The sequence below is a fragment of the Bombina bombina genome, chromosome 10 (assembly GCF_027579735.1).
Source record: "Bombina bombina isolate aBomBom1 chromosome 10, aBomBom1.pri, whole genome shotgun sequence".
NCBI classification, from domain to species: domain Eukaryota; kingdom Metazoa; phylum Chordata; class Amphibia; order Anura; family Bombinatoridae; genus Bombina; species Bombina bombina.
In genome coordinates, this window is record NC_069508.1 from 87,152,222 (window position 1) to 87,224,310 (window position 72,089).

The window sequence follows — 72,089 nt, forward strand, 5'->3', positions numbered from 1 at the left end:
CCTTGCATCGGTTTCCAGGCTGGTTTGGACTGTGAGGCATTACCCTCTTGCTTAGAGGATGCAGAATTAGAGGCCGGTCCGTTCCTGAAATTACGAAAGGAACGAAAATTAGACTTATTCTTGGCTTTGAAAGGCCTATTTTGTGGGAGGGCGTGGCCCTTTCCCCCAGTGATGTCTGAGATAATCTCTTTCAATTCTGGCCCAAAGAGAGTTTTACCCTTGAAGGGGATGTTAAGCAATTTTGTCTTGGATGATACATCCGCTGACCAAGACTTTAGCCAAAGCGCTCTGCGCGCCACAATTGCAAACCCTGAATTTTTCGCCGCTAATCTAGCTAATTGCAAAGCGGCATCTAAAATAAAAGAGTTAGCCAACTTAAGTGCGTGAACTCTGTCCATAACCTCCTCATACGGAGTCTCTCTACTGAGCGACTTTTCTAGTTCCTCGAACCAGAACCACGCTGCTCTAGTGACAGGAACAATGCACGAAATGGGTTGTAGAAGGTAACCTTGCTGTACAAAAATCTTTTTAAGCAAACCCTCCAATTTTTTATCCATAGGATTTTAGAGTAGAAACTGCCCCCTCGACCTTAGGGACTGTCTGCCATAAGTCCTTTCTGGGGTCGACCATAGGAAATAATTTCTTAAATATAGGAGGGGGAACAAAAGGTATGCCGGGCTTTTCCCACTCCTTATTCACTATGTCCGCCACCCGCTTGGGTATAGGAAAAGCGTCGGGGTGCACCGGAACCTCTAGGAACTTGTCCATCTTGCATAATTTTTCTGGAATGACCAAGTTGTCACAATCATCCAGAGTAGATAACACCTCCTTAAGCAGTGCGCGGAGATGTTCTAATTTAAATTTAAATGTCACAACATCAGGTTCAGCCTGTTGAGAAATTTTTCCTGAATCTGAAATTTCCCCATCTGACAAAACCTCCCTCATGGCCCCTTCAGATTGGTGTGAGGGTATGACAGAGCAATTATCATCAGCGCCCTCCTGCTCTTCAGTGTTTAAAACAGAGCAATTGCGCTTTCTCTGATATGCAGGCATTTTGGATAAAATATTAGCTATGGAGTTATCCATTACTGCCGTCAATTGTTGCATGGTAATAAGCATTGGCACGCTAGAAGTACTAGGGGCCTCCTGCGTGGGCAAAACTGGTATAGACACAGAAGGAGATGATGTAGAACCATGTCTACTCCCTTCATCTGATGAATCATATTGGGCAACTTCATTATCTGTGACAGTACTGTCCTTACATTGTTTGGACGCTATGGCACAATTATCACACAATTTTGAAGGGGGAGACACATTGACTTTCATACATATAGAACATAGCTTATCTGTAGGCACAGACATGTTAAACAGGCTTAAACTTGTCAATAAAGCACAAAAACCGTTTTAAAACAAAACCGTTACTGTCTCTTTAAATTTTAAACAGAGCACACTTTATTACTGAATATGTGAAAAAATATGAAGGAATTGTTCAAAATTTACCAAAATTTCACCACAGTGTCTTAAAGCATTAAAAGTATTGCACACCAATTTTCAGAGCTTTAACCCTTAAAATAACGGAACCGGAGCAGGTTACAGATTTAACCCCTATACAGTCCCAGTTACAGCCTTTGCTGTGACTTTACCAAGCCCAGAGGGGAATACGATACCAAATGACGCCTTCTAGGAACTTTTCCAACTACTTTCAGGTCCTCACACATGCATCTGCATGTCTTGCTCTCAAAAACAACTGCGCAGTAATGGCGCGAAAATGAGGCTCAGCCTACAACTGGGAAGGCCCTTCCTGACTGGAAAAGGTGTCTAACATAGTGCCTGACGTTAAAAAACGTTCCCCAAGTTTATAAGTGTGAATTATCAGCATAAACATGTATAAAATGTCCAAATAAAGCAATCGATTATGCCCATAAAAGTGTCTACCAGTTTTATAGCCCATATTAAGCCCTTTATTCTGTTTGAGACTAAGAAAATGGCTTACCGGTCCCCATGAGGGGAAATGACAGCCTTCCAGCATTACACAGTCTTGTTAGAAATATGGCTAGTCATACCTTAAGCAGAAAAGTCTGCTAACTGTTTCCCCCAACTGAAGTTACTTCATCTCAACAGTCCTATGTGGAAACAGAAACCGGTTTTAGTTACTGTCTGCTAAAATCATCTTCCTCTCACAAACAGAAATCTTCATCTTTTTCTGTTTCAGAGTAAATAGTACATACCAGCACTATTTTAAAATAACAAACTCTTGATAGTAGAATAAAAAAAACTACAACTAAACACCACATACTCTTAACCATCTCCGTGGAGATGTTGCCTGTGCAACGGCAAAGAGAATGACTGGGGTGGGCGGAGCCTAGGAGGGACTATATGGCCAGCTTTGCTGGGACTCTTTGCCATTTCCTGTTGGGGAAGAGATATTCCCACAAGTAAGGATGACGCCGTGGACCGGACACACCAATGTTGGAGAAAGTTCATCCTGCTCTGACCTTTTGACCTTACTTAACTTACGCCTAGATTTAGAGTTCTGCGTTAGCCATCAAAAGCAGCGTTAAGGGGTCCTAACGCTGCTTTTGGCCGCCTGCTGGTATTTAGAGTCAGGCAGGAAAAGGTCTAACACTCACTTTCAAGCCGCGACTTTTCCATACCGCAGATCCCCTTACACCAATTGCGTATCCTATCTTTTCAATGGGATCTTTCTAACGCTGGTATTTAGAGTCTTGGCTGAAGTGAGCGGTAGACCCTCTACCGACTAGACTCCTACCGCCCATGGAAAGGCTGTAGTTAAGAGCATTATGGGCTAACGCCGGTATATAAAGCTCTTGACTACAGTGCTCTAAAGTACACTAACACCCATAAACTACCTATGTACCCCTAAACCGAGGTCCCTCCACATCGCCGCCACCTACATTATACTTATGAACCCCTAATCTGCTGCCCCTAACATCGCCGACCCCTATATTATATTTATTAACCCCTAATCTGCCCCCCCAACGTCGCCGCTACCTAACTACACTTATTAACCCCTAATCTGCCGACCGGACCTTGCCGCCACTATAATAAATGTATTAACCCCTAAACCGCCACCCTCCAGCCTCGCAAACACTAGAATAAATAGTATTAACCCCTAATCTGCACCCCCCCAACGTCGCCGCCACCTAACTTCAAGTATTAACCCCTAATCTGCCGACCGAACCTCGCCTCTACTATAATAAATGTATTAACCCCTAAAGCTAAGTCTAACCCTAACACCCCCCTAAATTAAATATAATTTTAATCTAACGAAATAAATTAACTCTTATTAACTAAAGTCTTCCTATTTAAAACTAAATACTTACCTGTAAAATAAACCCTAATATAGCTACAATATAACAAATAATTATATTGTAGATATTTTAGGATTTATATTTATTTTACAGGCAACTTTGTATTTATTTTAACTAGGTACAATAGCTATTAAATAGTTTAATAGCTACCTAGTTAAAATAATTACAAAATTACCTGTAAAATAAATCCTAACCTAAGTTACAATTAAACACTACACTATCATTAAATTAATTAATTACACCTAATCTAAGCCCCCTAATAAAATAAAATAAAAATAATAAAAGTCCCTACCCTATTCTACATTACAAATTAACCAGCTCTTTTACCAGCCCTTAAAAGGGCTTTTTGCTGGGCATGCCCCAAAGTAATCAGCTCTTTTGCCTGTAAAAAAAAATACAACCCCCCCAACATTAAAACCCACCATCCACATACCCCTACTCTAACCCACCCAAACCCCCCTTAAATAAACCTAACACTACCCCCCTGAAGATCTCCTTACCTTGAGTTGTCTTCACCCAGCCGGGCCGAAGTCTTCATCTGATGGGGCAGAAGAGGACATCCAGACCGGCAGCAGTCTTCATCCTATCCGGGCAGAAGAGGACATCCGGACCAGCAGACATCTTCATCCAAGCAGAATCTTCTATCTTCATCCATCCGACGAGGAGCATCTCCATCTTCAAGACCTCCGGCGCGGAACATCCTTCTTCACTGACGACTACCCGACGAATGAAGGTTCCTTTAAGTGACGTCATCCAAGATGGCGTCCCTCGAATTCCGATTGGCTGATAGGATTCTATCAGCCAATCGGAATTAAGGTAGGAAAAATCTAATTGGCTGATTCAATCAGCCAATCAGATTCAAGTTCAATCCGATTGGCTGATCCAATCAGCCAATCGGATTGAGCTGTCATTCTATTGGCTGTTCCAATCAGCCAATAGAATGCGAGCTCAATCCGATTGGCTGATTGCAAGCGCATGCAATTTCTGACCGAGGATTGAATTCTGATTTGCTGATCATTTGAAGAAGGAGGCAGCTACGTAACGGTGGGGGGAGTTCGGCTGCCATATTTACCGGTATTAGAGAAGTTAGCGACGCTTATTAGTACAGAAGCAAAGCGGCAAGGCAGGAGGTGTATAGTGCAGGCGGATTGTCGGGTTTTAATTTTCAATATGAAATAATGTTCACAGAAGTGTTGACTGTCCCTTTAAATGCCCTACGTTTTTTCCTAATTTCTCTTAACACATTTTTATTTAGCCACATTGGCTTGTTTTTTTTAATTTTTATTTTTATAACAATATGGTATTTGTTGATATGTATATTTATTTAACAAAGTTTTAAATGTTATCCAGTTATCCTCTGTATTTTTATTAGAGAATACTTTGTCCCAGTTTATGCTATTTAATGATTTCCTTAAATCGTTGAATTTTGCTTTCTTAAAATTAAAAGTCTTGGTTAAACCATTAAGACACTGCTTATGAAAAGAGATTTCAAATGTGACCATGTTATGATCACTTTTACCCAAATGTTCTTTGACTTCTATGTTTGATATTATATCTGTATTGTTTGATAGTACTAAATCCAATATAGCTTTATTCCTAGTTGGCTCCTCTATTAACTGTGACAAGAAGTTATCCCTAGGAGAATTTAAAAATCTATCCCCCCTAGCTGAATTACTAGTATATTGGCCCAGTTTATATCAGGGTAGTTAAAATCTTCCATAATTACAACACTGTTATTATCAGCCTTACCTATTTGCAAAAGTAGTTGAGTTTCCTCCATGTCACTAATGTTGGGGGGCTTGTAGCATGTTCAAAGTAATATTTTTTTAGGATTTTTCCCCCCACTCTTTATTTAAACCCACAGGGTCTCTACATTGTCACCTGTATCATAAATATCTTCCCTTATTGTAGGTTTAAGGTTAGGTTTAATATACATGCAGATTCCTCCACCCCTTTTATTATTCCTGTTTTTTCTAAAGTATAACCCTCTAAGTTAACTGCCCAGTCATGGGACTCATTCCACCGTTTCAGTTATACTGATACCTCTTCTGCAACTGAGAGCTCCAGCTCCCCCATTTCTTTCATGTAGTTGGCAAGAGTCCATGAGCTAGTGACGTATGGGATATGCAATCCTACCAGGAGGGGCAAAGTTTCCCAAACCTCAAAATGCCTATAAATACACCCCTCACCACACCCACAATTCAGTTTTATAAAGTTTGCCACCTATGGAGGTGGTGAAGTAAGTTTGTGCTTGATTTTTATGATTTCTTCTATGATAAGCGCTTCTAAGCATTCTGAAGCCCAATTCCTCTCAGAGTACAGTGTTTGTCAGATGGATGTGAAGAGAGTATCACCTATTGATTTTATGGTTTCCCTCGCAGTAAATCTTATCAAGGGTTGTCTGTTATCGATCGTAGGGATTCATCTCCTACCTCCCTTTTCAGATCGACTATATACTCTTATATACCATTACCTCTGCAGTTAGTTTTCAGTTCTGGTTTGGCTATCTGCTATATGTGGATGGGTGTCTTTTGGTATGTATGTATCATTATTTCAGACACTCTCAGCCTTGGTTTGATGCTTTATGTATTAATATAAAGTTTTAAATATATGTATTTTACTTATATTTGCCATGGGTCAGGTCTATGTGTATTTCCCTTTGCAGTCTGGCAGTTTCGTTATGGGAATTATGTTTTAGGAAGTTTGTCTTACCTGGGGTATAGTCTTTTTTCAATTTGACTTGTTTTTTCTATGAAAATTTGTGGGCAAATTAGGCTCGCGAGGGTGCAAAATGCTGTTATTTATTGCGTCATTCTTGGCGCAAGAATTTTTTTGCGTAAATGTGCATCTGTAATGACGCAAGATTGTCATTTCCTGCGTCTTAGTTGACGCTAGGTTATTTGCCGCAAAATTGTGTTTGTTATGATGCGAGTTGCGTCATTTCCAGATGTTTGTTGGTGGCAAAAACATTTTCAACTTCCTTTTGCGTTGTGCGTCATACTTGGCGCCAAAAATTTTTAGTCTTTATTTCCCCCCTTCCTATATGCTCCTTGCTTTCTTTATGATCAATGGGCTATGCTATTTGCTTTTTTGTACATTTTAGCAATTGCATTTTTTCCCATTCCTGAAGCTGCTATATGTGGCAATAAGATATTCTGTTTAAATGTTATTTTTTCTTTTACATTTTACAAGATATCTCATTCTGATCCTGTCTCAGAAGCTGCTGTAGGAACCATGGTGTCTGAACGTAGTTCTACCAAAGTTAAGTGTATTTGTTGGAAGCTAGTGGAGATTATATCTCCAGCTGTAGTATGTAACAGTTGTCATGATAAGCTTTTGCATGCAGAAAAGGTTTCTATTAGTGCTAGTATAGTATCTGTTGTTCCTTCAATATCTAAAGTACATGATATCCCTGTTGATATGAAAAATTATATTGCTTATGCGATTCAGAAGGCCTTGGCTGCTACACCGCCTTCAAATAAACATAAAAGGTCTTTGAAAACTTCTCATAATACTGATGAAATTTGTAATGACCGACAACATACTGATATATCCACCTCTGATGAGGATCTCTCTAATTCAGAAGATCCTACTTCAGACATTGACACTGATAAATCAACTTATCTTTTTAAGATTGAGTATATTCATTCTTTGTTAAAAGAAGTGTTGATAACTTTGGATATTAAGGAGTCTGGACCTCTTGGTAATAAATCCAGTAAACGTTTAAATTCTGTCTATAAACAGGGTCTGGGTTTTTATTCAAATCTCTTCATTGTCCCGAAGAAGGAAAATTCTTTCAGACCAGTTCTGAATCTGAAGTTTTTGAATCATTTTGTAAGGGTCCCAACTTTCAAGATGGTGACTATAAGGACTATTGTGCCTTTTCTTCAACAAAGTCATTACATGTCCTCGATAGACTTACAGGATGCGTATCTTCACATTCCGATTCATCCAGACCACTATCGCTTTATGAGATTCTCTTTTCTAGACAAGCATTACCAATTTGTTGCTCTTTCATTTGGCCTAGCAACAGCTCCAAGAATCTTTTTAGAAGGTTCTCGGTGTCCTTCTATCTGTAATCAGAGAGCAGGGTATTGCTGTGTTTCCTTATTTGGACGATATCTTGGTACTTGCTCAATCTTTTCATTCAGCAGAATCTCACACAAATCAACTTGTGTCGTTTCTTAAAAACATGGTTGGAGGATCAATTTACCAAAGAGTTTCTTGATTCTTCAGACAAGGGTCACCTTTTTAGGTTTCCAGATAGATTCAGTATCCATTACTCTGTCTTTAACAGACAAGAGACAAATAAAATTGGTTTCTGCCTGTCGAAAACCTTCAGTCTCGATCATTCCCTTCAGTGGCTATGTGCATGGAAATTTTAGGTCTCATGACTGCAGCATCGGACGCGATCCCCTTTGCTCATTTTCATATGAGACCTCTGCAGCTTTGAATGCTGAATCAATGGTGCAGGGATTATACTCGGATATCACAATTGATATACTTAAATCCCAACATTCAACTCTCTCTGTCCTGGTGGTTGGACCATCATTGGATTATTCAAGGGGCCTCTTTTGTTCATCCTTCCTAGACTGTGATTTCAACAGATGCAAGTCTCACAGGTTGGGTTGCTGTTTGGGGTTCTCTGACAGCACAAGGAGTTTGGAATCCTCAAGAGGCGAGGTTACCAATCAATATTTTAGAACTCTATTTTCAGGGCTCTTCAGGCTTGGCCTCTATTAAAGAGAGACTCATTCATTCATTTTCAGACAGACAATATCACAACTGTGGCATATGTCAATAATCAGGGTGGGACTCACAGTCCTTTAGCGATGAAAGAAGTATCTTGGATACTTTCCTGGGTGGAATCCAACTCCTGTCTAATTTCTGTGATACATATCCCAGGTATAGACAATTGGGATGCGGATTATCTCAGTCGTCAGTCTTTACATTGAGGTGAGTGGTCTCTCCATCCAGATGTATTTTGTCAGATTGTACAGATGTGGGGCCTTCCTGAAATTGATCTGATGGCTTCACATCTAAACATGAAGCTTCCCAGGTAGCTTTACAGGTCCAGGGATCCTCATGCAGAGATTGTGGGTGCGTTAGCAGTTCCTTAGTTTTACCAACCTGCCTACATTTTTCCACCTGTAGTTCTTCTTCCAAGGGTTATCTCCAAGGTCATAATGCAACAATTGCAGGTGTTTCTGATAGCACTAGCATGGCCTCACAGGTTTTGGTATGCAGATCTTGTCCGGATGTCCAGTTGCCAATCTTGGCCACTTCCTTTAAGGCCAGACCTTCTGTCTCAAGTGCCATTTTTCCATCAGGATCTCAAATCGTTAAATTTGAAGGTATGGAAATTGAACGCTTAGTGCTTAGTCATAGGGGTTTCTCTAACTCAGTGATTAATACTATGCTACAGGCTTGTAAGTCTGTTTCAAGGAAGATTTATTATCAGGTTTGGAAAACCTATATTTCATGGTGTTTTTCTCATAAATTCTCTTGGCATTCTTTTAGAATTTCTAGAATTTTACAGTTTCTTCAGGATGGTTTGGATAAAGGTTTGCCTGCAAGTACCTTGAAAGGACAAATCTCTGTTCTGTTTTATTTCATAGAAAGATTGCTAAACTTCCTGATATTCACTGTTTTGTTCAGGCTTTGGTTCATATCAAGCCTGTTATTAAATCAATCTCTCCTCCTTGGAGTCTTACTTTGCTTTTGAAGGCTATGCAGGCTCCTCCTTTTGAGCCTATGCATCCTTTGGATATTAAACTACTTTCTTGGAAAGTGTTGTTTCTTTTGGCTATCTCTTCAGCTAGAATAGTTTCTGAATTATCTGCTCTCTCTTGCGAGTCTCCTTTTCTGATTTTCCATCAGGATAAAGCTGTTTTGTGGACTTCGTTTAAATTTCTTCCTAAGGTTGTGAATTCTAACAACATTAGTAGTGAAATTGTTGTTCCTTCTTTGTGTCCTAATCCTAAGAATGCTCTTGAAAGATCTTTACATTTTTTAGATATTGTAAGAGCTTTGAAATACTATATCGAAGCTACTAAGGATTTCAGAAAGACTTCTAGTTTATTTGTTGTGTTTTCTGGTTCCAGGAAAGGTCAGAAAGCCTCTGGCATTTCTTTGGCATCTTGGTTAAAGCTTTTGATTCACAAGGCTTATTTGGAGGCGGGACAGTCTCCGCCTCAGAGAATTACAGCTCATTCTACTAGATCAGTCGCCACTTCTTGGGCTTTTAAGAAGGAAGCTTCAGTTGATCAGATTTGCAAAGCAGCAACTTGGTCTTCTTTGCATACATTTACCAAATGTTTCCATTTTGATGTATTTGCTTCTTGAGAAGCAGTCTTTGGTAGAAATGTTCTTCAGGCAGCTGTCTCAGTTTGATTCTTCTGCTTATGATTTAAGTTTTTTTCTTGAAATTTTTAAGAAAGACTTATTATTTTGTTTGGATTTAATTTTCTCAGCGAAAATAGCTGTTGTTATTTTATCCCTCCCTCTCTAGTGACTCTTCTGTGGTCTTCCACATCTTGGGTATTTCTATCCCATATGTCACTAGCTCATGGACTCTTGCCAATTACATGAAAGAAAACATAATTTATGTAAGAACGTAACTGATAAATTAATTTCTTTCATGTTGGCAAGAGTCCATGAGGCCCACCCTTTTTATGTTGGTTATGATTTTTGTATAAAACCACAATTATTTTTCTAGTTCCTCTTTTTGTATGCTTTTTTTACTCCTTATTTTTCACCCCACTACTTGGCTATTCATTAAACTGAATTGTGGGTGTGGTGAGGGGTGTATTTATAGGCATTTTGAGGTTTGGGAAACTTTGCCCCTCCTGGTAGGATTGTATATCCCATACGTCACTAGCTCATGGACTCTTGCAAATATGAAAGAAATTAATTTATCAGGTAAGTTCTTACATAAATTATGTTTTTACTCATCATGCTTCTTGCATTTGTAGTCATATATTTAATTTTCATGTGCTTTATGCTGCTACTTGGTGCGCTTTCCTCCATACTTTCTAATGTGACATTTCTTAAGTAATCCCTTCCTTGAGATATTATAGGTGTGACATATTCACAGACTGATCTTTCTGTTCTAACTGACCCTCCCCCCTTTGCCTAGTTTAAAAGATTCTCTAAACGTGCTACCATCCTTTCCCCCAACACACCTGCACCCATGTCATTAATCCATCCTTACTGTACAAATTGTACCCAAGTGAAAATTCAGCCCAGTGTTCTAAAAAGTCAAACCCCTCATTTTTACACCATGCTTTTAACCATGAATTAACTGAACTTAGCTCCTTCTGCCTTACTGAGTTAGCACATGGCACTGGTAATATCTCCGAAAATATAACTTTGGAGGTCCTTGCTTTCAGCTTGCTACCTAACTCCCTGAAGTAATTTTTTAGGACTCTCCATCTCCCACTGATTCCTTCATTAGTACCAAAATGTACCATGACTGCAGGATCAGACCCACATCCTTCTAACAATCGATCAATTCACTCAACAATATGCCTAACACGAGCCCCTGGAAGACAGCAAACTTTTCTTTTTAAAGGTTCGGGATGACACATTACCCTATCAACATTCCTAATAATAGAATCTCCTACCACACACATCTGCCTCAGACCCTGACTTGTATGCCCCTCTTCCATGTCTGAAGGACTGCCCACCATAGTATGCTCCTCTTCCACGACTAAAGGACTGTTCACTATACTAGGCAAAACAGCACTCTCTGACACTGCCACCCCTGAACTGATATCCCCAACATCTTCACTTAATCTGGCAAATCTATTGGAGTGTACCAGCTCAGAACTGGCCTGTCTCTTCCGCTTACCTTTACTTTGCCCTTTGACTGTGACCCAGCTACATTCTGGAGTCTCCTTATCTGAATCCTCCCCATTCCCACTGCTAGAACCCTTAACAACCAGCTCAGTCCTATCCATTTCTCTTTAAAGTTTCTGAATTTCATGCAGTGCTGCAATTCATTCCTCCAGAACTCCAATACGAGTTTCTAAAGAGACAATATGCTCACACTTGCTACAAACATATAATCCCTGAATTGGCTGCTCCCGTGATGCAAACATATGGCAAGCTGTACACTGAGTGAGATTCTCACACATTCTTACTAAAATGTTTAATTTAAAAATATAAAATATTTATGTTCATCCTTGGTTACTCTAAATCCTTGTTTGCCTAACTTCCTTTACTTAAAGGGCCATAATACCCAAATGTTTAAACACTTGAAAGTGATGCAGCATAGCTGTAAAAAGCTGACTAGAAAATATCACCTGAACATCTCTATGTAAAAAAGAAATATATTTTACCTCAAAAGTTCCTCAGTAGCCACATCCCATTGTAAAGGATTTCTAAGCAGCATATTAGTATGTCTGTCCTGGGACAGCTGAAAGGATGAGCCTTGTGCACTCTCATGTTATTTCCCTATTCAGTGTAACAATGAAATCTCATGAGAGTTAAGTCAAATCTCATGAGATCACAGTAAAAGAGTTCATGACCTCAGCACTGCTGATGCTGATTGGCTGCAGTTAATTTCTTCATTTTTTTTTTTACCTGCAGCTGGGAGCAGCTGAGTAAAACTTTTTATACAGAACTTACTTGCTGAGCTAAGGAGATTGTGAGGTAAAATATCTTCCTTTTTTACATAGAGATGCTCAGGTGATATTTTCCTGTCAGCTTTTTACAGTTATACTGCATCAGTTTCAAGTGATTTAGCATATGAGTATTGTGTCCCTTTAAACAGAAAAGGAAGTTAGGCAAACAGATAATCAATGCAGCAGACACTCTCTGCCAGTAAACTTGCTTCTAAATTTTTTGAGGAACTCTGCTCCATTGAAACTACAAACATTTTCACAGTGTACATAAAGTGAAAGAAAGAACTTAATTCAAATTCTTTTTAAAGGGACAGTAAAGTAAAAATTAAATTTAAAGGAATATGAAACCCCCCAAAAATATTTTGTGATTCAGACAGAGCATAACATTTTAAAAAAAAGTTTCTAATTTATTTCTATTATCAAACTTGCTTTGTTCCCATGATATTCTGTGTTGAAGAGATACCTAGGTAGGCATCTGAAGCACTAAAGGACAGGAAATAGTGCTGCCATCTAGTGCTCTTGCAAAACTACTGCCATATAGTACTACAGAAATGGCCACACCCCTGATTTTAAACAAAAGATACCAAGAGAATGAAGATAAATTGATAATAGAAGTAAACTAGAAAGTTGTTTTAAATTGCATGTTTTATCTGAATCTTGAAAAAAAATGTTGGATTTCATATCCCTTTAATGAATTGGAAAGAGAATGACATTTTACACAACTTTCCAATTTACTTCTAATATCAATTGTGCTTAGTTCTCTTGGTATTCTTTATAAAAGAGCAATTCTAAGTGAGCTCAGGAGTGTGCACGTGTCTTTAGCCATCTGGCAGCAGTGTTTGTAAAAATGTTAAATAGCAATGCTATACATAGTTGCAAACACTATCATAGACTGCTAAATACACATGTTCCTATCAGCCTACCTAGGTTTTTTTTCTTCAACAAAGGATACCAAGAGTACAAATCAAATTTGATAACAGAAGTACATTGAAAGAACAGCAATGTACTACTGGGAGCCAGCTTAACACTTCAGTAAGCCAATGACAAGAGGGATATATGTGCAGTCACCAATCAGCAGCTAGCTCCCACCTCCTACCTAAGTATGCTTTTCAAAGGATACCAAGAGGACAAAGCAAATTAGATAATTGAAGTAAATTGGAAAAGGGCTTAAACTCATATGATTGTTGTGAATCACAATATAATCTTTCTTTAATCAATTAAAATAATCACTGAACCTGTATTTCCATTCAGCTTGTTATACAGATATGCTACCACAAATTGGATAACTCTCCAGTTTATATACACATTATTTAGTTTACAAATATAGTACAATTTTTTAAATTAAACATGTTTACACATATATTTTTAATACTTAAAGGGACACTAAACCCAATTTTTTTCTTTCGTGATTCAGACAGAGCATGCAATTTTAAGCAACTTTCTAATTTACTCCTATTATGAAATTTTCTTCATTCTCTTGGTATCTTTATTTGAAATGCAAGGATGTAAGTTTAGATTCCGGACCATTTTTGTTGAACAACCTGGGTTGTTCTTGCTGATTGGTGGATAAATTCATCCACCAATAAAAAAGTGCTGTCCAGAGTCTGAACCAAAAAAAACTTAGATGCCTTCTTTTCAAATAAAGATACCAAGAGAAGGAAGAAAAATTAATAATAGGAGTAAATTAGAAAGTTGCTTAAAATTGCATGTTCTATCTGAATCATGAAAGAAAGAAAAAAATGGGTTCAGTGTCCCTTTAACTGTTAAAAATCTTTCAGTTTTGTACATTGTATTGTATAGAATATACATTTGTTTGTTTTACAACAAGCAAAGTAACACCTTAACACTACATAGTTAAATATTTTATTTGAGCTGACCAAATAAAGGATGTTGCAGCCTTTACCAAATTAAAGTTTAGAAACTAAAAGATGAAGGAGGGGGAGTGGAACAGAGAGGAGGTGAGAGAGGTGGAATGCAGAACAAAACCTATAAATAAACATCAGAGGAAAACCTCACTTATCTGCAGCAGATATACAAAATAGAAGTGATTAAGCAGTCAACTTTAGTTTAATGTACAGGATGACAACAATGCAGCAGAACTTGAACTACACTCCTCAAATTTTTTGGATGGATCAACATATGGCTCCACCAGTACCCAACCGGCCCAACATGTTTCCACAACCTCCTTTCCCAGACTTCAGGAATAAAAGACACAAGGATGGTACCTGCACTTACTTGCTGATCATTTTCCTTCTTGTTCTATTGGCTCTTGCTGGTGTTGGACTAGGAACTTATAAGATTATTGAGTTGCAAAAGGAGCTGGATCAATTCAAAGAGGTAACAGGCAATTGTAATTGCTAATTTGATTTTTTTTTAATTGGTACAGTCCAGAATTTTTTTTTTCAATTAATTAATATTAACTAAGGAATATTTTCTCTACTTTTATTAGACTTCTACACTAAAAATTAGTCCACTGCTAAACTAAACTTATAGTTAATATTTGTTATTTTATCCTAAAATAAATGTGTGATCAGGTTTTATTTTAAAATCTTTTTATTAGCATTTTAACAAATATACTAAATACAAAAAGCAAGGTACAGATACATTGGTCTCAGTGGTATGGTAAAGTGATTAACCCGCGTCTATATAATATATAATTTAAGATTTGGAAATATAATCACGAGTTGCGGAAGCTATTTGTAGATATATGCACTTTTATGGGGCTTAGTTTCTTCTGTTGCTGTATAAATTTCAGAATTTTGCCCCTTGTGATAAAAATGTATTTGATCATTGTTACTAGTATCAGAAGATGAAGTATTTATCCTAAAATATATATCAAAATATCTCCATAGACTTTAATGAAGAAGAATTATGAAACCCTCTGGCTTTTCAAATGCACACAAATATTATATAATGGCTCCCGGAAAAGATGCTATATTAGGTACTTGTAACTTCAGACCTGGAGGTCAGCATTAGAGGATAATTTCTTGTGAAATATTCATATTGATACTGCTAAATTCTGAACTGTTTGCAAATATTGGGGGACATGATTTGAAACCCCATTAAAAACACCACACACACACGTGAGCTATCTATCTATCATCTACATATCTATCTATCATCTATCAATCCTGTCTGTCTGTCTATCTATCAATCTATCTATATGTCTGTCTGTCTATCTATCATCTATCAATCTATCTATATGTCTGTCTGTCTGTCTATCTATCTATCTATCTATCTATCTATCTATCTATCTATCTATCTATCTATCTATCTATATCTGTCTGTCTACTTTTTATATACACCATATTGCATTGTTAGGCAATTAAAATCAGAAGTTTTACTCATATCAGTATAGAACTTACATTATATTTTCCGGTTACATAAAAATATAATAATTTCTGTGGTTAAACTACAAACAATGGAGTTAGAGCTTAAATCTTTGAACTTAGTGTAACTGAAACTGTTATCTGGGCTTTGAAACCTAAGAGAAAATATATGACTGCATGAATTACATAAATCAAAACTAACAAGTTACACATAAAAAAATAAATTAGCTGAGAATTTTTTTATCTGATTGTAAAATCTAACACAGAACCCTTTATATGGATATAATGTATTTATCTCTTAAAACATTTCTAGTATTCTTTACTTAATGGACCTCAACCATCTTTACATGATTACACTGGCTTTATTAAAAGAAGAAATTAATTTATTCGCTTGTTAACCAGCAAACTATAAGATTGATATTGTTCTGCCCATTTTTCTAACTTAGCATCAAAACTAAGGACTTGTTATTTAAATATAATTTTGCTTTAAATGAAATATAACAATTGTTTAAATGTTTATGACATTAAAGTGACATTAAAGGGACATTATGGGGGGGGGGGGATTACATTCTGTAAAAAATAAACTTTCATGATTCAGATAGGGCATGTAATTTTAAACAATTTTCTAATTTACTTTTATCACCAATTTTGCTTTGTTCTCTTGTTATTCTTAGTTGAAAGCTTAACCTAGGAGGTTCATATGCTAATTTCTTAGACCTTGAAGGCCACCTCTTTTCAGAATGCATTTTAACAGTTTTTCACCACTAGAGGGTGTTAGTTCATGTGTTTCATATAGATAACACTGTGCTCGTGCACGTGAAGTTATCTGGGAGCAGGCACTGATTGGCTAAACTGCAAGTCTGTCAAAAGAACTGAAATAAAGGGGCAGTTTGCAGAGGCTTAGATACAAGATAATCACAAAGGTTAAAAGTATATTAATATAACTGTGTTGGTTATACAAAGCTGGGGAATGGGTAATAAAGGGATTATCTATCTTTTAAAACAATAAAAATTCTGGTATAGACTGTCCCTTTAAGTATGTAATTTTAATGCTAGTGGCCCTGTAATGCTTTGTGTTTAATCTCCACAAATGTGTTAAATACATAGTTAACTTACCACTCACGAGCTGCAGAAAACTGCTGGTCTAGAGCCGACCATGCTGCTAACCCAATCAGCAGTGCTAGTTGCTGATTGGATCAGTGGCAGTTTCTGCTCAGGATTAGCAGTTCTCAGTGGCTCCTGGTCGGTACATTAACTATGTATTTAACCCATTTGCCAGGGGAGGGTTAAACGCATAGAATTGCAGGGTTGCTAGTGTTAAAATTACATGTTCTAACAATTTTTTTCACTATAATGTTCCTTTCATTTCAGATCAGTTGTTTGCAATGCGTTTGGCTTTGTGATACCATCGAATTTAGGAAAATATATTTAAAATATTTTTGCTCATTAGAAAGAATTTGAAGCAAACTGATGTATTTTACTTTCCAAAATTAGATAATAAGCTTACCTTTAATAATAAAGGGATGCCAATGACTAGTATGAGGTTGTAAATATTGCTATGTATTTTTAACGTTAAACAAAATTCCATGTAAAACTGCAGGCTGCGTAGCTATCTGGATTTGATCTGTAGTCTCTAGGTCTCGGTTCAGTTTCCTTTAATGTAGCACTAAATAAGCCTGCAACATTAGAGGAGAGCATCTGCAACTTTCCTATGACAGCAAGGCAGGTGTTATTGGATGTAGCAGCTTCATATAACAACAAGACCACCTAAAGCAATAAAAGACATGTTAAGGAAAACTGACCTGCTGCACAAGGAGAGCTTAAGGGTTAGCCTGGTAATGTTTGGAGCATACAGGTCAACTGTGTAACATAGTAACATAATAGATGAGGTTGAAAAAAATACCAAAGTCCATCAAGTTCAACCTATACAAATCTAATAATCTTACAAAAAAGATTCAGGTTTGCGTAAATGAATACCATTAAAAACAAGCAATCATATCCCTGAATCCTGTTTCTAGCCAGAAATGTTTAGAAACCATTTTTAAATGTATCTAAGGTATTGGCATCCACTATCTCCTTTGGTAATGAGTTCCAGAATTATATTGCTCTTACAGTGAACAAAACGTATCCATTGTAGGAGATTAAGGGCTCTATTTAACAAGCTCCGTACGGAGCTTGATGGCCCCTGTTTCTGGCGAGTCTTCAGACAAATGACAAATGAGTAGAGGGCCCTTCTAGCATGTACTGTATGCATCCCTGAACAGTAAAGTATTTAAGGAACACTTGAAACTTTGAAAAGTAGGGAAGAGTTATGTGGAGCGAGGCAGAGACTTCAACAAAATAGGGGCCATTCTGGAGAGGTATTGTAGACAGGACTGTGAGGAGGTATCAAGAGATAAGGAGGTCATGAGCAGAGTGAAGGGGACAGGAGGGAGAGTATCTGGAGACAAGGGCCTCTAGTTATCAACGTGTCTACTTACCTGCCATCGCCGGCCCCAATACGCCCGCCTAAGCTCGCCTACCATCGCCGCCGCAGACCTGAATAATCTCACCAAAGTTATCAATAAAGCTGTCAAAAAGCCGCGCACCAAGTACGGGGCGATGAGCAGCGGACTGTGATAGTTATCACTCATCCAATCTCGCTGCTCTTCGGCTTTTTCCCAGCTTTATTGCTAGCCTGTCACTAAGCACCCACACTAAACTACACTGTTCTACCCCCTATACCGGCGCCCCTGGAGCCCCCCGCAACTAAATAAAGTTATTAACCCCTAAACCGCTGCTCCTAGACCCCGCCGCAACTATAATGAATGTATTAACCCCTAAACGGCCGCTCCCGGAGCCCACCGCCACCTACATTATACCTAGTAACCCCTATCCTGCCCCCCCTATACCGCCACCACCTATAATACATTTATTAACCCCTATCCTGCCGCTGTTGGACCCCGCCGCCGCCTATATTAAATTTATTAACCCCTAATCTGCCCCCCTACACCGTCGCCACCTATAATAAATTTATTAACCCCTATCCTGCCCCCCTATACCGCCGCAACCTATAATAAATTTATTAACCCCTATCCTGCCCCCCCTACACCGCCGCCACTATAATAAAATTATTAACCCCTAAACCTAAGTCTAACCCTACCACCCCCCTAACTTAAATATTAATTAAATACATCTAAATATTATAACTCTTATTAACTAAATTAATCCTATTTAAAACTAAATACTTACCTTTAAAATAAACCCTAATATAGCTACAATATAAATAATAATTATATTGTAGCTATCTTAGGATTTATTTTTATTTTACAGGCAAATTTCAATTTATTTTAACTAGGTACAATAGCTATTAAATAGTTATTAACTATTTAATAGCTACCTAGTTAAAATAAAGACAAATTTACCTGTAAAATAAAAACTAATCTAAGTTACAATTACACCTAACACTACACTATCATTAAATAAATTATTCCTATTTAAAACTAAATACTTACCTGTAAAATAAACCCTAAGATAGCTACAATGTAATTAATATTACATTGTAGCTATTTTAGGATTTATATTTATTTTACAGGTAACTTTGTATTTATTTTAGCTAGTTAGAATAGTTATTAAATAGTTATTAACTATTTAATAACTACCTAGCTAGAAGAAATACAAAATTACCTGTTTAATAACTGCCTGTAAAATAAAAATAAATCCTAAGATAGCTACAATATAATTATTATTTATAATGTAGCTATATTAGGGTTTATTTTAAAGGTAAGTATTTAGTTTTAAATAGGATTAATTTAGTTAATAAGAGTTATAATATTTAGATGTATTTAATTAATATTTAAGTTAGGGGGTGTTAGGGTTAGACTTAGGTTTAGTGGTTAATAATTTTATTATAGTGGCGGCGGTGTAGGGGGGCAGGATAGGGGTTAATAAATGTATTATAGGTGGCGGCGGTGTAGGGGGGGCAGGATAGGGGTTAATAAATTTATTATAGTGGCAGCGGTGTAGGGGGCGGCAGATTAGGGGTCAATAGGTATTATGTAGGTGGCGGCGGGGTCCGGGAGTGGCGGTTTAGGGGTTAACATATTTATTATAGTTGCGGCGGGGTCCGGGAACGGCGGTTTAGGGGGGAATAACTTTATTTAGTTGCGGCAGTGTAGGGGGCGGCAGATTAGGGGTTAATATGTATAATGTAGGTTGCGGCGGGGTCCGGGAGTGGCGGTTTAGGGGTTAATCAGTTTATTAGAGTGGCGGTGGGCTCCGGGATCAGCGGTTTAGGGGGTAATACATTTATTTAGTTGCGGCGGTGTAGGGGGGGGCAGATTAGGGGTGTTTAGACTCGGGGTACATGTTAGGGTGTTAGGTACAGACAGCTCCCATAGGAATCAATGGGATGTCAGGCAGCAGCGAACATGAGCTTTCACTATGGTCAGACTCCCATTGATTCCTATGGGATCCGCCGCCTCCAGGGCGGCGGTTTGAAAAACCAGGTACGCTGGGCCGGAAAAGTGCCGAGCGTACCTGCTAGTTTTTTGATAACTAGCAAAAGTAGTCAGATTGTGCCGAACTTGTGTGCGGAACATCTGGAGTGACGTAAGAATCGATCTGTGTCGGACTGAGTCCGGCGGATCGAAGCTTACGTCACTATATTCTACTTTTGCCGGGCAGCAGGGCTTGATAACTAAGGCGAATCAGCCTCGCCACAAATACGCTGCGGAATTCCAGCGTATTTGAGGTTGACGGCTTGATAACTAGAGGCCAAGGTCTGTGATATGGGGGGAGCAGTGTTATAAATGTCAGGATTTTGTGTTTAATTCTCGAGGCTAGAGGAAGCTTGTGACACAGAGAGGTGCAGCAGTTGAAGTGACATGTAAGGAAGATCAGGCTGGCAGAGGCATTTATTATGGATTATAAAGGAGGTAGACGGCAACAAGGGAGACCAGAAAGGATGTGTGCGGAAGTGGCAAATTTTGGAGATGTTTTTAAAGTTGAAATGGCAAGAATTGACTAAAGACTGGATATGAAAGAAAGACACCAGGCATGGGGTAATGAAGTTGCTATCAACAATTATAGAAATTTGGGGGGTAGAGATTTTGAATAAAGGGGTAAAATAAGGAGCTCAGTTTTGGAGAGATTGGGCTTAAGGATATGAGAGGATATCCAAGATAAAATATTAGAAAGACAGTTAATGATATGGAAGGGGATAGGTCTAGTGCATAGAGATAGAAGTGGGTGTCAATTTAGTAATATTCTATTCTCGCAAAACTGCTGCAGTATATTAGAAACTGTTTCCATTATCTTTTGCCGTATACCGTTTGATTCTCATTGTCTTTCATGTGGTAAACCAGATTTTCCTATTATTTTGAAGAGATTATTTGAACTATGTTAATGGATTTGAATGTCTTAAAAAAAAATAAGAGGAGGCAGAGGCAGCAGCTCTATGCACTTTTCAGCTTGAAGTGCTGATGGAGATGATATATGCAGGGCACATCAACTTTATTAAAGTGATTGTAAAGTTGAATGACTTAAAGCCAAGTATTTAAAAATACTCTTAAAATCATCAGCACTTTAAGTCATTAAACTTTACAATTACGCTTTTTTTTTTTTTTTTAAATACTGACCTTTTTTGTTACTGTAAACACCGCCGATCTTCCACCCGCATCTCCTTCAGTATTGAGCAGATCGATGACGAATATGGTTTCCTTTAATTGTTGTGTGCCCCCTTTGGCGTCCAGCTCGCGAGGCACATCATTATCGATATGCTAAATTCTGAAGGAGATGCGGGCGTAGGATCGGCGGTAAGTTTACAGTAAAACTATTTGAACTAATTTTGTCTGAAATGCATTCACTCTTTCATTAATCCATTTAGATATTAAATTTAAAGGGACAGTCTAGACTAAAATAAACTTTCATGATTCAGATAGGGCATGTAATTTTAAACAACTTTCCAATTTACTTTTATTATCAATTTGTCTTTGTTCTCTTGGTATTCTTAGTAGAAAGCTAAACCAAGTTAGGCTCATATGCTAATTTCTTAGCCTTTGAAGGCCACCTCTTATCTGAATACATTTTTTTTATTTTTTCACAACTAGAGGCCATTAGTTAAAGTGTGCCCTATAGATAACATTGTGCTCACGTCAATAGAGTTACCTAGGTGTCAGTACTTATTGTCTAAAATGCAAGTCTGTCAAAATAACTAAAATAAGGGAGCAGTCTGCAGAGGCTTAGAAACAAGGTAATCATAGAGGTAAAAAGTGTATTAATATAACCGTGTTGATTTTGCAAAACTGGGAAATGGGTAATAAAGGGATTATCTATCTTTTTAAACAATAACAATTCAGGTGTAGACTTTCCCTTTAATACTCAGGGGAAATAAGTGACCTAATGAATTAGTTCAAACTTGTTCATTTGTTTTGCAAATATATGACAAAGGAACAACAAAAAATAATTTTTACCTGTTTACTAGTTTCTTTTTTGGCAAACAGTTTTGTTGAGTCCTAATGTAAAACTTTGAGTAGGACAGTCACAGAAAATTAAATTCCTTTAAAATCCATTTACATTCAACATTGTAACATAATAGTTCTTAGAGATAAATTTGTGTCAGTCACTGTTTAAGGCAGGACTCTGACTTGGTCATTATTTCTTTTGCAAGATGTACCGAGTCCACGGATTCATCCTAACTTGTGGGATATTGTCTTTCCTGACAGGAAGTAGCAAAGAGAGCACCACAGCAGAGCTGTCTATATAGCTCCCCCCTTAACTTCGCCCCCCAGTCATTCTCTTTGCTGGCTCTAAGCAGGAAGGGTAAAGAGAAGAGGTGTTAAACTGTTAGTTTTATTTTATCTTCAATCAAGTGTTTGTTATTTTTAAATGGTACCGGTGTTGTACTATTTACTCTCAGGCAGGACATAGATGAAGATTTCTGCCTGGAGGATGATGATCTTAGCATTTGTAACTAAGGTCCACTGCTGTTCCCACAGAAGCTGAGGAGTACAGTAAAACTTCAGTGTGAGGAACGGTTTCTTGCTATACAGCAATGAGGTATGTTCAGTCATATTTTCTGCAGAGACTGTGTTAACTCAGAAAGGCTGAGGGTAAGCAGTAATCCTAGTGTTATCAGAGGTTTTTACTAGCTTGCATAAAGGGTTAATTTTTTTGTGGGCACTCAGTTTGTTATGTGAATTTGGGACAAACGTTTTTGTGTCTGGGAGTAACGTTTTCCGTTTTCTGGGACATTTGCTTGAGGGTTCTTTGGGGTTGTTTATAACCCACATGGCTTTCAGGCAGGGTTTGCTAGTTTTGTGTAGGCCCCAGCAACATCGAGTGAGGTGGGGCCTACATTTACAAGCAGCAAGCAACTTCTCCTGAGGTCCTGATAGTCTTCTGAGGGACTAATTGAAGCTTTAAACCCCATATTATCGCTTCCTAAGGGCAGGTAGGTCCACAGAAGAGCTGTGGCAAGGTGCTTTAGGGTTTTTTTACCGGTTTTAGACAATTATCAATCCGTTTTTTTCATTTGGGGGTCTATTGCTTTTTTACTTGTGGTGCAATCCTTCTAAAGCTTAGTGGGTACACTGTTAAAATTTCGGAATTTCTGAAGCAATTTTAACCTGTTTTGCAGTTTGTGTATGCCTTTTTTTCTCTTAAAGGTACAGTACCATTTTTGCAAATTGTGTTTTTTTCATTAAATAAAGTGTTTTCCAAGCTTGCTTGCTTCATTACTAGCCTGTTAAACATGTCTGACACTGAGGAAACTCATTGTTCAATTTGTTTATAAGCCATTGTGGAACCCCCTCTAAGAATGTGTCCCAATTGTACTGATATGTCAATAAATTGAAAACAGCATATTTTGACTTATAAGAATTTGGCATTAAATGATTCTCAGACAGAAGGAAATCAAGTTTCGCCATCTAGTTCTCCCCAAGTGTCACAACCAGTTACGCCCGCACAAGCGATGCCAAGTACTTCTAGTGCGTCTAATTCTTTCACCTTGCAAGATATGGCTTCAGTTATGAATACTACCCTCACAGAGGTTTTATCTAAACTGCCAGGGTTGCAAGGGAAGCGCAGTAGCTATGGGTTAAGAACAAATGCTGAGCCTTCTGACGCTTTAGTGGCCGTATCCGATATTCCCTCACAATGTTCTGAAGTAGGGATAAGGGATTTGCTGTCTGAGGGAGAGATTTCTGATTCAGGAAAGATGTTCCCTCAGACAGATTCAGATATGACGGCATTTAAATTTAAGCTAGAGCTACTCTGTTTATTGCTCAGGGAGGTTTTAGCTACTCTGGATGATTGTGACCCTATTGTCGTTCCAGAGAAATTGTGTAAAATGGACAAATATTTAGAGGTTCCTGTTTACACTGATGTTTTTCTGGTCCCTAAGAGGATTTCGGACATTGTTACTAAGGATTGGGATAGACCAGGTATTCCGTTCGCTCCCCCTCCTGCTTTTAAGAAAATGTTCCCCATTTCTGACACCATAAAGGACTCATGGCAGACGGTCCCTAAGGTGGAGGGATCTATTTCTACTCTGGCTAAGCATACAACTATACCTATTGAAGACAGTTGTGCTTTCATTGATCCTATGGATAAAAAGTTAGAGGGTCTCCTAAAGAAAATTTTTGTTCATCAGGGTTTTCTTCTTCAACCTATAGCATGCATTGTTCCAGTAACCACTGCAGCTGCTTTTTGGTTTGAGGCTCTAGAAGAGGCTCTTCAGATGGAGACCCCACTAGATGATATTTTGGACAGAATTAAGGCCCTTAAGATGGCTAATTCTTTTATTACAGACGCCGCTCTTCATCTTGCTATGTTAGCGGCAAAGATTCAGGTTTTGCCATTTTAGCGCGAAGAGCGTTATGGCTTAAGTCCTGGTCAGCTGATGTGTCATCTAAATCTAAGCTTTTGACCATCACTTTCAAAGGTAAGACCCTATTCGGGCCTGCACTGAAAGAGATCATTTCAGACATCACTGGAGGGAAGGGTCATGCCCTCCCTCAAGATAAGTCAAATAATCCAAGGACCAAACAAAATAATTTTCGTTCCTTTCGAAACTTCAAGGGTGGTCCCGCTTCCTCTTTCCCTGCTGCAAAGCAAGAGGGGAACTTTGCTCAATCCAAGCCAACCTGGAGACCTAACCAGGCTTGGAACAAGGGTAAACAGGCCAAAAAGCCTGCTGCTGCCACTAAGACAGCATGAAGGGGTAGCCCCCGATCCGGGACCGGATAAAGTAGGGGGCAGACTTTCTCTCTTTCCTCAGGCCTGGGCAAGAGACATTCAGGACTCCTGGGCCGTAGAAATTGTAACCCAGGGGTAACTCCTAGATTTCAAAGATTCTACTCCAAGGGGGAGGTTCCATCTTTCTCAATTGTCTGTAAACCAGACAAAAAGAGAGGCATTCTTACGCTGTGTAGAAGACCTTTTTACCATGGGAGTGATCTGCCCAGTTCCGAAAACAGAATAGGGGCAAGGTTTCTACTCCAATCTGTTTGTGGTTCCCAAAAAAGAGGGAACCTTCAGACCAATTCTAGATCTCAAGATCCTAAACCAATTCCTAAGAGTTCCATCCTTCAAGATGGAGACCATTCAGACTATTTTACCAATGATCCAGGAGGGTCAATATATGACTACAGTGGATCTAAAGGATGCATATCTACACATTCCTATCCACAAAGATCATCACCAGTTCCTCAGGTTTGCCTTTCTGGACAGGCATTACCAGTTTGTGGCTCTTCCCTTCGGGTTGGCCACGGCGCCAAGAATCTTCACAAAGGTGCTAGGGTCCCTTCTGGCGGTCCTAAGGCCGAGGGGCATAGCATTGGCGCCTTATCTAGACGACATCTTAATTCAAGCATCGACTTTCCAACTTGCCAAGTCTCACATGGACTTAGTGTTGGCTTTTCTAAGATCTCATGGGTGGAAGGTGAACGTGAAAAAGAGTTCTCTTATTCCTCTCACAAGAGTTCCATTTCTGGGAACTCTGATAGATTCGGTGGACATGAAAATATTTCTGACGGAGGTCAGGAAATCAAAGATTTTAACCACCTGCCGAGCTCTTCATTCCATTCCTCGGCCGTCAGTGGCTCAGTGTATGGAGGTAATCAGACTTATGGTAGCGGCAATGGACATAGTTCCGTTTGCTCGCTTGCATCTCAGATCACTGCTACTATGCATGCTCAAACAGTGGAATGGGGATTATGCAGATTTATCTCCTCAGATAAATCTGGATCAAGAGACCAGAGACTCTATTCTTTGGTGGTTGTCACAGGATCACCTGTCCAGGGGGATGTGTTTCAGCAGGCCAGCGTGGGTTATTGTGACGACGGACGTCAGCCTACTGGGCTGGGGTGCAGTCTGGAATTCCCTGAAAGCACAGGGTTTGTGGACTCAGGAGGAGGTCCTCCTACCAATAAATATTCTGGAATTAAAAGTGATATTCAATGCTCTTCAGGCGTGGCCTCAGCTGGCTTCGGCCGGATTCATCAGGTTTCATTCGGACAACATCACGACTGTAGCTTATATCAATCATCAGGGGGGAACAAGGAGTTCCTTGGTGATGATAGAAGTTTTCAGGATAATCTGATGGGCAGAGACTCACTCTTGCCATCTATCAGAGATCTATATCCCAGGGGTGGAGAACTGGGAGGCAGATTTTCTAAGTCGTCAGGCTTTTCATCCGGGGGAGTGGGAGCTCCATCCGGAGGTGTTTGCTCAACTGTTTCAGCTATGAGGCACACCAGAATTGGATCTGATGGTGTCTCGTCAGAATGCCAAACTTCCTTGTTACGGATCCAGGTCAAGGGATCCTCAGGCAGTACTGATAGATGCTCTAGCAGTACCCTGGTCGTTCAACCTGGCTTATGTGTTTCCACCATTCCCTTTCCTTCCGCGTCTGATTGCCAGAATCAAACAGGAGAGAGCTTCAGTGATTTTGATAGCGCTTGCGTGGCCACGCAGGACTTGGTATGCAGACCTGGTGGACATGTCATCTCTGCCATCATGGACTATGCCACTGAGACGGGACCTTTTGATTCAAGGTCCATTCAAGCATCCAAATCTAATTTCTCTGCAACTGACTGCTTGGAGATTGAACGCTTGATTTTATCAAAGCGGGGTTTCTCTGAGTCGGTCATAGATACCTTGATTCAGGCTCGAAAGCCTGTCACCAGGAAGATCTATCATAAGATATGGCGTAAATATCTTTTTTGGTGTGAATCCAAAGGCTACTCATGGAGTAAGATCAGGATTCCTAGGATTTTGTCTTTTCTCCAAGAAGGATTGGAGAAAGGATTGTCCGCTAGTTCCTTAAAGGGACAGATATCTGCTTTGTCTATTCTGTTGCACAAGCATCTGGCAGATGTCCCAGACGTTCAGGCTTTTTGTCAGGCTTTAGTTAGAATTAAGCCTGTGTTTAAACCTCTTGCTCCGCCATGGAGTCTCAATTTAGTTCTTAAAGTTCTTCAGGGGGTTCCGTTTGAACCCATGCATTCCATAGATATTAAGCTTCTATCTTGGAAAGTTCTGTTTCTAGTTGCTATCTCTTCAGCTCGAAGAGTTTCTGAACTATCTGCATTACAATGTGACTTGCCGTATCTTGTTTTCCATGCTGATAAGGTGGTTTTGCGTACCAAACCTGGGTTCCTCCCTAAGGTTGTTTCTAACAGGAATATCAATCAGGAAATTGTTGTTCCTTCTCTGTGCCCTAATCCTTCTTCTAAGAAGGAGCGTCTGTTGCACAACTTGGACGTGGTTCGTGCCTTGAAGATTTATTTGCAGTCAACCAAAGATTTTCGCCAATCATCTTCTTTGTTTGTTGTCTATGCTGGAAAGCATAGAGGTCAAAAGCCTACGGCTACCTCTCTTTCCTTTTGGCTGAAAAGCATCATCCGTTTGGCTTATGAGACTGCTGGACAGCAGCCTCCTGAAAGAATTTTAGCTCACTCCACTAGAGGCTTTAGTTAGAATTAAGCCTGTGTTTAAATCTGTTGCTCCGCCATGGAGTCTCAATTTAGTTCTTAAAGTTCTTCAGGGGGTTCCGTTTGAATCCATGCATTCCATAGATATTAAGCTTCTATCTTGGAAAGTTCTGTTTCTAGTTGCTATCTCTTCAGCTCGAAGAGTTTCTGAACTATCTGCATTACAATGTGACTCGCCTTATCTTGTTTTCCATGCTGATAAGGTGGTTTTGCGTACCAAACCTGGGTTCCTCCCTAAGGTTGTTTCTAACAGGAATATCAATCAGGAAATTGTTGTTCCTTCTCTGTGCCCTAATCCTTCTTCTAAGAAGGACCGTCTGTTGCACAACTTGGACGTGGTTCATGCCTTGAAGTTTTATTTGCAGGCAACCAAAGATTTTCGCCAATCATCTTCTTTGTTTGTTGTCTATGCTGGAAAGCGTAGAGGTCAAAAGGCTACGGCTACCTCTCTTTCCTTTTGGCTGAAAAGCATCATCCGTTTGGCTTATGAGACTGCTGGACAGCAGCCTCCTGAAAGAATTTTAGCTCACTCCACTAGAGCGGTGGCTTCCACATGTGCTTTTAAAAATGATGCTTCTGTTGAACAGATTTGTAAGGCTGCGACTTGGTCTTCGCTTCATACCTTTTCGAAATTTTACAAATTTGATACTTTTGCTTCTTCGGAGGCTATTTTTGGGAGAAAGGTTTTGCAAGCAGTGGTGCCTTCCGTTTAGGTTCCTGTCTTGTCCCTCCCTTCATCCGTGTCCTAAAGCTTTGGTATTGGTATCCCACAAGTTAGGATGAATCCGTGGACTCGGTACATCTTGTAAAAGAAAACAGAATTTATGCTTACCTGATAAATTTCTTTCTTTTGCGATGTACCGAGTCCACGGCCCGCCCTGTCTATTCAAGACAGATAGTATTTTTTATGTAAACTTCAGTCACCTCTGCACCTTATAGTTTCTCCTTTTCTTCCTTGGCCTTCGGTCGAATGACTGGGGGGTGGAGTTAAGGGGGGAGCTATATAGACAGCTCTGCTGTGGTGCTCTCTTTGCTACTTCCTGTCAGGAAGGACAATATCCCACAAGTTAGGATGAATCCATGGACTCGGTACAGCGCAAAAGAAAGAAATTTATCAGGTAAGCATAAATTCTGTTTTTTTATTTTTTTCAGACATTTTTAGTTTGCTTTGGGTCATGGACTGCTGCACTGACATTCTACAGTAAAATCTCTTAATACACTTTTGAATGAATTGTTCCCTCAATGATTGCAAGGCATCCAGGCCTTGAGGCAGAAAAGCAGCCCCAAGCAATGATGCTCCCGTCATCATGCTTCACAGATAGAATAATGTTTTGGTGTGCAGTGCATTTTTTCCTTCACACAGTAAGGCCTAATTATCACTGTGTGAGCAGACATGATCCGATATTGCGGATCATGTCCGCTGCACATCGATAAATGCTGACAGCATAAGCTCTCGGCATTTATTATTGCACCAGCAGTTCTGGTGAACTGCTGGTGCAATACCGCCCCCTGCAGATTCGCAGCCAATCGGCCGCTAGCAGGGGGTGTCAATCAATCCGATCGTATAGGATTGGGTTGATTTTCGGCGATGTCTGTCCGCCGCCTCAGAGCAGGAGGACAGGTTATGGAGCAGCGGTCTTCATAACTTGTGTTTCTGGCGAGCCTGAAGCCTTGCAAGAAACACGGGGCATCAAGCTCCATACAGAGCTTGATAAATAGGCCCCATAGCATTTTAGCCAAAAAGTTCAACTTTTGCCTTTTCTGTCCACAACATATTTTCTATAGAATTGTTGTGGGGGTTTAGACAACAGTGGTTTTCATTTCAGTGTCGTTCAATGAACACCATTCTTGTTAAGTGTTTTTTCTGATAGTGGGCACATGAACAAAGATGATTGCAGTGTGTAGAGTTTTTGCTGTTAACCCATGGGTTCTTTCTCATCTCTTTCGCGATGGCCTGTTGTGCTCTTGGAGTAATCTTTGCAGGAAACTCATTTTAGAGAGAGTATCAACATTTCTGAACAGTGCTGGATTGGATTGGCCCATTGGGATGCTGGGAGTTTTCCTGGTGAGCCGCCGGCACTGCAGGGCCGTATCCTAGACGGAGTTGCAGAAGCAGCCTTCAAGCCAGGAGACAGAGAAAGCATTGAGCACAGCATAGCACATCTATACAAGGCTGCTCTGCTCTTGGAAGCCCAAAGTTAATGGGCCTGGGGAGGGGGGGGCTGCTGGGCCTTGCTGAGGGTCAGGGGGTGCCAGGCCGATGGTTTGCAGGTTTGGCTGCTTGGGGGTGGGGGAGTTTGGGGTTGGGCTGGTCTTCCAAAATTTCAGGGTCAGTCTTATTTCTCAGTCTGGCCCTTTTTCTTAATGTATCCTTTTATAGACAATTTTACTTACTGTAAATTAATGATCACCTAAGCAATGCTTTGCAACCTTTTCCAGGTTTATGCATCTCTATAATGTGTATTCTGAGGTCCAGTGAAAGGTATTGCGATCAAAGCATGGTTCACACTAACCAGATTTGTCAGTAAGCAGGCTTTGTGTGCAGGGATTTGTGGGCAAGGTACCGGTGCAAACCACACTTCCCATCTAATCTCCTTACATGATGTAACAGCTATAATGGCCCTTTAATTAAAACCCCTGACTTCATATAGCTTTTGAAGACGTTGCTAACATAGACGTTCACTTACTTTTTTTTTTATATAATTTTTATTGAGGTTTACAAACATGCATGACATATAGTTTGCACGGTTCAAATATGCATCCGACAAAACAAACAGAAAGGTCATAGGAATATACATACACAGTAGAATGTCAGCGTACAGTCCAGAACAACATATCTATATAGATCTATACATATATTACAAACTGGACGACCCTCGGACCTTCAAAGTTACCCAATATTTATGAAGATACACCAAGCCTCTATATAGTGAAGGCATACTAGAACTAACCTAATAAAAACTGTAAGATGCAATGCCTCATATATTTCCATAAACAAATACTTAATATTAAAGGTGCAAACCCCATAAAAAACCTCTTTTTTCTTTTTAATAATACGGTAAAGAGCCCCCCTAGTTTGTTAAAACAAAATTGAAGTAAGAAACACCCCAAGTGAGAAATGGTGGTCACTCTTAGACCACCTGTGTCAGAAACAAATGAGGTGCGATGATTGGGGGGAAGGTTAACTTGTCCACTTTTGGGCCCAATACATAGAGTACTAATGGTAAACAAGCAACCCCCTAGAATACATAGAAGTTAGCGTAAAGCGCACCCCAGTTACAAAAAAGCATGTGGCCCCTCGTGGACCATAGGTGCTAAATAGAGATAAGGGGTAAATATTGGGGGATATAATAGTAGGATGGAGTATTGAATCTCTTAGTGTACTCTTTTAGGTTACTATAGGCCTCCCCAGGATCTCAAATTATACACACTTCCAAAATTATCAGATATATAGAACCAAAAGTTTTAAATTAGCTTGATCTCCAAAGCTTAATTTTAGAAGCCACTATCAAATTTCAGAGCATATAGAAATGACTCAATGGGAAATATGTTACTTTAAGCTCTCACAGACCCCTTATGGGCCTCTAGGATTATGTGGGATTCATTATATATTAGAATCTCGTACTATTAGAACAACTCAGTGAGAGATGCAAATTCAAACTTAAAGGTAACTTTTGGGCCTCAATAGGTGCTCTAAAGTTGCTTAATATAATACATATTTAAATAACAAATATAAAATTATTATATAATATTGAGTGACACAGGTATCCTGTACACTACCTATATTAATCTCCGTTTACCCTCTTATGTAGTGAAGGCCACTCTTGGACCTCAGTTAATGTTTCTTTTGAACTCTGAGGGTTTTGAATGGCTCAGGCCTCTATAGGACCTGCATACACCTCATTTGTATACAATCAATGTGATGGCAATTGTTCTAGAGTAGTAAATGACATAGGCTACCTGCATATCTGCTACACTAATATATATAAATATAATAGGTGAACAGTTCAGGAGGAAGGCTTTCTTAACCAATTTGAAGCAGACAAAATTAGGTTAACAAGCAAATATAAAGAGAATGTCCATATTAAACACTCAAAATAATAAAAGCTGTGTCTTCAACCATGATGCCCTCCAAAATCACACCTCCAAAGTGCAGCATAAAACAAGGGGGTCCTGCCTCTCTCATATAAATGTCTAAAAAAAAAAAAAATCAGCACGTTTGACACTGGAATATCTGCAGCTTTATATGACAAACAAATATTGCCCTATTTTTAGCAGCTACTTTATTGTTTATAAAGACATGCTTAGCCTACAATAGCTGATGGTCAAAGAGCCTGCAGGGGATGTCTGCAAGTTGTAGATTAGCATTAGCCCCCTCACTAATTGTTGTAGCAATAAATAACTAAGACACTGTACAATAGAACAGCACTCCCCATACCTTTAAGCAAACCCACCATAAATCAGCAGTTTCCCTGAAGAAAAGAAAAGAAAAAAAAAAAAGGAACATGAAGACTGACTTTTAGAGGAAAGAATACTGAGAGGGAAACCAATAAAACATAAGTAAATAAACAAACAGAAGAACACAGTCAGTCAATTATCCGATGCCAGACCGAATGTTCACTGAAAAGGAGGCACTGAAACATGAACGGCTTTCAAAACCCTCAGAGGGGTTATATTGCTGGCCATAAAAAATGTTCCCCTGTGACAGAAAACACACGCCAGCATTATCTAAAGTCGCTCCTCTCTCCTTCGAGCTGTCCAAAGCAGGCAGGGAATTAGCAATGTCCAGAGGAGAGTTAACTTCCATAAACAGTCTCCTGTCATCAGTAAAAATTATAGCATGTGAGATAGCACCAGTCTGCTGATCGCATACCTGGTAGTCATCCCCCATGTTCCCCATCCCCCAGAGGTTGCTCCCTGAGCAGTCAAAGAGTGATTGTCCTGAGAAGGGGGGCCGGCCGCATCCCCCCAACCAGAAACATGACGCAAGGGAGAGAGCCCTCCACAATCACTCTTCAAAGCAGTGTCGTAGTTTCCCTCCGTGCTGGTCAGCTCAGTAGACATACTTAGGTGTGCTCTAGGGTTAATCAAAATGGCGTCTGCTCCTCCTCTTCTTTTAGCTTCAGGCTGTTCACACAGTGCTGCTGTAGATTCAACAATAGATGTGAGGCGATCAAGCCTAGTTGTAATTAGGAATTCAAACTCCTGCATATAAGCTTGTATGGCTAAAAACACTTCCTCCTGAATTACAGCCATGACAAGGCTGCATGACCCGGGTTACCTGGGGGGGGGGGGTATTAGGAGCTTTCCAAACAGGCCGCCGCCTACAGCCCTAATGATGCTTTGTGCTGCAAAGTCATGTATTCAGGAATGCCTTATATAAATCTCTTCAGCGAGATATAATGCAGCAGAATATGTACTTTAGTAGTGTAGATAATGCCTGATTCTACTAATAATCGGCGGATTAGTGGTAGTTCTTTTCCAGCTTCAGATATTGCGACCAGCTAGGATCGCTGCCGGACACGCCCCCCACTTACTTTTTTCTATTCTGCACTGTGAATTATTATTTAATATCTTCAAAAAAAGTGTAAAAGTACAACTGTTTGTGTATTATTAGCTCAGTGTTATTTTGTTTGTCTGTAAATCTGACTTAGATGAAGATCAGACCACATTTTTTGAGTAATCAATGCAGAAATCCTGGTAATTTCAAAGGGTTTGCAACTTTTTTCAAATGTAACAGATTAATTCTCTGTAGCCCTTTCTGGTAGCCAAGGGATTAGTAGTGTTTCCATACTTCCTCTCGTAACCTTAAGCTTTAATGCAACCCAACCAAACTGAGGGCTAGATCAGTGGTTCTCAAACCTAATGAACGCAAGGCCGGACGTGTCCAGGGCCCTGTAGTGTATATGTATATGTATTTATATTAGTGCTATTTTCTTTTACCATTAACACATATACCAAGTAAATGTGAAGCAAGTAACACTGGCAGAGGAAGCAGGAGGCATGAGGGCACAGTAACATTGAAAGCCAAACAGGTCACCTTGCATTTTGTGATAAAACTGGTAAGGTTGAATCTGCAGCAAATAAATTATCTTGCACAGGTCAGGATTCTGTAGAGAACTTGACCTGCTGCCCATAAGTTGACAGACATACAGACACCAACATAGATAAACAGACTGCAAATAATATTGGTGTAAAAAATAAAGTAATTGGGCTTATCCTACTACAAGATGTTTCACCTTTAACTGCAAGGACTATTTTCCTTAGTGTGCACACATTTTTTTTCCTTGCACCCCAGCTATCTCTGGAAGAACTAAAATTAATTCCTATCATAGAGAAAGCAGGAAGCTGGAAGGACATGACTCTTCACTGCTTGATGAGCACATTTCTTTCTTTTTTTTGGTGAAACACAACTTTTTTAAAACAACTTTAAAATAACTAAACTAGACACACATGAACATCTCTTATTTAATGTTAAGATCCAGGGTGTCCATACTTTGTTTTTAACTCACATGATGCATGATGCATAGCCAGCTTAGCATCAGTTCCTCACACCCTCCTTACTTCCTCCTCCTTCCTTTCCAGGGCGGGCTGAGACGTCTGTGTCTGACAGCAACTCCAGACTCCTCCTCTGGCTCACCAACTTAAGTTGCAATATTCCTATTTCTGCTGAGGGGAGCGAAATAACCCCAGAGCAAGCCACACAGAAATGTAAGCACTATGTGTTCCACACAGTGTGGGGTGATCACACAGAAGGACCATGGACAGGCTTGAATTCCGTGTATTGTAGGAAGTGTTACTGCCCATTATTAGAGGATCTCATTATCTATCTAACCAGACTATACTCCAGCTTCTCCCACCAGCAGTGTTTAATGAAGCTTTTCTGCTCTCTGTCCCAGTTGAACTTAGCTCCACTTGCAAAAATAGTACAGGAACTTTGTTCCCATGCATTCTCGCTGGACTTGACCCCTACTGGATTATTATTTCTGAAATTAACCACTTTTTTTTTATCAAAGACATTAGTGAGATAGGATCTAGATTTTTAGAAACTTGTCAGAGTGATGTACACCTCCTCCTGCTAGGCATAATGAGATCTGTGCTTACACATATTTCACACATTTTTTTTAAAATCTTATTCTGAGTCATTATTTTTTTTGTGTGTGTGAATACAATTCTACAAATCTTTTACATTTATTTTACATGTATTTTTATATTGGCAAATCATAGAATATTCTTATGGTCTACTACTCAGTACTTAGAGATCTACTGATAGATCCTGGTCTACCTTTTAAGTACACCTACCATAAAGTATGGGAAAGGTAAGCAAATTATGATTAAATGGAAATTCCAAACAAACTACAGTGATGATAAACTGTACATGTTAAAATTAGGTCCAGAATCTAAGCAATATTATAGAGGGACTTTTAATGATCACTTCTAAAGAAGAAGCACTATAAATCTAAATTTAAAGCTAAATCTAGACGTGCAATTCTAATACCCTGTGCTCCTGCTGCCCACTTCAAAACTCAACCTTTGGATTCATTTAAAACCGTTAACTCACACAAAATATGAGTTTTGAAGTGAGCATGGGCTATTAGACTGGCTAGATTGAAATGTAAGTTACAGTGCATCTTTAATAGAAGTGATCAATTAAGTCCTAATATTTCTTAGATCCGGAACCTGATCTTAAATCAAGTAAAGTTTATCATCACTTTAAAACATTTGCGTATTTCAATTTTTAACAGAAAAAAATGTGTAAAACTCTTGTGTCTGCAACATTGTTTTTAGTAAAAGTTATCACTATTTCAGTAAGAGCCTTTCCAACATTTCAAGCAGAATATCTGTGTGCTCATGTCAATTAAGTAACCTCTGACATAACACTATCGGGCAGACACACTGTTTAAAATGCTGGTACAACGGTCATATCTAAATATGCTCAGCTTGCCTATGCACAGTAAAAAAGTTCTTTGAAATAGTGATAACTTTTACTATAAGCATTTTATGCTTATACAAGATTAATGTGGTTGTTAAGGGGTTTCCTAGCACAGCTATGCCATAAGTGGAAAAATTGTGCTAGTACTGTATACCTCACTTCTGGAGTAGTAATATTGTGAAGTGTCCACTTTTAGCCAGTTGACTCACAGATCACATGGTATGGAGCTGATGCTAAAGCTCCTAGGATTTAAACACACCTGATATCCACTGTCAGGCAAAGTAATTCCATTTATCTGTACCATGGGCCTAAAAGATTTTTCTTATATAGTGAAGTACAGCACACCCGCTTCTTACAAGTAGATAACGCCCACTGCTTACTTGTGAACAAGAGCTCATGCTAAGGGCTAGATTACAAGTGGAGCGCTATTTTAACGTGCAAATTTACCCCTTTACGGACGCACGTTAAATAACCAGCCAATACAAGTAGCTGGCAAATGCTCTCGCAAGCTTGTTGGAACACTTTGTGCTTAGAGCAATTAACCAGACGTTCTGACGTCTGGTTAATTGCTCTAAGCACAAAGTGCTCCAACAAGCTTGCGAGAGCATTTGCCTCTGGTTAATTAAAAAAATGTGCTCCAATTGCCCCCAAAATAAAGTGGACAGTTGTTTTATATAAATAAAAAATATGACAAAGCAGTTATAAGGGTTAAAGTGAGGGGATGTAGTGTGTTAGAAAGTAAACAGCACTGAAAAGGGTCCTTACCTAGAGGTGAATGGGGACTGTGTTTCCACTGTAAATATATATGTATGTGCTTAAATACATATATATTTATGTGTTTATATGTGTATATGCACATAAATATATACTGTATATGTATATATTCATATACATATATATTTTTAATTTCTGCCCAACTCTGAGCAAATTACCCCCTGTGCTGCTTTGAGAACGAGGCTCCCATTAGAGCCTATGGAAACACGTTCTCATGATTTCCATGCGCTGGTATTACTGAGTGGAGTGCAAATATCAAGCTCGCGAAAGCACAGTTTTGTGATCCACTCATAATCTATGCCTAAATCTTTATATTCTTAAGCATGCCTGTCTTATATCTAAGCAGTAATTACACATATATGCACCGCGATTCTAAGTAAAAAATAACTTTAATACATTATTATTAAAATAATTAGAATACACAAATAAAACAATTGTTACAAATTTACTGCCGGCTAGATAAGTGAGCTCTTATTTATACATAATAGGATTCTGTATTGAAGATGCATGGAGATGCACTTCTTCAAACAGTGTCATGGACCTCCTTATTTGCGTCAAGCCATCAGATGTGGAGTCAGATACTTTGTTAAGTCACAAGGAGGGTGAACTTGATCCATATATGGAGGTCTATGAAATTGGCTGTATTGTAGCTAAAAATAATTCATGTGCCTCTGTATAGTGTAAGGGTCAAGGTATGGAGAGCACAAAAAGGCCACTGTTATGTTTGTTATGACTGGACTAACCATGGTTGACAAAAAGTAATTTATGTAATTTACAAAGGATCCTTGGCCCCTTATCATTTACTCCCTCAGAAACAAACAAATATGGTGGTGTAAAGTTCTCTCAGTACAGCCTTCACTTCAGGCAGGTAAAGTAAAAGATGTATGCAAGACTTTTTTTACTGAAGGGGTTAAGGATGAAACTAAAAGATGATATTTCCAGGGCAGGAAGACATTTTCTTCATGTTAATCTTATGTGATCATTTGTAATAACTAAGATTCAAGAAAACAAAAGAAGCAGTTGGCAGAGACACATAAGAAGTTAATTAATTATGCATCCAAATTTGCTATAGGTAATCAGTTGTATATGTTAACTGGACCCTCAAAATGATTTATTACCATCATATGGCTTGTGATGGTTAATTGGCACCTATCAGTATATACTGGCTTGTTCCAAACATTCGGCTAGATTTAGAGTTATGTCAGTAAAGACCCGTGTAGCTAACGCAGCTTTTTTTCACAACGCACCCTTAAGACAACGCTGGTATTTAGAGTTGTCTGAAGGGCTGCGTTAGGCTCCAAAAAGGGAGCGTTGAGCCGAATTAACCGCCACTGCAACCCTCAATACCAGCGTTGCTTATGGTAGCGGTAAGCTGGCAAAACGTGCTTGTGCACGATTCCCCCATAGGAAACAATGGAGTAGTTTGGGATGAAAAAAAACCTAACACCTGCAAAAAAGCAGCGTTAAGCTCCCAACGCAGCCCCATTGTTTCCTATGGGGAAACACTTTCTAAGTCTACACCTAACACCCTAACATGAACCCCGAGTCTAAACACCCCTAACCTTACACTCATTAATCCCTAATCTGCCGCCCCCGCTATCGCTGACACCTGCATTATACTATTAACCCCTAATCTGCTGCTCTGGACAACGCCACAACCTACATTATACCTATGTACCCCTAATCTGCTGCCCCTAGCATCGCCGACCCCTATATTATATTTATTAACCCCTAATCTGCCCCCCCCACGTCGCCGCTACCTTACCTACACTTATTAACCCCTAATCTGCCGACTGGACCTCACCGCTACTCTAATAAAGTTATTAACCCCTAAACCGCCACACTCCCGCCTCGCAAACCCTATAATAAATAGTATTAACACCTAATGTACCCCCCCCCAACGTTGCCGGCCACCTAACTTCAAGTATTAACCCCTAATCTGCCGAACGGACCTCGCCGCTACTCTAATAACTGTATTAACCCCTAAAGCTAAGTCTAACCCTAACACCCCCCTAAGTTAAATATAATTTTAATCTAACAAAATAAATTAAATCTTATTAACTAAAGTATTCCTATATAAAACTAAATACTTACCTGTAAAATAAACCCTAATTTAGCTATAATATAACAAATAATTATATTGTAGCTATTTTAGGATTTATATTTATTTTACAGGCAACTTTAAAACCCACCACCCACATACCCCTACTCTAACCCAAACCCCCCTTAAATAAACCTAACACTACCCCCCTGAAGATCTCCCTACCTTGAGTCGTGTTCACCCAGCCAGGCACCGATGGACCAAAAGAGGACATTCGGAGCGGCAGAAGTCTTCATCCTATCCGGGCAGAAGAGGACATCCGGACCGGCAGACATCTTCATCCAAGCGGCATCTTCTATCTTCATCCATCCGGAGCGGAGCCATCTTCTTCCAGCCGACGCGGATCCATCCTCTTCAACCGACGCCTACTCGCCAAATGAAGGTTCCTTTAAATGACGTCATCCAAGATGGCGTACCTTGAATTCCGATTGGCTGGAAGATGGCTCCGCTCCGCTCCGGATGGATGTAGATAGAAGATGCCGCTTGGATGAAGATGTCTGCCAGTCCGGATGTCCTCTTCTGCCCGGATAGGATGAAGACTTCTGCCACTCCGGATGTCCTCTTTTGGTCCATCGGTGCCCGGCTGGGTGAACACGACTCAAGGTAGGGAGATCTTCAGGGGGGTAGTGTTAGGTTTATTTAAGGGGGGTTTGGGTTAGAGTAGGGGTATGTGGGTGGTGGGTTTTAATGTTGGGGGGGTTGTATTTTTTTTACAGGCAAAAGAGCTGTTTTTTGTAATTTAGTGTTGTTTTTTTTGTAATTTAGTTTAGTTTATTTAATTGTATGTAATTGTAGGTAATTTATTTAATTCATTTCTTGATAGTGTAGTGTTAGGTTTAATTGTAACATAGGTTAGGATTTATTTTGCAGGTAATTTTGTAATTATTTTAACTAGGTAGCTATTAAATAGTTAATAACTATTTAATAGCTATTGTACCTAGTTAAAATAAATACAAAGTTGCCTGTAAAATAAATATAAATCCTAAAATAGCTACTATATAATTATTCGTTATATTGTAGCTATATTAGGGTTTATTTTACAGGTAAGTATTTAGTTTTAAATAGGAATACTTTAGCTAATAAGATTTAATTTATTTTGTTAGATTAAAATTATATTTAATTTAGGGGGGTTGTAAGGGTTAGGGTTAGACTTAGCTTTAGGGGTTAATAACTTTATTAGAGTAGCGGCGAGGTCCGGTCGGCAGATTAGGGGTTAATACTTGAAGTTAGGTGGCGGTGATGTTAGGGAGGGCAGATTAGGGGTTAATACTATTTATTATAGTTTTTGCGAGGCGGGAGTGCAGCAGTTTAGGGGTTAATACATTTATTATAGTGGCAGCGAGGTCCGGTCGGCAGATTAGGGGTTAATAAGTGTAGTTAGGTAGCGGCGACGTTGGGGGGGGCAGATTAGGGGTTAATAAATATTATGTAGGTGTTGGCGATGTTAGGGGCAGCAGATTAGGGGTTCATAGGGATATTGTAGGTGGCGGCGGTGTGCGGTCAGCAGATTAGGGGTTAAAAATATTTATTATAGTGGCGGTGATGTGGGGGGACCTCGGTTTAGGGGTACATAGGTAGTTTATGGGTGTTAGTGTACTTTAGAGCACTGTAGTTAAGAGCTTTATAAACCGGCATTAGCCCATAAAGCTCTTAACTACTGACTTTTTTTTGCGGCTGGAGTCTTGTCGGTAGAGGCTCTACCGCTCACTTCAGCCAAGACTCTAAATACCGGCGTTAGGAAGATCCCATTGAAAAGATAGGATATACGCAATTGGCGTAAGGGGATCTGCGGTATGGAAAAGTTGTGGCTTGAAAGTGAGCATTAGACCCTTTCCTGCCTGACTCTAAATACCAGCAGGCGGCCAAAAGCAGCGTTAGGACCCCTTAACGCTGCTTTTGACGGCTAACGCAGAACTCTAAATCTAGGCGATAGGTTTTAAATCAATATTGATAAGACCCTTCCATTTACTTATGAGCATGTGCCATATGGTTTTTTCAGGCGGATGTAATTTTAAGAAACATATAGGTGAAGGCAAATCAAGTAGTCCTATCTGCGTACCAACAGCCTTTCAAATCACAAGCCTGATTTTGTCATAAATTTAGGGAATGTATTACTTATAATGTTATGATTAGGAGCCTACAATTTAATCATTCATAGTCAAAGTAACGTTAGAAATTTAAGTTATATCCTTAACAAACAAAACAATCTGGAACCTTGTTTTGTTAAATTATTTAAAGGGACATAAAACAGGTTGAGATGTGTGCATATCCTAAAAGGGCTAATTAATTAAAGATAGTTTGCATAAAACATTTTTTAAAAATTGCTGAGAAGTATTTTAAAATATTTTTTTAAAATAAGCAAAATGAATTACATAGCTAAGCTGCCTGGAGAAGCCAACTCCCCCCTTATCAGTGTTTAGACACAGGAATTGCTTGTCAACTGAGTTCACAGCTTCTAGGCATGCTCCAGCAGATAATCCCTATGCATTTTTGCATTCTACCAAAACAACAATAGATTTAGATACAGCCATAGAAGAAAATGTGTGGGGGAAGTTAGAGCTTTACAATTCAGAAACTAAAAAGAAAGGGTTAATGGTGAGGCACTGCAGTATAAATTTACAGGTAAAGTAATTAAAGTACATATTATTATATTTTGTCTCTATCCCAACTTGTTTTATGTCCCTTTAAGGTTATTTAGTATTCCCATAAGTTGCACTAGGATGGAGTGAATTGGAGAGCAGAGTTTAGGCTTTGTGTTTCTGTAAAGAGAAACTTTAATCCAAGAATCTTCCTGAACCTTTATTTTTTATTGAGAACTTAAACTCTGTTGGTAAATTTTTAACCATTTAATATACTATTTCAAACCTTTCTTGTGATTGGTGGATCTTCCAGTAATGTCAGTGGACTATTATGCATAGACTTAGCTGTACTGTTTGGCTTTCTTGGATTGTGAGTTTATAATGTGATTTTGAGAAGTTTGGATTTTCATTGGGCAGTCTGAGGAAGGCACACTAAAGAAAATAAATATTGTATTTCCTGTAATTATGGGTATTAATATTGAAAGTTCTGTGAATGCTTCCTTGAACTATATGTGTGCTGGTACCAAGGCAAGAGAGAAACATTTAATACATTATATTCTATACATTGCACTTGGGTATAATTTTTAACTATAAGTGTTCCATTCATATTAAATCTAACAGACAAATTACTTAAGCTACTGTATAATAAATATGTTTCTTTTAAGAGTGACATACGAGAATGTATAAACATGACATTAAACCATCATGCCTGTTTCTGTATTGCTTTCTTGTAGATTTCCAGTGAGTCTAGTTCACCATCTTACATGGAAAAATTAATAGGTAAGTGATTTCACTACTTTAATACAATGGGAGCTATTTTATTCAGAAATTTTTGATTTGTGGCAGAATGTAACTCCAAAGTTGCTGGCACAGGAAACTCCTGAAAATTAGTTAGGCATCACAGTCCATATATTGGTTGAGCTTGTTGCCCACCACATTGTTCATGGGCAACAACATTTTCGCAGGCAACAACATTTTGGCAGACACAAGATCAGGTCCCAGAAATTCCTGCTATGACATTGTGAGGATGACAGAGAGCAAAAAAAAAGAGACTTCAAAAAGTCTAAAAAAAAATGCCAATTGAAAGTAATTCAGCATAAAAGCTGTAATTTCAAGTAAATACTCTTCATGTCTTAACGTTAGATACAGGAAGGAAAAACAAATTAGTTTGTATTTCATCTTGATGTCATTAGATGATTAACTATACTAACCTGTCTAGTTGATTTTACCGTGAGAATAAAACATTTGGAGGAAACAAATTATTTATACAGACACAATTTAATCACTAGTCAGTAATTTTATCATTTAAATTATGGTTTTCATTTTTAGAATACTAACTTTTCAGATTATTTTTCGGGTTATATCAGACCATTTCTGATTTGGTTACATATCATTAAATCTGCATAGATAAAATAAAATTATTGGTAGATGAAATATCTCCAGTTAAGAGCTACAAGTGGAGCTCTATTTACCGCTTGCACGTTAACTCCACTAGAAGTAAGCTTTTTGCATGCATCGTGTATTGAGCTTATTACAAATCGACAGTAGAAAGTTTTTGAACAAAGGCTAACCCAACGCGTGCAAAAAGCCAAACTTTGCATATTGTGACTGTTAACATATTCCCCAATAGACTGCAATGGAAAACAAGTGGAAAAAAAAACTAACACCCAACAAGAGGTGCAAACCGGATCGTGTTTTCTCAAGTGCACTAACCCGACATGAAATATTATTTTTTCACATTCTAATGTTCTTCACATAACAGAATATTTTCTATTAATTCATATTTCTACATATATTAGATGATTTTTGGTAAAATGTATATCTATACCTAAATTCAATTGCGGTCAAGCGAACACACTTTCAACTCGTAATACATGCGCTACTTTCAATGCTTGCAAAGAGCTGCAATAAACCCCTTTTCACTTGTGCTCAGCAGCTAGCACAGCACTCATAACCTTAATAGGTTAAACTCTCATATTTAATCAACTTCAGTTTTCAGCTGTCCTTCACTGGAAGGAGAAAAATAATCTATTTCTCAACTATGTTTATTTATTTATGATATTTTTGCTGTAAAGAATGGACATTTTATTTCTGCGGACACAAATTCAAAGTTTTGAGAATTACAAAACCAATAATATATGATAATATCTTCAAAATAGCAAAATTGCCCAAATTAATCTGAGAGGAAAGCATAATACTGTCACTATATAAATCCCTGGTAAGACCTCACGTTGAGTATGGAGTGCAGTTCTGGGGACCAATCTCAAAAAAATACATTGCAGACTAAGAAAAATTTCAGAGAATGGCCACATAATTAAAAAGGGGAATGGAGAATTTAAGCTATGAGGAGAGGCTAGCCAAACTGGGTCTGTGTTTTCTAGAAAAAAGGCACTTGAGAGGTGATTACTTTGTATAAATATATTCAAGGCCCATATACAGAGATGGCAGAAGCTCTGTTTAATCCAAGAAAATTGTTTGTGACAAGAGGTCACAATTTAAGTCTGGAGAAAAAGAGATTTAATCTCCAGCAACATAAACGTTTTTTCACTGTAAGAACAATCAAATTGCGGAACTCATTATCTAAGAAGGTAGTAACTGCCAATACCTTAGTTACATTTTAAAATGGTATAGATACTTTTCTGGTTAGAAACAGAATTCAGGGATATGATTGCTGGTGTTAAATGGGTCACCTTTTTAATGGGATTAATTTAAGATCAACAGGAGCTTTTATTGTAAGTATATTAAGATTTGTATAGGTTGAACTCAATGGACTTCTATCTTTTTTCAACCTCATCTACTAGTTAATTTGTTATGTTAGAAACATCTGGGAAAGCATGACTTTGTTAATGGATTAATGGAATTAAAGGGACATTAAACTCAAAAAAATTATTTCATTATTCAGATAGAGAATAGAATTTTAAACAACATTCCAATTTACTTCTAATATATAATGTGCTTCATTCTTTAAATATCCTTTGTTGAAGAAATAGCAATGCACATGGGTGAGCCAATCACAAGTGGCATCTATGTGCAGTCACCAATCAGCAGCTACTGAGCTTATTTAGATATGCTTTTCAACAAAGGAAGAGAATGAAGCAAATTAGATAAAAGGAGTAAAATGAAAAGACGTTTAAAATTGCATGCTCTTTCTAAATCATGAAATAAAAAATTGGGTTTCATGCCCCTTTAATTTACCAAAAAAATAAAATAAACATTACAGCCATGAATATACAGCATCTTATGACATAATTAAAAACTAAAATATTTTTCAGCATTAATAACCTTTAGATTATTATGTATTTTAAACAGAAACTATATTTAGATTGTATTTAAAAAGTCCTATTTAAATAAAAAAAAAAATCTGATTTAAATTTAAAAAAATCTGTTTGTTTGTTTAAAATCATTGATTTTTATCCACCCTGATACAGATAGAGTACATTTAAGTTGTGATATAACTATTTACAAAAGACCTCACAAGACAATATTTTTAATAAAGTATTCTAAAGGGCCTTTCCAAACGAGGGGCTAAATCCATTTTTTTGAACACTCACAGGGCCAGTAAATGAGTTTAAACAAATTCAAGGTGATTTATGTTATATAATAATCAACACGATCCGTTCAGAAAGGATGAGAAGGGGCTGGCAGCATCTTCATTGATCAGATAAGGATAATATAATCTGTGATCTGCAACTGGGGACTGCAGAGCAGTTTTATGGGCTTCCTGATCAATACCACACTATAACGTTACATAACCATGGGCATTATATACGCATTATATAAGCAGCTTGGGATGCCAACCTTTCCCCATAAAAGTGCTATGATTCAAACATAAATGTATAGACGTGGAGCTAAAAAAAAGCACCGTGGGCATAGGCTGGGCATCATGGGGTCAATAAATTATATTTCAGAGGTACAATATTTGAGATACAGCACATAAACATAAGTTGTCACATATCATTAGCCCAAATTCAAGTGTACCTGGTTATCCTGATGCCAGATTTGTCTAGGTCACTGGTTTTCAAACCTGTTCTCAGGCCTCCCCAGCAGGCCAGGTTTGTAAGATTATCTTGGGTGAGAGCAGGTAAAATAACCATGGTTACTAATCATCTGATTGTTTCACCTGTGCTCTAGTTCAGATATCCCCAAAATGTGGCCTGTTAGTGAGGCCTGAGGAGAGGTTTAAAAAACAGTGGTCTAAGTCAGGCCATTTAAACTAAACTTATTAATTGTTATTCATGAAACATTAAGAGAAAGAAACGATGGTCCTTATCATAGAATAAATTATTATTGTGTTTACTACTGACTGACTTTGTATAACTTTAATATGTGAACAGTCAGAGGTGTGCTTGTGAGCATTAATTGTATCAATATACAAAAAAAGACCTATAGTTTATAGGCTGAAGAAAATGAATGCTCTTAAAGCACAGAAAGAGGGAATGTTTAAAACAACTTTTAATTGTGGTCTTATATAAAATGAAAGCAGCAAAACGGTACAGGAGTGTTGTGCTAGCCTGCCGAGAGAAGATTAAAAGCACTTCTCTGTCTGACAACCTAGTTTTATGTGTCTGTTATTTGTTACAATAGTGTGGGAGAATGTATGCTTGGAGATCGGTGAGGGGCTTTTGCCTTAAAACAGTGTTTCCCAAATCCATTCCCCAGGACCCTTACTCAGGCCAGATATTCATTGTATCTTTACTAGAGCACTGGTGAAATAATTAGCTGATGGATAAGGGCATTGAGGACTGGGTTTGGGAAACACTACTTAAATAATCATCAGAGTCTGTAGCAACTAATGCTGGAATTGTTCATTAACATATGCCCCTAAATTGAGGTCGCAGAAGCACCATCCCAGTTCCAATACCCTCCCATCCTTCCCACCATTTCCCAAATCAAGTTCGTATCGCATTCATTATTTTAAGGATTAGACAAACAGAGAACGGTTAAAAAATAACAGGTGCCCCTGACGCAGTTGCGTTACACATTACGCTTCCTCAGAGAGGTACGGCTTTATTCACACAGTTTAAACCCCCCCTCACTTGGGATTGGGTGAAGGAACACTAACACTCACGCAAAAACGTAGTCAATGTCACATTTTTTATTGACCTATGAAATCTGTTCCCTGTTCTTCATTCCCACACTATCGTAGTGTTTTTGCAATATTGTAACAAATAACTATTAGACACATAAAACTAGGTTGTCAAACAGAGAAGTGCTAGCCTAACATTCCTGTAACATTTTGCTGCTTTCATTTTTTATAAGACCACAACTAAAATGTAAGTTTTAAACATTTCCTCTTTCTGTGCTTTAATAGCATTCTTTTTCTTCAGCCTATAAACTATAGGGGGCCGATTTATCACGGCCCTCCTGTTTTTCTCTTGAAACAGGAGTTAAGAAGCAGCAGTCTTAAGACCGCTGCTCCTTAACTCATACGCCTCCTCTGAGTAGGCGGAAAGCAATCCGGCCAATCGTGTACGATCGGGTTGATTGACACCCCCTGCTAGCGGCCGATTAGTCACGAATCTGCAGGGGGCGGCATTGCACAAGCAGTTCACCAGAGCTGTCGGTATTCAGCGATGTCTGGCGGACATGATCAGCTACAGTGGATAATGTCCACCAGACATTGATAAATCCCCCCTAGGTCTTTTTTTTGCATATTCATGAAACTTTGTTGGTTTTCATTTATAAAACACACACACTTAATACAATCCAAATATTTGTATGTCTTTCTTTTTTGTACAGGTCTGAACACGCAGTCTGCAGAGAAGAAAGAGGGGAGATTAGCAGCACATGTAACTGGTGGGTTATACCCTTGTTTGTTTCCTGTGTGATATGCTGTAGAAATAGAGTAATCTGCTGGATATTTCATAAATGTAAAATCTTAAGGAAGTATATATTTGCATAAAGAACTTAGAGTTGATTATTATTATTCTTACTACATTTTCATTAAAATTTACAGATTAAGGAACATTCAAATTTTCTTGAGTTTTAATTGAAAGGACATAGTATTATCCTCTTTACTGATTAGACACACAGATACACCAACACTCAAAACATGCATACATACACTCATAAACACACACTATACACATACACTCATACACACATACTATACACATTCACACATACTATACATATACACACATACTATACACATACACTCATACACATACTATACACATACACTCATACACACATACTATACACATATACTATACACATACACGCATACTATACACATACACTCATACACACATACTATATAGTGATGTCGCGAATAGTTCGCCGGCAAATATTTCCTGGCGAACATAGCTTGTTCGCGTTCGCCACGGCGTGCGATTTTTGATCCGCCCCCTATTCGTCATCATTGAGTAAACTTTGACCCTGTATCTCACAGTCTGCAGACACATTTCAGCCAATCAGCAGCAGACACTCCCTCCCAGACCCTCCCAGCTCCTGGACAGCAGCCATTTTAGATTCATTCTGATCCTGCATTCTTAGTGAGTGGAGGGATAGTGTAGCTGCTGCTTCGAAAGCAGCAGCTACACTATCCCTCCACTCACTAAGAATCTTTTCATCTCAAATCTGCTAAAGAAAAAAAAAGAAAAAATGTATTTCAGATTGGTTACCCATAATTAAGTCCTATACGCCTCATATTCAAAAACGTATTTTGTCTCCATTTCTAAGCTCAGATAGTTTTGTAGAATTTGTATTATATAACGAATTCCCAGCATCTTGGGTCTTTTGCTATAGGGAGTAGGGAGCTCTATGAATATAGGTCAGGATTACTGGTTATGATAGGGGCTAGGGATAGGAGATAGGGATGAGGGTTTTTTTTTCCCCCATCTAGTTGGGAAAATTAAGAGTAGAGCAAAGGGAAATAGAAAAAATTAAGTTAATTTTATGTCTAAGATACTAAGTATGGTTGAAAGATTTAAGTCTGTTAAAGCTGGTATCTATGTACTTTAAATGATTATTATTATTATTTTTTTTGCTGTCTTGTTGGAAAATATAAGAGTAGAGTAAGGAAAAGGGGTATAGGGAGGAAAAAGGGGAAAAAAATTTAAGTCAACTATATGTTCAAGATACTAACTAATTATGCATATAAGATTTAAGTTTGTTAAGTTAAGACTGGTATCTATGTATTACTAAGGATTATTCTGGTAAATTCTGTCATTTTTGCCCTGCGTGGCATATATTATTTGAGCTGTGATTCTCATGTTTGTTGGCTTATTTTAATAAAAAGATTAAAAAAAAAAAGTGTAGCTGCTGCTGATTTTATAGGGAAATTGATAGCTAGGCTAGTGTATTCAGTGTCCACTACAGTTCTGAAGGACTCATCTGATCTCTGCTGTAAGGACAGCACCACAAAAAGCCCTTTTTAGGGCTAGAACATCTTTTTTTTTTGCCTGTGTAATTTTGACTGTGAAACATCAGTCTGCTAGTGTAATCTAATTGCAGTTGCCTGCCTGCAGTGCCACCACTCATATCTGTTGTAACAGTAGTGTAAATTTTGTAGAAAAAACTTTTTTGACTGTGAAACATCAGTCTGCTAGTGTAATCTAATTGCAGTTGCCTGCCTGCAGTGCCACCACTCATATCTGTTGTAACAGTAGTGTAAATTTTTTTAAAAAAAACTTTTTTGACTGTGAAACATCAGTCTGCTAGTGTAATCTAATTGCAGTTGCCAGCGTGTGTGCCAGGCCCACTTGCCAACTAGTGCCACCACTCATATCTGTTGTAACAGTAGTGTAAATTTAAAAAAAAAAACTTTTTTGACTGTGAAACATCAGTCTGCTAGTGTAATCTAATTGCAGTTGCCTGCCTGCCAGCGTGTATGCCAGGCCCACTTGCTAAGTGCCACCACTCATATCTGTTGTAACAGTAGTGTAAATTTTTTAAAAAAACTTTTTTGACTGTGACACATCAGTCTGCTAGTGTAATCTAATTGCAGTTGCCAGCGTGTGTGCCAGGCCCACTTGCCAACTAGTGCCACCACTCATATCTGTTGTAACAGTAGTGTAAATTAAAAAAAACAAAAACGTTTTTGACTGTGAAACACCATGGGTCCCAGACCGCACGTCTTGTAATTCTCTGTCTGGGAAATTATATATCTATCAAATCTATCTATTTATCTATCAAATCTATCTATCTATCTATCTATCTATCTATCTATCTATCGTATCTATCAAATGTATATTGCATCTATTGATCTATCTATCTATCTATCTATCTATCTATCTATCTATCTAATCTATGTATCTATGTATCTATCAAATCTATCTATCTCGTGTTTGTGCAAATGGACTGTTTGCGGTTGTTTGCAGTGCGTTAAACGGGGAGTTTGGTCTGTCACTGTGAAGCGGGCGTAACCCTTACACTACCTGATCGATACAACATCATACCTGATGTTTTAAAGCACGTTATTCCAAACAATTTAGGAATGTTAGGTGATTTATGCCCTTTATGGCTTAAAACCAGACTCTGCATCAACTATGTAATTTTCTGTGGGAGTTTTGCCATGGATCCCCCTCCGGCATGCCACAGTCTAGGTGTTAGTCCCCTTGAAACAACTTTTCCATCACTATTGTGGCCAGAAAGAGTCCCTGTGGGTTTTAAAATTCGCCTGCCTATTGAAGTCAATGGCAGTTCGCCCGTTTCGCCCGTTTGCGAACAGTTGCGGAAGTTCGAGTCCGCCGTTCGCGAACGAAAATTTTTAAGTTCGCGACATCACTAATACTATACACATACACTCATACACACATACTATACACATACACACATACTATACACATACACTCATACACACATACTATACACATACACACACACTATACACATACACTCATACACACATACTATACACATACACTCATACTATACACATACACTCATACACATACTATACACATACACACATACACACATACTATACATATACACTCATACTATACACATACACTCATACACATACTATACACATACACACATACACACATACTATACATATACACACATACTATACACATACACTCATACACATACTATACACATATACTCATACACACATACTATACACATACACACATATTATACATATACACACATACTATACACATACACTCATACACACATACTATACACATACACACACACTATACTCATACACACATACTATACACATACACACATACTATACATATACACACATACTATACACATGCACTCATACACATACTATACACATTACACATGCACTCATACACACATACTATACACATACACACATACTATACATATACACACATACTATACACATACACACATACTATACATATACACACATACTATACACATACACTCATACACATACTATACACATACACTGATACACACATATTATACACATACACTCATACACACATATTATATACACCCAAACACACATACATACACTCAAACACACATACTATACACATACACTCAAACACACATACATGCACATACACTCAAACACACATACTATACACATACACTCATACGCACATAATATACACATATACTCATACACACATATTATACACATACACTCATACGCACATAGTATACACATACACTCATACGCACATACTATACACATACACCTGATACACACATATTATACACACAGGGCTCCATGTACGAAGCAACAAAAGCTGCTCAGGGGCCCTTGCGGGGCAGGTTTCTCATATGAGAGCCTGCTTCCCGCAATGTAAGAAGCAGAGGTCATTAGACCGCTGCTTCTTACACCCTACGCCATTTCTGAGGAGGTGAGGGAAAATCACTGATAGCTTGCTCGCTCTCGGTGATTGACAGCCTTTGCAGTCGTGCGATTGGCCCGCTGCCCGTGTGTAGCGAAGGAGGGTGAACAGCTTTGCGAGTTGAGAAGCTGTCCGCCCGCCGGTTAGTACATGGAGCCCATACACTCATACACACATATTATACACATACACCCAAACACACATGCTATATACACATACACTCATAAGCACATACTGTACACATACACTCATTCACACATATTAGACACATACACTCATACAAACATACTATACACATACACGCATATTATACACATACACTCATACACACATACTATACTTATACACACATACTATAAACATACACATACTATAAACACATACTCATACACACATACTATACACATACATACTATATACATACACACACTGATATACCAACACTCAAAACTTGCATTCATACACACATACACATATACTATACACATACACACATACTATACACATACACAAACTATAAACATATACTCATACACACATACTATACACATACATACTATAAACATACACTCATACACACATACTATACACATACACACATACTATACACATACACACATACTATACACATACATACCTACTATACACATACATACACACACACACTATACACATAAACTCATACACACATACTATGCACATACATATATTGATTACCACACACATACATACAAGCAGCAAATTAATCACCATACACAAATTGGAACATTCCTTACAAGATGCTTTCAGTTTCTTAAGACATTATAACACCTCATTTAATTTCTGTTTTGTTAAGATGGCCAAGCATCCCTATTTTTTTAGGGACAATCCTGAATTTGGACAGTGTATCCCTATTTTTATTTTTTGTTAGGGACAGTCCCTTTATCTCAATATGTCTCTAATTTTTTAAATAATTAAACTATGTTGCCTTGGATTGCCATGAATTTGCTCAAATTAGTATTGTGTCCATTGTTCCAGAGTGTAATTGGCCAGAAGCCACTTCACATTCCACAAAATCAGCTGCAGTTATTTCTCCAATTCAGCAGGGGCCACTGTTGCAAATCACAGTTTACATTCCCAGTTACTGGGAACCTCTTAAGAACCTTTCTTAACACTAGTTTTGAATGATCTCCCCAATCTTTGTAATGACCATGCATCAGATAATTAGCCTAATCTATGTAACAATAACTTATTTAGAGCTTTCTCCATGATTAGGCTTGAAACACTGTGATCAAATAACTTGATAGTTTCAGTTACGCAACAGAAGCCAAACTCCGTGGCTTTTAATGACTTACGGACTCAACCTCGACTTAAATGAGGAGATCTGAAAAAATAATAAGGAAATCAACATGATATATTATTGGTCTGTCACTGGTGATTTTGTTTGTTTATTTTGCTTTCATTGTTACTTTTTGTATACTTATTGTAAAATCAAACAATACAAAAAATATATATATATTAAACATAATGCTCCTTAGAGGCGCCAAAAAGCAAATTCTGTAACCTGCAAATGCTGCAAATCAAACAGCTGGTTTAGGCAGCATTGTGAAAACCTAGGCTTCAGATATTGTGTTTGGGCTTCTCTTGGGATTGTGGGGAAAAGCTCCATTTTTACACAAAAGCAAAATGAGTTTAACTTCCCTTTAATTGTGTTCTCAGCTTAATTGAGCATAACTAATATATTGTTCATTACTTTCTCAGGTAAACCTGACACAATGCTGCCCTTGGCTTGGGAGGATAAATATGGCCGAGCGTTCACTTCTGGCATCCAGTATAAAGACAAAGGACTTGTGGTGAATCAGACAGGCCTTCACTTCCTTTACTCCTCTGTTTACTTCCGGGGAACAGCCTGTCAGAAAACACAGTTGTACCATGTTGTCTACAAAAAGCCCATGAGATACCCTAAGGAACTGAAACTTATGGAAACCACAGATTATCACTACTGTACAGGAAGTGGCATGTGGGGAAGACACAGCTACCTGGGGGCAGTATTTAATCTCAGTAGTTCTGATACCCTATATGTTAATGTCTCAGATATCAACTTGGTCAGTTTTGAAGAGTCAAAAACATTTTTTGGTCTTTATAAGCTATGATAATACCAATATCTATCAAGGACTATAATTTAAAGAGCTTACATAGGAGTTATAAATGGAGAAATATTCACAACTGATACAAAGAGATGAAGCTGTGTGATTGTCGGCTTCCGGAAGAGAATTATTTAAAGTCACATTCCTTGCATTAGTGTCTTTCAAGAACATCATTTGACTATACAATAACCTATGCATAAATAGTGATACATAGAGATGGGAATTCATCTCTGTTCCCCTGTAAAAACATGATGCTCATACATTTTCGAAAAACGTTTTTTCTACTTTTCGCCAGTGTAATATTACAGGTACAGCATTTTTTTACAACACAGAATATAAACAATATATACTAGATTTTAAAACTGTAATAGATTAAAAGCCTCTTAAGAGCCCCTCTGAGTAAGAGCGCCTAAATACTGCTATCTACTTTGCCTAATGATACATTTGGATTGAGGTAATATGGTTGATTAAAAACACTGAACATTTTCATTAATATATCATTAAAATAGTTTAACGAGAAGTTATATACCTGAAAAATGTGGACATCACTATGGATTTACTTAGATTAATCAGCATCATGCTATGCAATGCAAACAACCATTCAGTATTCCTGAAAATATGGTTGCAAGTAACAAACGCCTAGATTTAGAGTTTGGCGTTAGCCGTCAAAACCAGCGTTAGAGGCTCCTAACGCTGGTTTTTACCGCCCGCTGGTATTTACAGTCAATCAGGAAAGGGTCTAATGCTCACTTTCCAGCCGCGACTTTTCCATACCGCAAATCCCCCTACGCCATTTGCGTATCCTATCTTTTCAATGGGATCTTTATAACGCCGGTATTTAGAGTCTTGGCTGAAGTGAGCTTTAGAACTCTAACAACAAAACTCCAGCCGCAGAAAAAAAACAGGAGTTAAGAGCTTTATGGGCTAACGCCGGTTCATAAAGCTCTTAACTACTGTGCTCTAAAGTACACTAACACCCATTAACTACCTATGTACCCCTAAACCGAGGCCCCCCACATCGCCGCCACTCGATTAAAATTTTTTAACCCCTAATCTGCCGACCGCACACCGCCGCCACCTACGTTATACTTATGTACCCCTAATCTGCTGCCCCTAACACCGCCGACCCCTATATTATATTTATTAACCCCTAATCTGCCCCCCTCAATGTCGCCGACACCTACCTACACTTATTAACCCCTAATCTGCCGAGCGGACCGCAACGCTATCATAATAAAGTTATTAACCCCTAATCCGCCTCACTAACCCTATAATAAATAGTATTAACCCCTAATCTGCCCTCCCTAACATCGCCGACACCTAACTTCAAACATTAACCCCTAATCTGCCGACTGGAGCTCACCGCTATTCTAATAAATGTATTAACCCCTAAAGCTAAGTCTAACCCTAACCCTAACACCCCCTAACTTAAATATAATTTAAATCTAACGAAATAAATTAACTCTTATTAAATAGATTATTCCTATTTAAAGCTAAATAATTACCTGTAAAATAAACCCTAATATAGCTACAATATCAATTATAATTATATTGTAGCTATTTTAGGATTAATATTTATTTTACAGGCAACTTTGTAATTATTTTAACCAGGTACAATAGCTATTAAATAGTTAAGAACTATTTAATAGCTACCTAGTTAAAATAATTACAAAATTACCTGTAAAATAAATCCTAACCTAAGTTACAATGAAACCTAACACTACACTATCAATAAATTAATGAAATAAAATACCTACAATTATCTACAATTAAACCTAACACTACACTATCAATAAATTAATTAAATAAAATACCTACAAATAAATACAATTAAATAAACTAACTAAAGTACAAAAAATAAAAAAGAACTAAGTTACAAAAAATAAAAAAATATTTACAAACATTAGAAAAATATTACAACAATTTTAAACTAATTACACCTACTCTAAGCCCCCTAATAAAATAACAAAGCCCCCCAAAATAAAAAAATGCCCTACCCTATTCTAAAATTAAAATAGAAAAGCTCTTTTACCTTACCAGCCCTTAAAAGGGCCCTTTGCGGGGCATGCCCCAAAGAATTCAGCTCTTTTGCCTGTAAAAAAAAAACATACAATACCCCCCCTCCAACATTACAACCCACCACCCACATACCCCTAATCTAACCCAAACCCCCCTTAAATAAACCTAACACTAAGCCCCTGAAGATCTCCCTACCTTGTCTTCACCACACCGGGTCCCGATCGGTCCAGAAGAGCCTCCGAAATTTTCATCCAAGCCCAAGCGGGGGCTGAAGAGTGACGTCCATCCTCCAGGTGAAGTCTGGATCCAAGCGGCGGCTAAAGAATTCCATCTTCGGGCAGAAGTCTTCATCCTATCCGGGCAGAAGAGTCGATCCGGACCGGCAAACATCTTCATCCAAGCCGCATCTTCTATGTTCTTCCATCCGATGACGACCGGCTCCATCTTGAAGACCTCCAGCGCGGATCCATCCTCTTCTTCCGACGACTAGACGACGAATGAAGGTTCCTTTAAGGGACGTCATCCAAGATGGCGTCCCTCAAATTCCGATTGGCTGATAGGATTCTATCAGCCAATCGGAATTAAGGTTGGAAAATTCTGATTGGCTGATGGAATCAGCCAATCAGAATCAAGTTAAATCCGATTGGCTGATCCGATCAGCCAATCAGATTGAGCTTGCATTCTATTGGCTGATCAGAACAGCCAATAGAATGCGAGCTCAATCTGATTGGCTGATCGGATCAGCCAATCGGATTGAACTTGAATCTGATTGGCTGATTCCATCAGCCAATCAGAATTTTCCTACCTTAATTCCGATTGGCTGATAGAATCCTATCAGCCAATCGGAATTCGAGGGACGCCATCTTGGATGACGTCATTTAAAGGAACCTTCATTCGGACTTAGGACATCGCAAGAAGAGGATGGATCTGCGACAGAGGTCTTCAAGATGGAGCCGCTTGTCACCACTTGGAAGAAGATGGTTGCCGGTCCGGATCTACTCTTCTGCCCGGATAGGATGAAGACTTTGGAGCCTCTTCTGGACCTCTTCAGCCGCCGCTTGATAGAAGACTTCAGCCGGATGATGGATCTCCAGCCCCCGCTTGGGCTTGGATGAAGATTTCGGAGCCTGGACGGATCGGTGATACCTGGCATGGTGAAGACAAGGTAGGAAGATCTTCAGGGGCTTAGTGTTAGGTTTATTTAAGGGGGGTTTGGGTTAGATTAGGTGTATGTGGGTGGTGGGTTGTAATGTTGGGGGGGGGTATTGTATGTTTTTTTTTACAGGCAAAAGAGCTGAATTCTTTGGGGTATGCCCAGCAAAAGGCCCTTTTAAGGGCTGGTAAGGTAAAAGAGCTTTTCTATTTTAATTTTAGAATAGGGTAGGGAATTTTTTTATTTTGGGGGGCTTTGTTATTTTATTAGGGGGCTTAGAGTAGGTGTAATTAGCTTAAAATTGTTGTAATATTTTTATTATGTTTGTAATTAATTTTTTTTTTTTGTAACTTAGCTTTTTTTATTTTTTGTACTTTAGTTAGTTTATTTAAGTGTATTTATTTGTAGGTATTTTATTTAATTTATTTATTGATAGTGTAGTGTTAGGTTTAATTGTAGATAATTGTAGGTTTTTTATTTCATTAATTTATTGCTAGTGTAGTGTTAGGTTTCATTGTAACTTAGGTTAGGATTTATTTTACAGGTAATTTTGTAATTATTTTAACTAGGTAGCTATTAAATAGTTCTTAACTATTTAATAGCTATTGTACTTGGTTAAAATAAATACAAAGTTGCCTGTAAAATAAATATAAATCCTAAAATAGCTACAATATAATTATAATTTATATTGTAGATATATTAGGGTTTATTTTACAGGTAAGTATTTAGCTTTAAATATGAATAGTTTATTTAATAAGAGTTAATTTATTTCGTTAGATTTAAATTATATTTAATTTAGGGGGGTGTTAGGGTTAGGGTTAGACTTAGCTTTAGGGGTTAAAAAATTTATTAGAGTAGCGGTGAGGTCCGGTCGGCAGATTAGGGGTTAATACTTGAAGTTAGGTGTCGGCGATGCTAGGGAGGGCAGATTAGGGGTTAATACTATTTATTATAGGGTTAGTGAGGCGGATTAGGGGTTAATACATTTATTATAGTAGCGGTGAGGTCCGGTCGGCAGATTAGGGGTTAATAATTGTAGGTAGGTGGAGGCGACGTTGTGGGGGGCAGATTAGGGGTTAATAAATATAATATAGAGGTCGGCGGTGTTAGGGGCAGCAGATTAGGGATACATAGGGATAACGTAGGTTGCGGCGGTGTACGGAGCGGCAGATTAGGGGTTAATAATAATATGCAGGGGTCAGCGATAGCGGGGCGGCAGATTAGGGGTTAATAAGTGTAAGGTTAGGGGTGTTTAGACTCGGGGTGCATGTTAGGGTGTTAGGTGCAGACATAGGAAGTGTTTCCCCAAAGGAAACAATGGGGCTGCGTTAGGAGCTTAACGCTGCTTTTTTGCAGGTGTTTGGGTTTTTTTCAGCTCAAACCGCCCCATTGTTTCCTATGGGGGAATCGTGCACGAGCACGTTTTTGAAGCTGGCCGCGTCCGTAAGCACCGCTGGTATTGAGAGTTTCAGTGGCGGTAAATTATGCTCTACGCTCCCGTTTTGGAGCCTAACGCACTGAAAACGCAGCCATTCTGTGAACTGGTGAAAAGGTGCGGCCAAAAAAAAGCATGCGTAGCTAACACACCCCTTCTAACGCAAAACTCCAAATCTAGGCCAAAGTATTTAATAGGTTTGAGAAGCATTTTTCTACTATAATTATACCTTTTTATCCAGGGCACAAGTCATGGGCTTTCTATGAGAAAGATTTGGCAGATTGCTTGTGGCATATAGAAAAAATTGCCCAACTTGATGAGGATTATTGGGGTGCAGGAGACTTTCTTATTAATATGTTTCTTCATCATGATGAATTAACCCCTTTTGATGTACATATCAACTTGAAAAATATTATAAAACATACATTTAACAATTGAAATTTTTTACATAAATAAATTGGATGGAGAGATAAAAGTTAATTATCTATTGTATAAATCAGACCTCTTTACAAAAGAAAAGAAACATCTGATTGTATGTAAAATAATGCATTATATAGGTTTATCAATTAACAGTCACTTGAGTAAAATGATTTGCTAGCAAGTAGAAGCAGATGAGAAAGCAGATCTAAAAAATGGGTGTCTGGATGTAGTACTTGAGGGCAGCAAATAGTAAAAAAAATGTAATCTCTCTGAGCACAATTAAAATAATCACGTCTATTTACTTTGATTTAGCTACATTGCTTATATGATAGTTCTTTATATGAAAGATATTCCCCAGCAAAGATACACATAAACCTTTTAGCAACAAGTAAATAATAAATTTTTAATATTTTCTTGCTTCCACTTTTTTAACCGTACACAGTGAGTGCTAGATTACGAGTGGCGCATTAACTATTGTGTGCAAGCAAAAAGGGGTTTATCACAGGTCTTTGCGCACGTCGGAAGTAGTGCACGTATTAGGAGTTAAAAGTAAACACGTTCGATTGAGCACAATTGAATTTAACGTGCGTCAGGATAGTGCCACTTCAGAGCTCTGGTTAACTGTTACGCAAGACAAAAAAGTTGCACAAAATACATCAACAATTCCTTTAAAAGTACAGTTACGCTCATAATAACACTAATAAAAATTATTAAAAAAAATTGCAATAAAAAGTTGTAAGGGCTCAAAGATATGAGGTGTCAGGTGTTAGAAAAAAAGTACTGCTTATGGCTTTATACATACATATTTACACATGTCTAAATATGTATATGTATATATATATATATATGTGTGTGTGTGTAAATATGAACATATGTTTTTATATGTGTATTATATATATATATACAGTATATACAAACACATATGTATACACACACATTATATATATATATATATATATATATATATATATATATATATATATATATATATATATATCAGTTTGTTTGCCAGTGCACTCACCAATCCAAAATACGAGTACCGGGGTGCTGAGTAATGTATTACATCAATTCCACTCCATTTGCTCCAGAATAGACATGGCACTCACCGGATTTTTTAGTATAATAATATTATATTAAAAAATCCAGTCATGGAGCTGAAAACATGTAAAATCTTTTGTGCAATATTCATATTTAATAAAGTGTTTTACTGTGTATTTACTGTGAATATTTCCCATTCCAATGTTCTTCACATAGGGGAATATGTTTTAAGTATTTATAAATAGATATTCTTAAATATATCTGTATATATCTATATATAATATTTTATATATAAATAGATATATAATCCGACCTGGTTTAGCACTTTTCGAAATTACCACTGCTTACCACTGCCGGGGTGCAAAGCAAATGTATCAAAAAAGTCCCAAGTAAAGACAGCACTCTCCGCTATTAAGAGCAATCTAATCTCTTTAATGCAAATTTTGACATTTCGGGGTGAATACTGGAGAGTGCTGGCTTTACTTGGGATTTTATATATATATATATATATATATATATATTTTTTTTTTATTACCAAAAAACCCAAACATCAGATAAATAAAGAAATATGTATTTAGAGATAAATAGAACATTTTCTGCTATGCTAAGAACGTTGGAATGTTAAATATTAAAATTTAATGTCGGGTTAGAGCCCTTGAGAAAATGTTATTGGGGTTGTGCTACTTGTTGTAATTTAGGATTTTTACACTTTTCACGTTCCTTTGAAGTCTATGGGGGAATTACATCATTGGGGTTGCGATATTTGAACTGATTTTGTGCGCCTTGGTTTACCACTCGTCTAAAAACGTTTTACTTTCAAGTTGTAATACACGCGCTACCCGACACTCAAAAAGCTTACTTCTAACAGAGTTAACGCTCAAGTGGGAGCACAAACTACCGCTCCACTCGTAATCTATACCTAAGAGGGCTAACTATACTGAAGACCATTCCCCTAAAACTTGGTGCCAATACTTGTTTTATTTAATGTTAGATGTCACAATGTAAATGGGGCTGATCATAATCCATCAATTTATCAAATTATTTATTTACAAAAATCCCTATTTACCTTAATGGTGATTTTCTATCGACCCTTATATTATTCAAAGCTCAGATAACAAACTCACTATTGCTGTATCTTACAGTATTTAGCATTTATTTTAAAAATCTGATGGCTGTCAATGATTTTTTTATTATGTGAACATTTGAGTTTTACTACAATTATATATTTTTCATTTAATAGCAATGATTGTCACGTTTACATGAAGGAAACCCATTCCATAGTTTTAAATGTCATCTGTTACCCCCACTCTATTTATAATTGCATGTGAACTCCATATATGTTATACAATGATATAAAAATGACCAAATGAGATTATGTAGGCAATATTGTTTAATATGTATAATTTTAAAACATTTGTCAAGTTATTAGAGGAAGTATGAAAATACCTACCAATAGGGATGGGCGAATGTGTTGAAAGTACGTTCATTTTGGACAAACAAATGTCAATAATAATAAAAAACCCTTAAAATGTGTTAATAGTTATTTTCGAATGTTACTTTTGTAATATTCATAATTAGATCGAAAATCCACATAAAATTTTTTTAATGTAACATTCGATTTAAAAAATACTATTCAAAAGTTCAATAGTTCATGTGGCAGGGAATTTATTAAAATGATACATAATATTTATATCATATTTGAATTTTTCTATTTTGAATATTGCATAATTTGAATATTATATTTAAGGAGAGCTTTAGAAATACTATTATAAATATATTTATTTCAATTTTTTTATTTCAAATATTGTATAATTGAAATATTAAATGAAAGAGACCATTAGAAATACTGTTATAAATATATTGATTCACATTTTTCAATTGGGATTCAAATTATTCAAATGTGTTAAAATTTGTATAATTTTTTGAATGTTGCAAAACATGCGCTCATCCCTACCTACCAACTATCACACAGCTTTAAAGTCTCTCTTTTTACTATGTAAGACCCGTTATCCCAGGTTTCATGTACAAACTTTTGTATTGGGATGCTGCATACAGTGCTGTCCCTATGCTATCAACAGTTTGCTCACTTGGGCATACTCAGACCTCACTCTGGAATGCCAGTATGCCAGATCATTAAAATCCCATGCTCAAGGTGCCTAGACCTGTACTTAGACTGCTCAAAGTTTGTCCATGGACCTCACAGATATTGCCCTCTCATGTCTGATTATCGGGCACAATTTGGAGATATGAAGATTAATTTTGGATGTACTTTGCAACTGCATAACATTACTTTACATTGTCTCGCACTTGCAATCTATATTGCAATTTAATTTGCAGTTGCAAAATAAAAAAAAATATTTAAAGGGACATTAAACACTAAATAAATGCTAGATAGAATGACGCTTTCAAAGAAAAGCTTAGTCTGAGAATAACATGTAGATGTATGTTTTAAAGTTTCCAACATAGTGTAAATTTTTAGTGTCTATAAAACAATGGGAGCTTCCATGTTGTAACCTAGGTTACTTTCTCTGCTGTAGCCAATTAAGGAAATGGCTACAACAGAGAAAGTAAGTCTAGTGACCTACTAGAGTGGGTCACTAGAGAGTGCAGCCAACGGCTGTGTGGAATATAACAGTGTTCTGCACTTCCATTTATAACAGGAACAGGGAAGCTCACAATTTCAGAATGGAATTACAGGAAAAGGGGAAATAATAAATAATGAAAGTATAATGCAGAGTTTTTTTTTAATATAGGTATGGTTTTTCATTTTATATTACCATGTTAACGTGTTTAATGTCCCTTTAAGCAATTAACTACACCACCTTATTTTAAACTTATCAGAGGCTCAGAAATCTTAAACAGAACCATTTAGATGGAGTAAGCTCTGGGCGCTCATGGTTTGCCTATGAAATATCAATATGGACTGTTTTAATAAAATTCATTGCCTCATATTTGGGGCAAAAGGTGTTCTGCGTTCATACTCTACATCTGCATGTGTGTATATGTTCTTATAGCTAAGGAAAGTAATACTCAGGACAGAAAAAGTTACCAATGTCCACAAAATTACAAGCTATCGAACTAGTGACAATGCCACATGTGTGTATATATATATATATATATATATATTTATATGTGTGTGTGTGTGTGAAACAAAAGAAAAATATTTAGCAGCACTTTTATCTCCTGTTTTTATAGCTATATTTTTACAGTTTATGTTATGTATCATAGTTTTCCGTTAAGATATGAAGTAATATCTAATTTATTTGCTCATGTAAATAATAAATATTTTTGTATTTGTAAATGATGCATTGTTTTGATTGTAAACATATACGAAAGTTTACGAATGTGCAGTATTCATTTCCAAAAAAAAAGAAACATAAAAAAAGATAATCTGATACCACTTATTTTCAAAACCAAGTAAAATAAACCTGATTAAAGGGATATGAAACCTAACTTTTTTCTTTCATGATTCAGATATTGGGGCATATGTATCAAGCTCCGAATGGAGCTTGATGCCCCGTGTTTCTGGCGAGTCATTAGACTCGCCAGAGACAGCAGTTATGAAGCAGCGGTCACAAAGACCGCTGCTCCATAACCTGTCCGCCTGCTCTGAGCAGGCGGACAGACATCACCGGAAATCAACCCGATCGACTACGATCGGGTTGATTGACACCCCCCTGCGATTGGCTGCGAGTCTGCAGGGGGCGGCATCACAAGAGTTGCTGGTGCATTGCTGAATACGGCGAGCGTATTGCTTGCTGTATTCAGCGAGGTCTGGCGGACCTGATCTGCAGTGTCGGATCAGGTCCACCAGACCTTGATAACTATGGGCCAGAGCATGCAATTTTAAGCAACTTTCTAATTTACTCCTATTATCATTTTTTTTTCGTTCTCTTGGTATCTTCATTTGAAAAAGCAGGAATGTAAGCTTAGGAGACAGCCCATTTTTGGTTCAGCACCTTGGTAATGCTTGCTGATTCATGACTAAATGAAGCAAATCTACTTATCCCTAACAATTTCTTTTGTAAGAAAATAACAAAAGCGATGTACCGGTGATAACTTTAAAAACTAATAGTAGATACAGTTGGAAGCTTTCAGGAGACTGAGGTCCCTTCATCAGGTATTAATATTAACAAATGAAGCTCAGTAATATTTACAGGGTAAGGCAAATTATAAAATGCTTCCTACGAAATACTGACATTTAAAGGGACAGTAAAGTATTTCATGATTCAGACAGATCATACAATTTTAATTTTAAACAACTTTCCAATTTACTTCTATTATTCAATTTGCTTCATTCTCTTGTATCCTTTGCTGAGGTTTTTCTAGGTAAGATAAGAAGCAGCAAAGAACCTAGGTTCTAGCTGCTGATTGGTGGCTGCATATATATATATATATATATATATATACCGAATTTCATTGGCCTACACATGTGTTCAGTTAGAAACCAGTAGTGCATTGCTGCTCTTTTAACAAATGATACCAAGAGAATTAAGAAAAGTTTATAAAAGAAGTAAACTGGAAAGTTGTTTAAAATTGTTTGCTCTAACTAAATTGGGAAATACATTTTTTGGGTTACATGTCCTTTTAAGTAAGGTGAATCCAAGCAGTTCAGATAATATACCTCAGTAAATATAAGATATCCTATTTAAATGTATGTTTTGTCTAATGGCTTTAAACAATCTTAAAATAATCCAAATTCTAATTTGTTGGATTTCTATATAACAAAGGGAATTTTATATTGTGGCTCAAACATTTAATCACAGATCATCAACATTAATAAAGCAAAGATGCAGTTGCCGTTTGCAAACACCAATGAATATAAGGTACCACTACACACTACTTTATGTGCGTTGTTCATACCAGAGAATTCTGTCTTTATTCTCACTGACATAATTTAACCACAGGAAACATTTAAGAAGCAAACTTTCCTTTCATGTCATCAGTAGCTTTTGCACTGCTCAGACACTAATTTCTAGTTTCAACTTCCTTTAGTCAAAATTTAGATTAGAAGTGGAGCATAAATAGGTTAGCACTTTTGTGAATTAACATTGCTTAAATGCAACCTATACCACTTCTATTTTTGTGCTCATATTACAATTCCAAAGTTATTTGGTTATTGCCTGAGCAATAGTCAAGTGTGCGCTAACATCAAAATGTCCGAAAGATCAGGTAGGTTAAATCTAGATGTGGACATGTGGATAGCCCCTCATGCTGATTGGCTCTTTTCGGAGAAGCATTTATTTTTGTTAAAGTGGAAACACTATAATCTGGATTTGCACAGATTGTAGTGCGTTGCAATTTCACAAGAATAAATGTGGCTACGAATTGGTTAACACAGCATCTTAATCCCCAGGACTAGTTAAATCCTTAGCATAATAGACTTCTACAGGGACATGCAGTAAAATTCATGTTGGATAAAAACCTAGCACAAAAAAAGCCCACTGAAGTAGTGGAGTTCATCATTTAGTCTGTGCTATGCTATATTAATGCGTGATTGTAAAACCGAGCTGATAAAAAACACTAAGAGGCCTATTTATCAAATGTCTGTCGGACCTGATCCGACAGTACGGATCAGGTCCGACAGACATCGCTGAATGAGGAGAGCAATATGCTCTCCATATTCAGCATTGCACCAGCAGCTCTTGTGAGCTGCTGGTGCAACGCCGCCCCCCTGCAGACTCTCGGCCAATCGGTTTCAATCAACCCGATCGTACTCAATCGGGTTGAATTGTGGTGATCTCTGTCCACCTCATCAGAGCAGGTGGACAGGGTTATGGAGCAGCAGTCTTTAGACCACTGCTTTATAACTGCTGTTTCTGGCGAGTCTGAAGACTCGCCAGAAACACGGGCCCACAAGTTCCATACGTAGCTTGATAAATGGGCCTCTCAGATTTAACATCACTAAAAATAAACTGGACTTTCAATTATCAGTTTGTGGAAAAAGGGTGCTAAACACACCCTTTGTATGCCGCTTGCCTCCTCGCTATAGTCAGCGGTTCTGGCTGCCCACCGCACAACGCTCTTTTCTCAATAAGGTGTTGTTTTCACCCCTAAACCAATAGCTGTGCTAGTCATATGACAGTGTTCTGTATGCTAGCACGGCTAAAGGTTTAGAGGTGGAAACATCACCTCATTGAGAAAAGAGCGCTGTGCCGTGGGTAGCCAGAGGTACAGATTTTAGCAAGGAGGCCGATGCATAGAAAGGGTGTGTTTAGTACCCTTTTTCACAAACTGATCACTGCAAGTCCAGTTTAATTTTAGTGAAGGTATATCTAGTGTTTTTTAAATCACTTTAAGAATAAAACACTGACGGCTAGATATAGAGTTCGGCGGTAGATGGGTTGCTAACGCCACGCGTGTTTTATGTCTAACGCACGGCATTGTTTGACTCCGGTATTTAGAGTTCAAATAAGACCATCTAACGATGCTCTTAACGCGTGTATGCCACACGCGTAATCCTGCCCGCGTTAGACAGTCTCCCATAGAGATCAATGGGAAAGGCAAAAAAATGATTTTTTCACCTAACACTCGATCTCGCGAGAATACGCACAGCTCGGTCATATGACGCATACCACATCATGCACAACAATAACACGCCGCAAATGTCACAACAACAATTAATCAACAAAGCACACAAGCATTACACATTCACAAGCGGGGGAATTTGTAATAAAATTTTATACGGGGAATACGCATATACTTTAAGATGTGGAAAATCGCAAAATAACAACAAGGATTAAAAAAGATATACATACACTAGAAAAAAAATCGCATTCAATATCACTATATATTATGACAAACATACATATACAACACTTCACGAAGAACACACCATCACAAATTCACATTTAAAAAGAATACTATTGTACAATGAAAGAGAAAACGACCACTATGACATCATCGCATTCTACACATTCCACAAATACCAACTCTAAATGAGCATGCGCAAATTCACACACTTAATACACATTGCAATAATATTAATTGCTAATAAAGCACACCTGAACACTATTTACAACGGAAATTGGGACATCATTAAACATTTACACAGGGTATATAAGCACCACACAAGCAGGGCTTCTTTGACTGTGTTGCTGTTGGGTCTTTGGAGATTGGAGGTTTAAGATTAGAGAGTTTGAGAATTTTTGAGAGTGAGTTAGTGTTAGCGTGAGAGAGTGAGTGAGTTAGTGGGAGTTAGTGGGAGTGGGAGAGAGTCTGTTAGTGGGAGCGTGAGTGAGTTAGTGGGAGTTATTAGTGAGAGTTGTTAGTGGGAGCGTAAGTTACTGGTAGTTAGTGAGAGTTAGTGGGAGTGTTTGTTAGTGAGAATTAGTAGTAGTGTGAGTTAGCGAGCGAGTGATTTTTCTGTACACTTAACACATTTACACGCAAACACATTCAATACATACATACACTTATCAATAACACTACATACACTCCATACCCCCTACCCCCTCATACTACACTCCATACCCCATTCCTTGTAGTCCCATTCCCTTTCATCCCATTTACTCTTATCCCATACCCCATACCCATCCCATACCCATCCCCTAGTTACATTTAGTTTACATATCCTCCTTTTAGTCTTCTTCTTCTTTTCGTTTATTTAAATACTCCTTACCCTCTTTGTTTTTTTACATCCCTCTCACACTTTAAGCACCTTTTTTGTCTTTTTACTTCTTTATTTTGACCCCCTTTCATTTTATCACACTCACTTTTTGTTTGATTATTTGGGGTTTAGTTTAGGGAAGAGATGGAGGCCAGGCAGGGGACAGGTAGAGGGGGGGAGTAGAGGGAGGGGGAGAGGAACAGGGCAGGAAGGGGGGCAGGAAGCGGGGGTGGAAGCGGTGGGTGGACCCAGCCACTTGGTTCAAGATGACCAAGTGGCTGGGCCCAGTGGCGGTCAGAGTAGGGCTTCACAGTCCGGGAAACAGAGGGCATCATCACAGGGGAAGGCCAAGGCGACTAGGGAGGCGAGGTTTACGATGGAGGAGAAGGAGGCCCTCGTAGAGGCCTATATGGCCAGGCATAGGAGGCTGCAGCACCAAAAGACAACCCCGACTGACAGGAGGAGGCTCTGGAATGAGATCAGGAATGCATTCAATGCAGTGGGTGGCCGGAACCGAGATATGGATTCGATCAAACATCGCTACCGGGACTGTAAACAGGAACTCAAAAAAAAGTTAGGTCTGGAGGCACGACATGCCGTAGGAACCGGTGGCGGACCTGCCCTTGAAATCGAGTACTGCCGATGGGAGGAAATGTTGCGGCCCAGCATCTCCGAGGTGGAAGTAGTCGGTATCGGAGGAATTGATACCGGGAACCTGCCACTCTCATCTGACGGTAAGCTCATTGAACAATAATTTCACATACGAATGTATTTCAATGGACACTATACGCAAACATTTACTTTCATGATTGAGGTAGCGAATACAATTTGACAAAACATTCAAATGTACTTAAATTACCTAATTTGAATCCTTCTTGAGATATATTTTAAGGAAGAAATAGCCATGCACACGGTGAAACAATCACAGGAGGCAGCTATATTCAGCTAACAATCAGCATCTTCTAAGCATATTTAGATATGCTTTTCAGCAAAGAATATCCAGAGAATTAAGCGAATTAGATAAGAAAAGTACATTCGAAAGTTGATAAAAAATGTATGCTTCTAAATCATGAAAGATAAAACATTGGGTTTCATGTGTTAAGGATCCGATTAATGCTATAACGTTGTTTACACGCATTCAATTACTTTGCGGTTACATCAGTATCTAGGCTATAGGTTAGGTGTGCATTTAAACAGACTGAAAACAAATGCTAAAACATTCATATTGACCAGATATCACAAACACAGTTTATGAAAAAGCTGAAATCGTATTGATTGTTTGTTAGATTTCTAAGTGGATTAATGATTCTGCATTTGTAATTGTATCGTAAGCTAAGTCATTTAAAGCTTGATTTTCTAATATGCTAATATATACATTTTTCTTTTTTTTGTTTTTTTAATATACAGAGTCTGGGGAGGAGGCAGCACAGGAAACACAGCCTCATGCATCTCCCCGGGATGAGAGTGGTGGGGAGGAATTTCCACTTCGGAGGGAAGAGGCCCCCCGTGACGAAGAGCGCACGGGAGATGATGAAGAGGCCCCGGAAGCAGAGGAGGATCCCGCGGAACCCGAGGCACCTCAAGAACCCACACACCGCCGTGCACGGGCACCCCGCCGTGCACGGGTACAACAACAAGCCCAACAAGAGGAAATAGCGGAGGTGCGGGTTCTACTGGACTACATAGACCAGATGCGTACCTCCCGGATAGAAAATATCGAAGGACGCAACAGAATACTTGATGGCCAAAATCAAATTATTCAAGGACAAAATCAAATCATCACCATACTGAATCGAATTGAAGAAGGACAAACCAGAATATTTCAGCTTCACCAAGAAATGTTCACTTTTTTCCGGGAGGCGCATGCTGGTCTACCTCCTGGTCCGCCTCTTGTTGCTGGGCCTCTTGTTGCTGGGCCTCTTGCTGCTGGGCCATCTTCTCCTGCCGGCACATCTCCTCCTGCCGGGCCATCTACTCCTCCTCATCCATCTACTCCTCCTCATCCATCTTCTCCTCCTCAGCCATCTTCTCCTCCTCATCCATCTTCTCCTCCTCATCCATCTTCTCCTCACCTTGGTCGTCCCAGTACTCTTCCTTCCACTCTTCCCACAACAGCTCCAAGGAGAACTCTTCGGAGTCGGCAGTTGCCTCTCCCAGAGCCTCAACCCCGTGGGAAGAGGGGAAGGAAGAGGAAGTAAGTATTTTTTTTCATCTTTACTGGTTTTTTTAATTTAATGTGTAATGGATAGGCATGTGATGATGTGGTTTTCATACACTTGTGGACCACACTCTGTATATAATCGACTTCTATGGGACCGGGTCCATGGAGGGAGATTGTTTGCAGAGTGTGGGTTATAAGTGTGTGAAAACCACATCATCACATACCTATCCTTGTTCATGATATTGATTGGTTTCTGTGATGTGATGTCCAAACTGTTTCCCGAATCGCAAACAAAATTACCATTACAATTATCCATGATGGCATATTACTGTTTGAATGCCAATAACACAGCTTAAAGGGACAGTCAGAAAATTATTGATTACAAAGAAAACACTGTATTACGCATTATAAAGTTGGAAACAACAAAACATGGAGAAATACGTGTGACTTATGTGCTTACCCTTGTATCTCTGACTATGAAAAATGACCACTTATTTGTTGTTCAGACATAACAACATTTTAGATATCAATGATCAATACATGGTCAATAATATGCTGTATGAGCACAAGGTTTTACATATACAAATGCTATCCAAATGCCCTCTAGTGCTCAAATTGTATAATGATTACAAGCACTCTTCAAGATCGAAGAAATGAGCACACCAACCTCATAGGTTTAGCTAGCAAATTTAAATAAACACAGACAAATGTTCAATTGTTGAGAAACATTTGATATCATTGATATTACATAATTGACTTTTAGAATAATGCAAAAGATTATTTGTTTTCGAAACTGTCCCTTTAACAACATTACATATGCTAACACATATTTGAAGCTTTTTGGTATATCTACATGTACTTTGTGAAAAAATAAATATTGAAATCACATTTATATTGACATGTTAAATAAAGTCTATTTTCTTTAAGAGACATTATTGTGTTAATATTTTATTGTAAAGACATTTGTTTGAACAATGAATATGGTTTAAAGTCCTTTTAGGAGAGGGGGGGGGTGAAAATATGCTAACAATAATATATTTGAAGATTAAACAATGTGGATCTCATACATGATACAAAAAACAACATTTGCATTCAAGGGACAGTATACTATATTTTTAACAGAACTGTATGTAATAGACACTACTACAAACAACAAGATTAACATATACTGATATCAATATTACAAAGCTTCAAACACTTGAAAATAAAATAGGGTTAGCTATATTGAAAATATAGATGAACCCCCATTACAACCGTAAAACAAGACAATACCCCATCATTAACATATGAAAAGACCCTTTACACAAACTGGAGAAAGCTGGAGATGGTACTCACATGAAACTCAGAGGATTTGCGAGGAGTCAGAAAATTACTTACATTTTTGTAGAACAGAAGAAAAAATAAACGTATTGGTTAAACAATGGACTATCTAACTAGAGACAAAATCAAAGCTTTTGATTTATAATGTGAGTGTCTAATGAACCTTTAATAAAATATACAACGAAATTACATTTAGAAGAAGTCGGCATCATATATTTAGCATATGCTAAATATAAATGCATATTGATTACTTTATTCAAACACAATAGCGCATATTTATTAATTAGATATCTTTAACATTAAACACAACAGTCATTTTTCAGAAAAAGGAACATTGTTGACAAACATATTAAACATGGACTATAGAGATTGGCACTTGCCTCGAAATATCATATGCATGAAAACATTTTGCTTTCGTTCGTTTATTCAACCAGACATCCAGCAAAAGAGAATGTGTTGGTCTTTATCAGCTACGGGTCAACAATGTAACATGATGCAAATAATACATATTCGCAAGGTTTTTAAAATTGGCTGCAGTCACAAACGTTTTTAACGTGCACAAATATTGCGGGACTACGTAATCCAATCAGACGTTTTTTTACCTTTGCATGTGACGTCTTAACATGGCGCTTCCTTGATCACGTAAGAACGCCATCCAATGAAAGGCACATTCTTGATCACGTAAGAACGCCAAAAAAAGGCGCATCCTTGATCGCGTTAAAACGCCATCCAATGAAAGGCACATTATTGATCACGTAAGAACGCCCAAAAAAAAAGGCGCATCCTTGATCGCGTCAAAACGCAATCCAATAAAAGGCACATTCTTGATCACGTAAGAACGTCAGTCAATACAAGGAATCATTGGACAGCCTGGCAGGTGACGTCTTAAGCAACATGGCGCATCCGAGATCGCAGAAAAACCGCAGACAATACAAGGACTCAGTGACATCTTGGCATATCACTAAGAAACGTATTTATATTTTAGGAACTAGTATGTGTCTAGATTGCTATCTAGGAATGTCACCAAATCATGATTCATCTTTTCGGACTTGACTGTCCCTTGAACTATAGCTATGGTGTATATCTTTAACATTTAAAAGATACACATGAGAAATACATATGCCATTGATGTTTTAAGATATGTTTGGATTGTTGTGGAATAACAATAGTTATACATGGATTGATTAAACGTGTCATTTATTCAAGTTTAATTATTGTCAGCCTACCTATAACCATATATGGGAGGATAAGTATTTTGTTAACATCTTTGTTAACAAACATTCATCATCTAAATTATTTGCATTACACACAGAGATTTATTTGGTTACACTTTTACAATAATATAGAATTGAAAATGAAATACATGTGCTGTCAACATTACAATAAGATTGTTTATTAATAAGATTATATGTCCTTGTTCATGTAAAAAGGACAAAAACGCTTTAGAAATGGAAATACATTCATTAACAATTGTGCTCACCATCACTTAAAGGGACATTATTTTGTTTTTAAAAAGAGCATACACATAGACAATACTATTTCAATAAAATGAACACTTTACAGGGATTATATCATTGTATCAATACTCAGATCATTTGGTAAAGGTGCATCAATTCATGCAGAGTTTCTAAATACACACATGGATCTGAACATTGAAATATACATATATACACAAATAACAATCTATATATACATATATAAAACAATTACTATGCTAATCATAATCAGGCAATGATAAAGCTAAGAGAAAAATATATAAAGACAAATAATAAGATTACATTGGAGATGTTAATCTTAAAGTCATTTACTATTGTCTTACATATATGATTTTATTATTACAAATATATTTGGTAGGTCCCTTTAAGGATCAACAACATAAACTAGAGCTTTCAAAAAATAACATGAAGAATCAGGACAAAGATTCGTGAAATAAAATGTATTTTATTAGTATGTAAGAAAACATACACAACGTTTATAAATAATCTTGTAAAAATAAGGAATATATGAGCCATATGACAAGGTAACACAGTGCATCACAGTCCATGAAGAGAGTTGCCAAGGGCCAGCATAGCCCCATTGGAGACATATGACAAGGTAACACAGTGCATCACAGTCCATGAAGAGAGTTGACAAGGGCCAGCATAGCCCCATTGGAGACATATGACAAGGTAACACAGTGCATCACAGTCCATGAAGAGAGTTGCCAAGGGCCAGCATAGCCCCATTGGAGACATATGACAAGGTAACACAGTGCATCACAGTCCATGAAGAGAGTTGCCAAGGGCCAGCATAGCCCCATTGGAGACATATGACAAGGTAACACAGTGCATCACAGTCCATGAAGAGAGTTGCCAAGGGCCA

General features: G+C 38.0%; 1 protein-coding gene across 1 annotated transcript; it reads left to right on the top strand.

The window, feature by feature from the left end:
• The first annotated feature begins 14,047 nt into the window (after positions 1–14,047).
• On the top strand, positions 14,048–52,579 carry FASLG (Fas ligand). The gene is made up of 4 exons (XM_053693771.1): positions 14,048–14,296; positions 41,385–41,430; positions 46,390–46,446; positions 52,188–52,579. Exons 1-4 carry the CDS (start codon positions 14,048–14,050, stop codon positions 52,577–52,579), a joined length of 744 nt encoding a protein of 247 aa, XP_053549746.1.
• Positions 52,580–72,089: the final 19,510 nt, after the last annotated feature.

Excerpts from the sequence above, each read along its gene's own strand:
- FASLG (XM_053693771.1), top strand. The coding sequence starts at position 14,048 with ATGCAGCAGAACTTGAACTACACTCCTCAAATTTTTTGGATGGATCAA. Across the intron at positions 14,297-41,384 it reads AGCTGGATCAATTCAAAGAG|ATTTCCAGTGAGTCTAGTTC; the intron begins GTAACAGGCAAT and ends GCTTTCTTGTAG. Across the intron at positions 46,447-52,187 it reads ATTAGCAGCACATGTAACTG|GTAAACCTGACACAATGCTG; the intron begins GTGGGTTATACC and ends TTACTTTCTCAG.